The 72,089-nt window shown below is 43.4% G+C and overlaps 4 protein-coding genes across 5 annotated transcripts in view; all 4 read left to right on the top strand.

Moving 5' to 3' along the window:
• LOC142209898 (chemerin-like receptor 1) overlaps positions 1-702 on the top strand; it is a 1,186-nt gene extending 484 nt beyond the window's left edge. The window contains exon 1 of the mRNA XM_075278937.1: positions 1-702. This exon is cut by the window's left edge and continues 484 nt beyond it. Within this exon, the coding sequence (XP_075135038.1) occupies positions 1-616 (616 nt within the window). The 3' untranslated portion in view covers positions 617-702.
• Positions 703-19,535: 18,833 nt separating this feature from the next.
• On the top strand, positions 19,536-25,683 carry LOC142209897 (chemerin-like receptor 1). 2 transcript variants are annotated; one of them, XM_075278935.1, is made up of 2 exons: positions 19,536-19,578; positions 23,921-25,683. In XM_075278935.1, the coding sequence occupies exon 2, from the start codon at positions 23,967-23,969 to the stop codon at positions 25,026-25,028; it is 1,062 nt and encodes a 353-aa protein (XP_075135036.1). In that variant the 5' UTR covers positions 19,536-19,578; positions 23,921-23,966; the 3' UTR covers positions 25,029-25,683. The 2 variants fall into 2 exon arrangements, with proteins under 2 accessions (XP_075135036.1, XP_075135037.1); XM_075278936.1 differs by having other exon boundaries at positions 19,539-19,578; positions 23,927-25,683.
• A 10,807-nt stretch (positions 25,684-36,490) lies between these two features.
• On the top strand, positions 36,491-37,555 carry LOC142209895 (chemerin-like receptor 1). Its single transcript, XM_075278933.1, has one exon. The coding sequence runs from the start codon at positions 36,494-36,496 to the stop codon at positions 37,553-37,555; it is 1,062 nt and encodes a 353-aa protein (XP_075135034.1). The 5' UTR covers positions 36,491-36,493.
• A 26,767-nt stretch (positions 37,556-64,322) lies between these two features.
• Positions 64,323-65,399, top strand: LOC142210205 (chemerin-like receptor 1). Its single transcript, XM_075279230.1, has one exon. It carries the CDS (start codon positions 64,323-64,325, stop codon positions 65,397-65,399), a length of 1,077 nt encoding a protein of 358 aa, XP_075135331.1.
• Positions 65,400-72,089: the final 6,690 nt, after the last annotated feature.

The raw sequence follows: 72,089 nt of genomic DNA, 5'->3' as shown, positions 1-72,089 counted from the left end.
GGCCATTTGGTTACTTGCCTTTTGCCTCTGCTCACCCTACTTGGCCTTTAGAGACACCATAACAGACAATGAAACCAACGTGACCCATTGCTATAACAATTACGCCTTTTCCACTGACTTTGATGACTTGGAGGTGGTGGCCCTCAGGTCGATGAGACACCAGGTGATGATCTCCGTCCGGTTTCTTTTTGGTTTCTTGCTCCCTTTTGGGCTCATCTTAGTTTTTTATTCCTTGATGGCCCTGAAGTTGAGGAGGAGTCATCTCTCTTGGTCCAGCCGACCATTCAAGGTCATGGCCACTGTGGTGGTGGCTTTTTTTATTTGCTGGTTCCCCTATCACATCCTCTCAGTTTTGGAAGTCGTCATGCACCATTGGGACAACAAAACGCTAAAATCGGCGGTTCTTATCGGAAGTCCTTTAGCTACGAGCTTGGCTTTCTTCAACAGCTGCCTGAATCCCTTCCTCTATGTCTTCTTGGGGAGGGACTTCAAGGAATCTTTGCGGAGGTCCATCCTATTGGCCTTTGAAAGCGCATTTAGTGAAGAACAAGGTAAAAACACCTATAGCCAAGGGAAATCCCGATCGGTCTCTGACCAAGAGTCTCAATTAACATGACTGAGCCTGGAGACCCTGCGATAAATTTTATGCTTTCGATCTCACATTGACTACTTCTAAGGATCTCTAGACATCCATTGCATTCTTATGAGGCCAAATATCTCGCTTTCTAATACGGGGTGGAATGTTTTGGGTTTTTCTGGAGTTTTGGTTATTCGAGGATACTCAGAAACAGAAATTCAATCACTATTGACTTAGAGGGTGTCAACCTTGCCCCATGGCTGATTTTTGACAACAGAACGTAACCAAAAATATTCTTAGCATTGCATTGTTTGTGCATTGGAGTGATTTTTGCAACAGCATAGACAGTATATTGGGATACATTGTATTTACATTGATGCAATATTAGAATATTAGTCCGGTTCATGGAGGCAGGAGCCATCGGGGAGCAGTAGATTGTATTATACAGTAGATTAGCATCATTATGAAGACACTTTTTGTAGAAGGACTCGGCCGAATGACTCTCCTTGTCACATCCTCGAAGGCCGTCTGAACTGAACTTGGAATGGATGGAAAGCTCCAGGATTACAATGGCGTTAAACCTTCCATAAAGGGGCGCTAGACCCATCAGTGGGACCCATCAATGGGATAGGAAAGGGATAGAACAATGAACAGGACACTTCCCTGACAAGGCAACGCCCAGTGGACACTTGCCTGATAGCCTGAATACAGTCCGAGTCCGAATGAAAGCTTTTGAGTTCTCTTCCTCTTACTTAGAAACTTGTTCTTATGTTGACTATACATTACCTTTAAGCTTTATTTACTGTACATAAGACTGGACATCCCCTTTAAGTAGATGTCGGTCCTGCATGTTGCCATGTATACCACATGTATATTTGTCATATAATGAATACATTATAATAAACAGATACTGAGTATAACACAATAAAGTCTTCTGTCCTTAGTTAAAAGGGTCTCCTGGGGTAGAAAAGCCAAATCCAAACATATGGGAAAGTCGCGTAATAGAACCCTCAACTATTAGTTACAATGTAGCATGTCAGACATTACACGGACAGTGCATTGATTTCTATGGTAGGTGTGTAATGCTCCATTATACCTGCGGGGGCACTGCAGGGAACCTGCAACAGATCTGGTAAGAAAAACATCCTAAATAACAGTTTACACTGACACCATGTTATTATGTGATGGACTCTATTCCAGAGAGGTGTTGTCTTATCACTACTCTGCAAGGCTCAGGGTATTTAGTCAGCGACTGCCTTGTTATTCCCTTCTTATCTCTGTCTGCCAGAAAACTCTGCATCTTAAGTATCCGACGCCTTCTAGTAAGTCACCTCGTCTCTGTACAGTTTACAATGAGTGTCATATTATGGTGGATTCCGTCTGATCTCGCTTCATTGTATTATAATGTCACTGAATCTGATTGTTGCAATCTAATCTTATATCTCAATCCCAGGAATACATTTTGTTACTATATATCCAATAAATAAGGCGTGTATATTTATATAACGCTCCAATGTATCTATCATTAAAAACGATTTATGCGACTCCATGGATAGAAACCACAAACATATCCTGTACACTTCTTTGACCCTTATCTATCTCACTCTAAACCTTTTGGAGTTGTTATAGGGGAAGTGTCACTGAGAATTGGGAAGTCCCTGACATACAGAAGGACAGAGATGGTGGAAACACTGGGGCAGTGGAACGTATCTCCATGAGTCACGACCAAGTATATTCAGGGGATGGTCCTAGATCTTCTGTACTAAACATCAACAGTCCATACAAGCCACCAGTGTGACTACAGAGGGGTCTCTCCTTATAGGCTCTAGATCAGACAGCAGTGTGACTACAGGGGGTCTCTCCTTATAGGCTCTAGATCAGACAGCAGTGTGATTACAGAGGGGTCTCTCCCTATAGGCTCTAGATCAGTCAGCAGTGTGACTACAGGGGGGTCTCTCTCTATAGGCTCAGACAGCAGTGTGACTACAGAGGGGTCTCTCCCTATAGGCTCTAGATCAGTCAGCAGTGTGATTACAGGGGGTCTCTCCCTATAGGCTCTAGATCAGGCAGCAGTGTGACTACAGGGGGTCTCTCCCTATAGGCTCTAGATCAGACAGCAGTGTGACGACAGGGGGTCTCTCCCTATAGGCTCTAGATCAGACAGCAGTGTGACTACAGGGGGTCTCTCCTTATAGGCTCTAGATCAGACAGCAGTGTGACTACAGGGGGTCTCTCCTTATAGGCTCTAGATCAGACAGCAGTGTGATTACAGAGGGGTCTCTCCCTATAGGCTCTAGATCAGTCAGCAGTGTGACTACAGGGGGGTCTCTCTCTATAGGCTCAGACAGCAGTGTGACTACAGAGGGGTCTCTCCCTATAGGCTCTAGATCAGTCAGCAGTGTGACTACAGGGGGTCTCTCCTTATAGGCTCTAGATCAGACAGCAGTGTGATTACAGAGGGGTCTCTCCCTATAGGCTCTAGATCAGTCAGCAGTGTGACTACAGGGGGTCTCTCCTTATAGGCTCTAGATCAGACAGCAGTGTGACTACAGGGGGTCTCTCCCTATAGGCTCTAGATCAGTCAGCAGTGTGACTACAGGGGGGTCTCTCCCTATAGGCTTTAGATCAGACAGCAGTGTGACTACAGGGGGTCTCTCCTTATAGGCTCTAGATCAGTCAGCAGTGTGACTACAGGAGGGTCTCTCTCTATAGGCTCAGACAGCAGTGTGACTACAGAGGGGTCTCTCCCTATAGGCTCTAGATCAGTCAGCAGTGTGACTACAGGGGGGTCTCTCTCTATAGGCTCAGACAGCAGTGTGACTACAGAGGGGTCTCTCCCTATAGGCTCTAGATCAGTCAGCAGTGTGACTACAGGGGGTCTCTCCCTATAGGCTCTAGATCAGACAGCAGTGTGACTACAGAGGGGTCTCTCCCTATAGGCTCTAGATCAGTCAGCAGTGTGACGACAGGGGGTCTCTCCCTATAGGCTCTAGATCAGACAGCAGTGTGACTACAGGGGGTCTCTCCTTATAGGCTCTAGATCAGACAGCAGTGTGACTACAGGGGGTCTCTCCTTATAGGCTCTAGATCAGACAGCAGTGTGACTACAGGGGGGTCTCTCTCTATAGGCTCAGACAGCAGTGTGACTACAGAGGGGTCTCTCCCTATAGGCTCTAGATCAGACAGCAGTGTGACTACAGGGGGGTCTCTCTCTATAGGCTCAGACAGCAGTGTGACTACAGAGGGGTCTCTCCCTATAGGCTCTAGATCAGACAGCAGTGTGATTACAGAGGGGTCTCTCCCTATAGGCTCTAGATCAGTCAGCAGTGTGACTACAGGGGGGTCTCTCTCTATAGGCTCAGACAGCAGTGTGACTACAGAGGGGTCTCTCCCTATAGGCTCTAGATCAGGCAGCAGTGTGACTACAGGGGGTCTCTCCCTATAGGCTCTAGATCATTTAGCAGTGTGACTACAGAGGGGTCTCTCCCTATAGGCTCAGACAGCAGTGTGACTACAGAGGGGTCTCTCCCTATAGGCTCTAGATCAGTCAGCAGTGTGACTACAGGGGGTCTCTCCCTATAGGCTCTAGATCAGACAGCAGTGTGACGACAGGGGGTCTCTCCCTATAGGCTCTAGATCAGACAGCAGTGTGACTACAGGGGGTCTCTCCTTATAGGCTCTAGATCAGACAGCAGTGTGATTACAGAGGGGTCTCTCCCTATAGGCTCTAGATCAGTCAGCAGTGTGACTACAGGGGGGTCTCTCTCTATAGGCTCAGACAGCAGTGTGACTACAGAGGGGTCTCTCCCTATAGGCTCTAGATCAGGCAGCAGTGTGATTACAGGGGGTCTCTCCCTATAGGCTCTAGATCAGACAGCAGTGTGACTACAGGGGGTCTCTCCCTATAGGCTCTAGATCAGACAGCAGTGTGACTACAGGGGGTCTCTCCCTATAGGCTCTAGATCATTTAGCAGTGTGACTACAGAGGGGTCTCTCCCTATAGGCTCTAGATCAGACAGCAGTGTGACTACAGGGGGTCCAATAAGCTGCCAAGGCAACCAGAGGCCTAATTTTTTCCCCCCAGGTCTCCACCATAACTTATTATACCTGGGTCAGGATCTAATAGGTTTCCTGTTACTGACAGTCAAAAAAAAAAAAAAAAAAAAAAAATCACTCCTAATACAGCTCAGTGGAAAATAAAAATGCTTTGGCTCTTAGAATATTCCTACACATATTATATAAACATTGAGCTTTGTTTCATTGTGACAACTAATAACATGTAATTGTAACAACTTGTAGAATGAAGTTATCATGCCATATATACTGTATACTGCAGAGGGAATGGAGTCAGACTAAACCCCTCCCTATGATACTACATATGTACTAATAATTGGCGCCCCAATGTTCACTGCCAACAGTATCTGACGTCAAAAAGTTATTTCGGAGACATAAAATGAGGAAACTTGTATCGCCCGCCAGTGATCCAGGATTACACAATGGCCACGTACTGGAAGTGACAGATGACATTCGCTGACGAGACATTTATTATCTGACACAAAGGTGAGAAGACGGAGAATAAAGTCAAATTATGTCACAATTGTATTTCATGACTTAGGGGAATGGTTGTCAGGTGTCAGGGGGTGGACTCTATGGCGGTCTCTGGCAGTTCTGTGTCACAGGAACCTACAATGGTACGACCCTAATATCTAGTCCTTGTAGTTTACTGTCATTGATTAACCCTTTACACACCGCACATTAAGGCTGAAGACATTGCTGAAACGCAGAATTTTTTATTACAGATTTTGAGGTTGTTTTTTGTAGCCAAAGTCAGGAATGGCTACAAAAGGAATGGAAAATATAAAGGAAACTCTTAGATATTTCTTGAGTTAAATCCACTCCTGACTTTGGCTCAAAAAAAAAAAAAAAAAAAAAAAAAGCAACAAAATCTACAAAAAAAAAAAAAAAAATTAAAAAATTGCTGTGTTTCCACAACATGGGGCTTTAAGGGATTTCCTTGGATTTAGATATTGATGACCTAAAGCTTATAAGGAATATGACATTGAGTAGGTTTCTAGTTCGCATTAACCATTTTGCCCGGCTTCATGATCAGACAATTTTTGGAATTTTTTGGTACATCCAGTTCATTGGGGTTATTCAAATCATTTTTGTCATTTTTTATTTTTGGATCTTTTTATTTTAATATTCAGTTCCATGTAGAAGAAAGTAGATTTTTTTGTCTTTTTTATAGTAGTACAAAATACAATTTTTTTTTAAAAAAAAAATTGCTTTCCCTCTCCATTATGAAGTAGGTGACGTATAGTCTTGTGTCGCCAAGAATAGGGCTACAACCGGTAATGTCGGTGTGATAGTGGAATTTTTTTGATTTTTTTTTTTCACCCACTAACTTGAGATTCTCTTTTACTTCAGAAATGAGAACCTAAAAATCTAATTTGGTTGTTAGGGTAAGTTCACATGGGGCGGAGGCTGCCTCAGGTTCTGGTCCAAGAAACGGCTAGCCACGACTGAATGCCGATGCACTGCATCAGTATCCAGTTGCGCATTCCACTCCGGATTAGGCCCAATGAATGGGCCCAGTCGGGAGGAGGGAGTGTCTTTAGGCCGAATCGCGAGGCTAAACGGCCTGAAGAATGAGCACCTCGCTTCTTTTTCCAGAAGCCGGAACAAGCCGCCTTCCGGAAAAACACTTGAGCACCTCACCTCAAAATCCTGACCAAAAAACCCAGTGTGAACTTACCTTTAGAGGCTGTAGGCAGGGGTGAACCATGGGTTTCTGCTGCCTGAGGCGGATGTCAGAAAGCCGCCCCCCCGGATAAGGGGGTGGGGCTGAGTGGAAGGGGGCAGGGCTGCACGGAGGGGCGGGGCCGAGCGGAGCGAGTGTCTTGAGCAGGCAGGGAGAGGACCTGCTCTCTGCCTGAGCATGAGGAGCGGCCGCTGGAGCAGCGCTGCTCCAGCGGCCTCCCCAATCCACCGTTCAGTGACGGTGACCCTAAGCCAGTCCAGGACAGCTTGTCCTGGACTGGCTTAGGTAAGCAAAAATGCCGCCCTCCCCGGGGCGCTGGCATAGCGCCACCTGAAGCGGTCACTTCAGGTCGCCTCATGGGAAGTGCGGCGCTGGCTTTAGGTAATTTTCACACCCAATGATGTCACGAGGTGAAACAACAGCTGATAGATTCAGAGGATTCAAGACCTGACTAAGGCTAAGGACTAGGGTTGAGCGATCAAAAAAGATCGGATTCCGATCGGTGATCGAGTAAATTTCATGATTGCGTTCGGAATTCCAACCCGATCTTTTCCAGCGGGATTGAGGTCGGAGATTATTTCAAGATCGGCTCGACCCTCAAGTGACTTTTCCCATAGAGAAGTATTGACTAGGATTGAGGATCGGGATCAGAAAAGATCAGATCCCGATCGGCGATCGAGCAAATTTCATAATCGGGATCGGCTGGAAAATGATTGGAAATCAGATTTTGAAATTGATCCTGAAATCTCAAGATCGGCTCAACCCAACTAAGGACCCACACGACGATCTTTTTTTACTGTTGCAGAAAGAGTTGATAAAAGTTTAAAGAGATCAATATCTACCCCCAAAATAATGCCATTAAAAACTACAACCTATCCAGCAAAAAATAAGCCCTCATATAGATACAACGATGAGATATTGTAGTGCGTTTCGTTCAGTTACATCTGTCCATCCAGTCAGGAAATGTTCTTACTTACATCTGGTGCGTACGTTATTACTCAACGTGGAGAAAACTAGGAAGCCATTGCCATCACCTCTGGTCAGCGTGACACAATGTCTGCTCGGCTGTCGACACTGGCTTGAGCTGTTTCTGTATATTGTAAGTACTTCACATGCTATAGCTATTATTTTCCAATCCCTTTAAGGTTACCTTTTAGGGGCCTCTTTAGTAAAGCACTCGGCATACTCCAGTGTTCCCATTGAAGTGACCAACTGACCACCAGTCATCTACGCCTCAAAATTTTCCTAGATGAGATAATAAATCCCCCCGATGTGTTATTTTATCAAAAAATAATAGAGACAATGATATATTTATAAATAGTAATTATTTTGTTATTAATTAATAGTGAATTATAAATTACTATAAATTCCCCCAAATGTAAAGCACCATGGAATTAATGGTGCTATATAAATAATAATAATAATAATAATAATAATAATAGCTTGTGCCCGCAACTTCTTCTGCGGGTTGTTATTGGCGATGAGCCGCTTATAATTAGCCAGATGTGGTTGGCGGCATCCGCGTGTCGGCTCTGCTACATCTGTGCATATACGCAGCAGCCTCAGCCGTATGCACATCCGTATGGAGAGCAGAGCAAGCTGTGGTACTGCGCTGCCTCAGCTCAGCTACATCAGGCAATTTGGATCACAGGGGTTGTGTTGTCTGAGTGTCCTAGCAGCGTCTGTGTTAACAGTGTATACAGTAGTACATAGTGGTATATAGTAGTATATAGAGTGTAAACAGCAGCATATAGTGGTATATAGAGTACATACAGTGTATACAGTAGTATATAGTGGTATATAGAGTACATACAGTATATACAGTAGTATATGGTGGTATATAGAGTACATACAGTGTATGCAGTAGTATATAGTGGTATATAGAGTACATACAGTGTATACAGCAGTATATAGTGTACTCTATGTACATAGAGTGTATACAGCAGCATATAGTGGTATATAGAGTACATACAGTGTATACAGTAATATATAGTGGTATATAGAGTACAGTGTATACAGTAGTATATAGAGTACATACAGTGTATACAGCAGTATATAGTGTACTCTATGTACATACAGTGTATACAGTAGTATATAGTGGTATATAGAGTACATACAGTGTATACAGTAATATATAGTGGTATATAGAGTACATACAGTGTATACAGTAGTATATAGTGGTATATAGAGTACATACAGTGTATACAGTAGTATATAGTGGTATATAGAGTACATACAGTGTATACAGTAGTATATAGTGGTATATAGAGTACATACAGTGTATACAGTAGTATATAGTGGTATATAGAGTACATACAGTGTATGCTTTAACACTGTCCGACTACCTCCTGTTTAGCTCCACCCTAAATTAGTGTGTAGCTCCGCCCACCACATGATCCTATGGGACGGCTGAAGGGCCTGTGATGTCATCAAAGGTCCTCCAACGTAGAGTGTGTGTGTAAATTTGTGCTTAACAGTCATGTAGTGATGTCATTTACTGAGACAAAAAGTAGCCTATATGTTAATCGGGGTTCCTATCAATCTATGTGCCAAGTTTCAGGCAAATCCGTTCTGCCGTTTTTGCGTGATTGAGGAACAAACATCCAAACACACAAACTTTCATAGTAGGATCACTACAATTGATAAGGTCAAGGCCGTGTTTATGACTAATTGACCTATAACCCCGGTAACTGTCGTCGTCCTAATTAATGAGTCTGAGTGCCAGCAGTGAGGAGATGACAGCAGACACACAATGTTGGTATTAGTCCCTCTCTCAAATAAGATGGAAATACTGACGCACTTTTATTTAAGACAACGGGGGTTAAATAGCAGCAGAGAAAGGAAGGGAGATAATAACAATGTAAGTTCTCTTATTCATTCCTGATTGGTAAGCTTAATCAGTGCCATATATAACCAGCTACTCCTGGTCCTGCGTGGTAACCTTGGGGAGATGTCTTCTGGCAGTAAGCCAAGCATTTGTTTTTCTTGCACCTATCCTGGATACAGGCGCCATCTTATCATATCACATTATACCAGTTTCAAGCATAAGAACTACATATAGCATTCAGCTTTTAAGGATAACAATGTTTTTCATACATTACATGATTATAATCTTCAAACAATTATGTTGATGAAAAAATAACAAAAAGTTTGGCGCTGTGTCTGGTATCCAATACAGGAGAAGCATTGCTCATCCGAGAAGAGCGGACCTTCCATCTGCTGATCTGTAGGGGTGTCTGTTGTGAACCCCCCACTCATTTGATATTGATGACCTCACCTAAGAAGAGGTTAGCAATTATAAAAAACTTCTGGAACACATCTATAAGGAATTAGCCCCATAGCAGATCACATAATCCCAGCTATTACTCCAGTCACCAAACAAGGTCAAGGAGGGGCTACTGCTACCTGATCAGTATATTGAGCAGAAAAACCATCCTGATATTCCTCCGACAAAGGGTGGCGACCCCCTTAACACATTTATGATAGGACTTAATATATAAGTAATTCTGAGACTGTTCTTGTAGGTTGTTCCCGCCTAGACCTACTTTATGGGAGGGTTAACAGGGAGCCACAGGCTGCACTGCTGTCTATGGGAGGATTAACTGAGCCACAGACTACACTGCTGTCTATGAGAGGGTTACTAGTGAGCCACAGGCTGCACTGCTGTCTATGGGAGGATTAACTGAGCCACAGACTACACTGCTGTCTATGAGAGGGTTACTAGTGAGCCACAGGCTGCACTGCTGTCTATGGGAGGATTAACTGAGCCACAGGCTACACTGCTGTCTATGGGAGGATTAACTGAGCCACAGGCTACACTGCTGTCTATGGGAGGATTAACTGAGCCACAGGCTACACTGCTGTCTATGGGAGGATTAACTGAGCCACAGGCTACACTGCTGTCTATGAGAGTGTTACTAGTGAGCCACAGGCTACACTGCTGTCTATGGGAGGATTAACTGAGCCACAGGCTACACTGCTGTCTATGGGAGGATTAACTGAGCCACAGGCTACACTGCTGTCTATGGGAGGATTAACTGAGCCACAGGCTACACTGCTGTCTATGGGAAGGTTACTAGTGAGCCACAGGCTACACTGCTGTCTACGGGAGGATTAACTGAGCCACAGGCTACACTGCTGTCTATGAGAGGGTTAATAGTGAGCCACAGGTTACACTGCTGTCTATGAGAGGGTTAATAGTGAGTCACAGGCTACACTGCTGTCTATGAGAGGGTTAATAGTGAGCCACAGGCTACACTGCTGTCTATGAGAGGGTTAATAGTGAGCCACAGGTTACACTGCTGTCTATGAGAGGGTTAATAGTGAGCCACTGGCTTCACTGCTGTCTATGAGAGAGTTAATAGTGAGCCACAGGTTACACTGCTGTCTATGAGAGGGTTAATAGTGAGTCACAGGCTACACTGCTGTCTATGAGAGGGTTAATAGTGAGCCACAGGCTACACTGCTGTCTATGAGAGGCTTAATAGTGAGCCACAGGCTACACTGCTGTCTATGAGAGGGTTAATAGTGAGCCACAGGCTACACTACTGTCTATGAGAGGGTTAATAGTGAGCCACAGGTTACACTGCTGTCTATGAGAGGGTTAATAGTGAGCCACAGGCTTCACTGCTGTCTATGGGAGGATTAACTGAGCCACAGGCTACACTGCTGTCTATGAGAGGCTTAATAGTGAGCCACAGGCTGCACTGCTGTCTATGGGAGGATTAACTGAGCCACAGGCTACACTGCTGTCTATGAGAGGCTTAATAGTGAGCCACAGGTTACACTGCTGTCTATGAGAGGGTTAATAGTGAGTCACAGGCTACACTGCTGTCTATGAGAGGGTTAATAGTGAGCCACAGGCTACACTGCTGTCTATGAGAGGGTTAATAGTGAGCCACAGGTTACACTGCTGTCTATGAGAGGGTTAATAGTGAGCCACTGGCTTCACTGCTGTCTATGAGAGAGTTAATAGTGAGCCACAGGCTACACTGCTGTCTATGAGAGGGTTAATAGTGAGTCACAGGCTACACTGCTGTCTATGAGAGGGTTAATAGTGAGCCACAGGCTACACTGCTGTCTATGAGAGGGTTAATAGTGAGCCACAGGCTACACTACTGTCTATGAGAGGGTTAATAGTGAGCCACAGGCTACACTGCTGTCTATGAGAGGCTTAATAGTGAGCCACAGGCTACACTGCTGTCTATGAGAGGGTTAATAGTGAGCCACAGGCTTCACTACTGTCTATGAGAGGATTAACTGAGCCACAGGCTGCACTGCTGTCTATGAGAGGGTTAATAGTGAGCCACAGGCTTCACTGCTGTCTATGGGAGGATTAACTGAGCCACAGGCTACACTGCTGTCTATGAGAGGCTTAATAGTGAGCCACAGGCTACACTGCTGTCTATGAGAGGGTTAATAGTGAGCCACAGGCTTCACTACTGTCTATGAGAGGATTAACTGAGCCATAGGCTACACTGCTGTCTATGAGAGGGTTAATAGTGAGCCACAGGCTTCACTACTGCCTATGAGAGGATTAACTGAGCCATAGGCTGCACTGCTGTCTATGAGAGGATTAACTGAGCCACAGGCTGCACTGCTGTCTATGGGAGGATTAACTGAGCCACAGGCTTCACTGCTGTCTATGGGAGGATTAACTGAGCCACAGGCTACACTGCTGTCTATGGGAGGATTAACTGAGCCACAGGCTACACTGCTGTCTATGAGAGGATTAACTGAGCCACAGGCTGCACTGCTGTCTATGGGAGGATTAACTGAGCCACAGGCTACACTGCTGTCTATGAGAGGATTAACTGAGCCATAGGCTGCACTGCTGTCTATGAGAGGATTAACTGAGCCACAGACTACACTGCTGTCTACGGGAGAATTAACTGAGCCACAGACTACACTGCTGTCTATGGGAGGATTAACTGAGCCACAGGCTACACTGCTGTCTATGAGAGGATTAACTGAGCCACAGGCTGCACTGCTGTCTATGGGAGGATTAACTGAGCCACAGGCTACACTGCTGTCTATGGGAGGATTAACTGAGCCACAGGCTACACTGCTGTCTATGAGAGGATAAAGTGAGCCACAGGCTACATTGCTGTCTATGGGAGGATTAACTGAGCCACAGGCTACACTGCTGTCTATGAGAGGCTTAATAGTGAGCCACAGGCTACACTGCTGTCTATGAGAGGGTTAATAGTGAGCCACAGGCTACACTGCTGTCTATGGGAGGATTAACTAAGCCACAGGCTACACTGCTGTCTATGGGAGGATTAACTGAGCCACAGGCTACACTGCTGTCTATGGGGGGATTAACTGAGCCACAGGCTACACTGCTGTCTATGAGAGTGTTACTAGTGAGCCACAGGCTACACTGCTGTCTATGGGAGGATTAACTGAGCCACAGGCTACACTGCTGTCTATGGGAGGATCAACTGAGCCACAGGCTACACTGCTGTCTATGGGAGGATTATCTGAGCCACAGGCTACACTGCTGTCTATGGGAGGGTTACTAGTGAGCCACAGGCTACACTACTGTCTACGGGAGGATTAACTGAGCCACAGGCTACACTGCTGTCTATGAGAGGGTTAATAGTGAGCCACAGGTTACACTGCTGTCTATGAGAGGGTTAAAAGTGAGCCACAGGCTTCACTGCTGTCTATGGGAGGATTAACTGAGCCACAGGCTACACTGCTGTCTATGAGAGGCTTAATAGTGAGCCACAGGCTACACTGCTATCTATGAGAGGGTTAACTGAGCCACAGGCTGCACTGCTGTCTATGGGAGGATTAACTGAGCAACAGGCTACACTGCTGTCTATGGGAGGATTAACTGAGCCACAGGCTACACTGCTGTCTATGAGAGGATTAACTGAGCCACAGGCTGCAGTGCTGTCTATGGGAGGATTAACTGAGCCACAGGCTACACTGCTGTCTATGGGAGGATTAACAGCCACAGGCTACACTGCTGTCTATGGGAGGATTAACTGAGCCACAGGCTACACTGCTGTCTATGAGAGGATTAAGTGAGCCACAGGCTACATTGCTGTCTATGGGAGGATTAACTGAGCCACAGGCTACACTGCTGTCTTTGGGAGGATTAACAGCCACAGGCTACACTGCTGTCTATGAGAGGGTTAATAGTGAGTCACAGGCTTCACTGCTGTCTATGGGAGGATTAACTGAGCCACAGGCTACACTGCTGTCTATGAGAGGCTTAATAGTGAGCCACAGGCTACACTGCTGTCTATGAGAGGGTTAATAGTGAGCCACAGGCTACACTGCTGTCTATGGGAGGATTAACTGAGCCACAGGCTACACTGCTGTCTATGGGAGGATTAACTGAGCCACAGGCTACACTGCTGTCTATGAGAGTGTTACTAGTGAGCCACAGGCTACACTGCTGTCTATGGGAGGATTAACTGAGCCACAGGCTACACTGCTGTCTATGGGAGGATTAACTGAGCCACAGGCTACACTACTGTCTATGGGAGGATTAACTGAGCCACAGGCTACACTGCTGTCTATGGGAAGGTTACTAGTGAGCCACAGGCTACACTGCTGTCTACGGGAGGATTAACTGAGCCACAGGCTACACTGCTGTCTATGAGAGAGTTAATAGTGAGTCACAAGTTACACTGCTGTCTATGAGAGGGTTAATAGTGAGCCAAAGGCTTCAATGCTGTCTATGGGAGGATTAACTGAGCCACAGGCTACACTGCTGTCTATGAGAGGCTTAATAGTGAGCCACAGGCTACACTGCTGTCTATGAGAGGGTTAATAGTGAGCCACAGGCTACACTGCTGTCTATGAGAGGCTTGCTAGTGAGCCACAGGCTACACTGCTGTCTATGAGAGGCTTAATAGTGAGCCACAGGCTGCACTGCTGTCTATGGGAGGATTAACTGAGCCACAGGCTACACTGCTGTCTATGAGAGGCTTAATAGTGAGCCACAGGCTACACTGCTGTCTATGAGAGGCTTAATAGTGAGCCACAGGCTACACTGCTATCTATGAGAGGGTTAACTGAGCCACAGGCTGCACTGCTGTCTATGGGAGGATTAACTGAGCCACAGGCTACACTGCTGTCTATGGGAGGATTAACTGAGCCACAGGCTACACTGCTGTCTATGAGAGGATTAACTGAGCCACAGGCTGCAGTGCTGTCTATGGGAGGATTAACTGAGCCACAGGCTACACTGCTGTCTATGGGAGGATTAACAGCCACAGGCTACACTGCTGTCTATGGGAGGATTAACTGAGCCACAGGCTACACTGCTGTCTATGAGAGGATTAAGTGAGCCACAGGCTACATTGCTGTCTATGGGAGGATTAACTGAGCCACAGGCTACACTGCTGTCTATGGGAGGATTAACAGCCACAAGCTACACTGCTGTCTATGAGAGGGTTAATAGTGAGTCACAGGCTTCACTGCTGTCTATGGGAGGATTAACTGAGCCACAGGCTACACTGCTGTCTATGAGAGGCTTAATAGTGAGCCACAGGCTACACTGCTGTCTATGAGAGGGTTAATAGTGAGCCACAGGCTACACTGCTGTCTATGGGAGGATTCACTGAGCCACAGGCTACACTGCTGTCTATGGGAGGATTAACTGAGCCACAGGCTGCACTGCTGTCTATGAGAGTGTTACTAGTGAGCCACAGGCTACACTGCTGTCTATGGGAGGATTAACTGAGCCACAGGCTACACTGCTGTCTATGGCAGGATTAACTGAGCCACAGGCTACACTGCTGTCTATGGGAGGATTAACTGAGCCACAGGCTACACTGCTGTCTATGGGAGGGTTACTAGTGAGCCACAGGCTACACTGCTGTCTATGGGAGGATTAACTGAGCCACAGGCTACACTGCTGTCTATGAGAGGGTTAATAGTGAGCCACAGGTTACACTGCTGTCTATGAGAGGGTTAATAGTGAGCCACAGGCTTCACTGCTGTCTATGGGAGGATTAACTGAGCCACAGGTTACACTGCTGTCTATGAGAGGGTTAATAGTGAGCCACAGGCTACACTGCTGTCTATGAGAGGGTTAATAGTGAGCCACAGGTTACACTGCTGTCTATGAGAGGTTTAATAGTGAGCCACAGGCTTCACTGCTGTCTATGGGAGGATTAACTGAGCCACAGGCTACACTGCTGTCTATGAGAGGCTTAATAATGAGCCACAGGCTGCACTGCTGTCTATGGGAGGATTAACTGAGCCACAGGCTACACTGCTGTCTATGAGAGGCTTAATAGTGAGCCACAGGTTACACTGCTGTCTATGAGAGGGTTAATAGTGAGCCACAGGCTACACTGCTGTCTATGAGAGGGTTAATAGTGAGCCACAGGCTACACTGCTGTCTATGAGAGGCTTAATAGTGAGCCACAGGTTACACTGCTGTCTATGAGAGGCTTAATAGTGAGCCACAGGTTACACTGCTGTCTATGAGAGGGTTAATAGTGAGCCACAGGCTACACTGCTGTCTATGAGAGGCTTAATAGTGAGCCACAGGCTACACTGCTGTCTATGAGAGGGTTAATAGTGAGCCACAGGCTACACTGCTGTCTATGAGAGGGTTAATAGTGAGCCACAGGCTACACTGCTGTCTATGAGAGGCTTAATAGTGAGCTACAGGCTACACTGCTGTCTATGAGAGGGTTAATAGTGAGCCACAGGCTACACTGCTGTCTATGAGAGGGTTAATAGTGAGCCACAGGCTACACTGCTGTCTATGAGAGGCTTAATAGTGAGCCACAGGCTACACTGCTGTCTATGAGATGGTTAATAGTGAGCCACAGGCTTCACCACTGTCTATGAGAGGATTAATTGAGCCACAGGCTGCACTGCTGTCTATGAGAGGGTTAATAGTGAGCCACAGGCTACACTGCTGTCTATGAGAGGGTTAATAGTGAGCCACAGGCTTCACTGCTGTCTATGGGAGGATTAACTGAGCCACAGGCTTCACTGCTGTCTATGAGAGGCTTAATAGTGAGCAACAGGCTACACTGCTGTCTATGAGAGGGTTAATAGTGAGCCACAGGCTTTACCACTGCCTATGAGAGGATTAACTGAGCCACAGGCTGCACTGCTGTCTATGAGAGGGTTAATAGTGAGCCACAAGCTTCACGACTGCCTATGAGAGGATTACCTGAGCCACAGGCTGCACTGCTGTCTATGGGAGGATTAACTGAGCCACAGGCTTCACTGCTGTCTATGGGAGGATTAACTGAGCCACAGGCTACACTGCTGTCTATGGGAGGATTAACTGAGCCACAGGCTACATTGCTGTCCATGGGAGGATTAACTGAGCCACAGGCTACACTGCTGTCTATGAGAGGATTAACTGAGCCACAGGCTACATTGCTGTCTATGAGAGGATTAACTGAGCCACAGGCTACACTGCTGTCTATGGGAGGATTAACTGAGCCACAGGCTACACTGCTGTCTATGAGAGGATTAACTGAGCCATAGGCTGCACTGCTGTCTATGAGAGGATTAACTGAGCCACAGACTACACTGCTGTCTACGGGAGAATTAACTGAGCCACAGACTACACTGCTGTCTATGGGAGGATTGACTGAGCCACAGGCTACACTGCTGTCTATGAGAGGATTAACTGAGCCATAGGCTGCACTGCTGTCTATGGGAGGATTAACTGAGCCACAGGCTACACTGCTGTCTATGGGAGGATTAACTGAGCCACAGGCTACACTGCTGTCTATGAGAGGATTAACTGAGCCACAGGCTGCAGTGCTGTCTATGGGAGGATTAACAGCCACAGGCTACACTGCTGTCTATGGGAGGATTAACAGCCACAGGCTACACTGCTGTCTATGGGAGGATTAACTGAGCCACAGGCTACACTGCTGTCTATGAGAGGATTAACTGAGCCACAGGCTACATTGCTGTCTATGAGAGGCTTAATAGTGAGCCACAGGCTACACTGCTGTCTATGAGAGGGTTAATAGTGAGTCACAGGCTTCACTGCTGTCTATGGGAGGATTAACTGAGCCACAGGCTACACTGCTGTCTATGAGAGGCTTAATAGTGAGCCACAGGCTACACTGCTGTCTATGAGAGGGTTAATAGTGAGCCACAGGCTACACTGCTGTCTATGGGAGGATTAACTGAGCCACAGGCTACACTGCTGTCTATGGGAGGATTAACTGAGCCACAGGCTACACTGCTGTCTATGAGAGGATTAACTGAGCCACAGGCTACACTGCTGTCTATGAGAGGGTTAATAGAGAGTCACAGGCTTCACTGCTGTCTATGGGAGGATTAACTGAGCCACAGGCTACACTGCTGTCTATGAGAGGCTTAATAGTGAGCCACAGGCTACACTGCTGTCTATGAGAGGGTTAATAGTGAGCCACAGGCTACACTGCTGTCTATGGGAGGATTAACTGAGCCACAGGCTACACTGCTGTCTATGGGAGGATTAACTGAGCCACAGGCTACACTGCTGTCTATGGGAGGATTAACTGAGCCACAGGCTGCACTGCTGTCTATGGGAGGATTAACTGAGCCACAGGCTACACTACTGTCTATTGGAGGATTAACTGAGCCACAGGCTACACAGCTGTCTATGAGAGGATTAACTGAGCCACAGGCTACACTGCTGTCTATGGGAGGATTAACTGAGCCACAGACTACACTGCTGTCTATTGGAGGATTAACTGAGCCACAGGCTACACTGCTGTCTATGAGAGGGTTAATAGTGAGCCACAGGCTACACTGCTGTCTATGGGAGGATTAACTGAGCCACAGGCTACACTGCTGTCTATGGGAGGATTAACTGAGCCACAGGCTACACTGCTGTCTATGAGAGGGTTAATAGTGAGCCACAGGCTACACTGCTGTCTATGGGAGGATTAACTGAGCCACCGGCTACACTGCTGTCTATGGGAGGATTAACTGAGCCACAGGCTACACTGCTGTCTATGGGAGGATTAACTGAGCCACAGACTACACTGCTGTCTATTGGAGGATTAACTGAGCCACAGACTACACAGCTGTCTATGGGAGGATTAACTGAGCCACAGGCTACACTGCTGTCTATGAGAGGATTAACTGAGCCACAGGCTACACTGCTGTCTATGGGAGGATTAACTGAGCCACAGGCTACACTGCTGTCTATGAGAGGGTTAATAGTGAGCCACAGGTTACACTGCTGTCTATGGGAGGATTAACTGAGCCACAGGCTACACTGCTGTCCATGGGAGGATTGTCTCAGCCTAACCATCAATGGTGTTCTTCTTTACAGACCTAATGTTACACTATACAGTGATTTATCCCTATACGCAAGAATTTCTAAACACATTCCCAAATAGTTATTAAAATAATATTTTTACAGATATTTTTGTGAGGAAATATATTTGTGTAATTTTTACAAAAAATAACCAACAAATAGCACATACTGTCACAAAATGCTGCGGGTGTTGTTATTGGTACATATCAGGCTCAGGGTACACAGTGATTTTGGAAAGCTATGCCCTGGTTACAACTCAGCCCGCCCTCAAAAAAGGGCAACTTTTTTTTTGCAACAGAATCCCATTCACTTATATTGATTTCAATGTTACAAAGTGACAAAGTAACTTGTGTTGCTGTTAAAACCATCATGTAGCCCCAGCTGTATATAGGGTGTGATGGGGGCACCAGCCTTATACAGGGTATGAGGGGGCACCAACCTTATATAGGGTTTGACGGGGGCACCAGCCTTATACAGGGTATGATGGGGAGACCAGCCTTATACAGGCTATGATGGGGAGACCAGCCTTATACAGGGTATGAGGGGCACCAGCCTTATACAGGGTGGATAAGGTTGAGGTATGAGGGTTCCACTGTAACTTTGTTGCCTTATGGGCCCACATAAAGCCGTAGCCGGCCCTGGGTTCAGTCCCATTATAAATCAAGAATCTAGTGATAGATTAGACAGGGTTCGGTCTCCTAGTGATAGATTAGAGGGGTTCACCTATGTACATGGGCTAAGTGACTATACAAGGTCACCTCACTGATAGGACATGTGTAGCAGAGTTTATCTCAGGGGCGTGTTCCCTTTAAGGGAAAAGAGGATTTCCTATTGTCTGTAAGTTTTCGCTGACTCGGACATGTGATGTAGAATCTGATGTCACGCTGGGGTTTCTATATATTGGGCAGATATTTGAGGAATATGTTTAGAAAGTAAAGGATTGAAAAGGCAAAACAAGAAGCAGCTCCTCAAGATCCCCAGGTAAGTGCGAGATGTATATACAATGTATCCTCTGAGGGGAGTAAGAAGCCCCCGAGATCTTCTGTCCTGTACAAGTTACTCTCCTGCTATATCATGCACAGTTATTACAGAGTGACTGACACTGTATGTAGATGTAGCAGAGATGGGTTTGTCATGTCGCTGATCTCTGTAGGGCACATTCATTATTCCTTATTTCCCTGATGTCTTCTTTATTTTCTGCCTTTATGATTGATTTGCACTTTGCTGGATTGTGTTATTTTTTCTCATTTGGAGGATGTGGATAGGGGAAGAGGGGGGAGATCAGATCAATCGATCACTCCCCCACTCCATAGTCCCCGCATGGGTTTCCATTTGTATTTTTAAAACAATAATAAAAAAAATATCTGGTTATCTGAGCACATTGTCTGGTAACAAGGGAGTAAATGAAAAGATCATATATATATATATAATATATATATATATATATATATATATATATATATATATATATATATAGTTGAAGAATGTTGTAACCACTTGATGTCAGTAAGTGAGTAGACTCGTGGTTACATTTACAGGAAGTAATCCTGTATATACAGTGTAACTAGTGCTGATCTATCTATCTATCTATCTATCTATCTATCTATCTATCTATCTATCTATCTATCTCCTATCTATCTATCTATCTCCTATCTATCTATCTATCTATCTATCTATCTATCTATCTATCTATCTCCTATCTATCTATCTATCTATCTATCTATCTCCTATCTATCTATCTATCTATCTATCTATCTCCTATCTATCTATCTATCTATCTATCTATCTATCTATCTATCTTTCTCCTATCTATCTATCTATCTATCTATCTATCTATCTATCTCCTATCTATCTATCTATCTATCTATCTATCTTTCTCCTATCTATCTATCTATCTATCTATCTATCTATCTATCTCCTATCTATCTATCTATCTATCTATCTATCTATCTATCTATCTCCTATCTATCTATCTATCTATCTATCATCTATCTATCTATCTATCTATCTATCTATCTATCTCCTATCTATCTATCTATCTATCTATCTATCTATCTATCTATCTCCTATCTATCTATCTATCTATCTATCTATCTATCTATCTATCTCCTATCTATCTATCTATCTTTCTCCTATCTATCTATCTATCTATCTATCTATCTATCATCTATCTATCTATCTATCTATCTATCTATCTCCTATCTATCTATCTATCTATCTATCTATCTATCTATCTATCTATCTCCTATCTATCTATCTATCTATCTATCTATCTATCTATCTTTCTCCTATCTATCTATCTATCTATCTATCTATCTATCTCCTATCTATCTATCTATCTATCTATCTATCTATCTCCTATCTATCTATCTATCTATCTATCTATCTATCTATCTATCTCCTATCTATCTATCTATCTATCTATCTATCTATCTATCTATCTATCTCCTATCTATCTATCTATCTATCTATCTATCTATCTATCATCTATCTATCTATTTCCTATCTATCTATCTATCTATCTATCTATCTATCTATCTATCTATCATCTATCTATCTATCTCCTATCTATCTATCTATCTATCTATCTATCTATCTATCTATCTATCTCCTATCTATCTATCTATCTATCTATCTATCTCCTATCTATTATCTATCTATCTATCTATCTATCTATCTATCTATCTCCTATCTATCTATCTATCTATCTATCTATCTTCTATCTATCTATCTATCTATCTATCTATCTATCTATCTCCTATCTATCTATCTATCTATCTATCTATCTATCTATCTATCATCTATCTCCTATCTATCTATCTATCTATCTATCTATCTATCTATCTATCTATCTATCTCCTATCTATCTATCTATCTATCTATCTATCTATCTATCTATCTATCTCCTATCTATCTATCTATCTATCTATCTATCTATCTATCTATCTCCTATCTATCTATCTATCTATCTATCTATCTATCTATCTATCTATCTATCTATCTCCTGTCTATGTCTAATGTGTCTGATCAGATGGTTTTCGGACATGAGATGCAGCAAAGTTATTGAGTAAATAAACACATTTTACACAAGATCTTGCACAAGTTTTGTGTCTTTTCCTCACAAGCTTTGGTGTAGAATTATTGATAAATTCCTTCCATTGGCCAATATTACACCATGGAGCAGAGCGATGGCCGACCTGCAGGAGAGGGGGGTGAGGAAATATTAGTGTAAGACACACAAACAAAAGATTGGATAATTTGTTACAACAGCTTGTCACATAGGAAGCTGACACATTTCCTCACAGACCGCAAAGCGATTTACTCCATCTTTCCATCTGTCCAGAAAGGTCATAAGTAACTGCACATAGTACATGGCCAGTCAGCGACCATCACATACTGCCACCTAGTGGATGCTACATTGTACTGCAAAACCTTGTATAACATTGTATCACAGCATGGTTAGAACACCACACAAGTCTATCTGATCGGAATATATTGTAATGTTGATCTAGAAGAAATCAAAACAGACTGTATGTAATCTGATACATTGTAAACTGCAGAGCGAGACGGATTCAGGAGAACTTTTAGGGTGAACGTCAAGGGAAAGATATAGGAAAATTATCTGATAGCGCCAACATATTCCGCAACGCTGTACAATTTGTAGGGGTCAAGTACAGACAAAAAGAGACATTAAAAGAAATATTCATTTCACACAATGGGACTGAGGGCCCTGCTCACAAGAGCTTACAATCTATGAGGTAGAGGGGGTGACACAAGAGGTAGCAGGGGCGGCATTGCTTATACAGGGGTCAGACAATGTTGTAATAGAGGTGACTGTCATTACACAAACATAAAACTATATGAGCCGTCACTAGTGGTGTCCTGTAACATGTGGATGGAGCTTGGACAGATAAAGTTACCATTTGGGATAATGGGGGAGCGAGAACAGAGGAGAGTCATTTTAGGAATTCTAATGACAGTATGGACGGGTTTACATTAGGAATTGTGATCGGCCTGTCTGATAAGATGCGTCTTTAGTTTGCACTTGAAGCTGTAGAAATTGTGAGTTAATCTGATTGTCCGGGGTAGAGCATTCCAGAGAAGTGGTGCAGCTCGGGAGAAGTCTTGTATACGAGCGGGGGAGGTTCTGATGATAGAGGATGGAAGTGTTAGGTCATTGAGTGAGCGGAGAGCATGGATTTGGGTGGTAGACAGAGATGAGGGAGGAAATGTAGGGAGATGCGGCATTATGGAGAGCCTTGTGGATGAGAGTGATAACTTTATATTGTATTCTATAATAGGCAGCCAATGTAATGACTGGCACAGACCGGAGGCCTCGCTGTAGTGACCGGCACAGACCGGAGGCCTCGCTGTAGTGACCGGCACAGACCAGAGGCCTCGCTGTAGTGACCGGCACAGACCGGAGGCCTCGCTGTAGTGACCGGCACAGACCAGAGGCCTCGCTGTAGTGACTGTCACAGAGCCGAGGAATCGCTGTAGCTTCTAGCCTGATAGATGAGCCTGGCCACTGCATTCAGAATAGATTGTAGAGGGGAGAGTTTAGTGAGGGGAAAACCAATTAGTAAGAAGTTAGGGCCCCTTCACACGGAGTAAACGCGCCGCGCATTGTGGCGCGTTTACGGCGCGTGTACGCCACGTTTTTTTACGGTGCGCGATTATGCAGCGTTAACGCCGCGTAAACGCGGCGTTAACGCGGCGTAATCGCGCACCGTAAAAATACGCGGCGTACACGCGCCGTAAACGCGCCACAATGCGCGGCGCGTTTACTCCGTGTGAAGGGGCCCTTACAGTAGTCAAGGCGAGAATGAATCAGAGAGACAATAAGTGTCTTTAGTGTATCTCTGGTAAGGAAAGGGCGTATTCTGGAGATGTTTTTGAGATTCAATATGAGTGAGTGATTCAATATGAGGGGTGAAGGAAAGGTCTGCGTCACACATGACCCCGAGGCAGCGGGCCTACTGCCTAGGAGTTATAGTAAGGCCTGAGACTGCAATGGATATATCAGGGACAGATCTGTTAGATGGTGGAAACAGTAGTAGTTCAGTCTTAGAGAGATTTAGTTTCAGATAGAGCGAGGACATGATATTTGAGACAGTTTAGCTCACTGTTCACTGTTATCTCCAAGTTTATACCCTTCCCAATTCCATACCTTTATGTTCATCTGTAGATTATTTTGTAGTGAGGTTTGGTCAGCGGTTGGGTGTTCTGAATGTTTCTTACAAACGGTAAAAATGGGAAAAGCAAAAACACTTGAATAAAAGACATTTTTAATAATTTGTAACAATTTTTGTTTTTTTTACAGTTATAGCATTTTTTGAAGAATTGTCCCAACGACTACCATTGGAGTTATGGAGAACATCACAAGAGCGTATCCGACCTCTGGTATCACACTCCTGGACAACACTTCTTCTTATACCACTGAATACTATGACGACTACGATTATTATGACTTTTCCTCTCTGAATTACTTCACTTTGGTGGTCTACTCTTTGGGTTTTTTGCTTGGGACTGCAGGGAATGGTCTGGTCATCTGGTTCACAATCTTCAGGATGAAGAAGACAGTCAACGTCATTTGGTTCCTCAATTTATCGATCGCTGACTTCACCTTCACATTATTTCTCCCCTTGAGTATAATCTACTTGGCGAATGGTTTCCATTGGGTGTTTGGAAATTTCTTGTGCCGATTGAACAGTACTGTGGCCTTCCTCAATCTGTATGCAAGTGTCTTCCTGCTCACCGTCATCAGTATAGACCGATTTATCTCTGTCATCTTCCCAGTTTGGTGTCAAAACCACCGAACTCCAACATTGGCTATATTTGTGGTCATCGCTGTTTGGATCCTGGCTCTTCTATGTAGTTTACCCTACTTTATCATTCGAGACACCGTACAATATGACGGCTCCATTATTTGCTATAACAACTTTGAACTTGGAGAACCAAAAGATGAAGGCAGGTCCTTACACAAGGGGTTAACCATAATGAGGTTCCTCATAGCATTTGTTATTCCTTTCACCATCATTGTCACATGTTATACGGTGATCGCTCTACGAATCCATAGAGATCGCATGACCACCTCTTCCAAGCCCTTCAAAGTCATAATGGCTGTCATAGTTTGCTTCTTCATCTGTTGGGTTCCTTATCATATTTTCTCCTTCTTGGAATTGTATTCAGCTTACCGGGATGATCGTCATCTGCAATATGAAACTCTTCTTGGCATTCCTCTCGCTTCCAGCCTGGCCTTCATGAACAGTTGTGTGAATCCTTTCCTCTATGTCTTTATTGGTCGGGACTTTAAGGCTAAATTCTGGAGATCCTTCCAGTCCATATTCGAAAGGGCTTTCAATGAAGAGTCAGACAATAAGGAACTCAAGAGCAAGACCAAGTCTACATGTGACTCCCAGGTAGTCTAACCTTGGAGTCTGGGCTTCAAACTTGTTTGCAAAGGTTCCCATAAACGTAATGGGGGGACTGAATGCCTTGAGATTGGCGACAGGATTGAAAATACATCGTTTGGTCCTACAACAGTGAGGACAATCTGGTTTACAGACTACAATCGTATTGTTAAAGTGCTGGAGAAACTTGTCAACTGGAAAACCAAACTCAGAGTTGAAGACTTGCTGATATGTAAGATAGTTGATAAGGTTGAGAAGGTCCATCAAGTGCAACATTTCACGCTACTATGTTGATCCAGAGGAAGGCAAAAAGTCAGGCAGGTGTCCATTACACCACATGGTTCTCTTAAATTGTGATATTTTTATGTTTAAGAAACGCATCCAAACTTCTCATAATTTTTTACAATGTATCAGCCATAACTAGGGTTGAGCCGATCTTGACTTTTCAGGATCGATTTTAAAAAATGATTTCTGATCATTTTTCATTCCAACCCGATCTCGATCCCAATTCCGATCCCAATGTAAGTCAATGGGATTTTTTTATTAATCGGAGATCGGATTTTAAAAGCAATCCTACCCCCTGGTGTCCACTTACCTGCAGAGATAGCTGGTCCTGTGCCCCATGCCTTCATTCTTCGCCTCGCTGCTGCTCCACGCTGCTTTTCTTCCTTTGCTGCCCCCTCCCTGTGGGCGGGTTAGGAGAGCGTGGGCGGGTACTGGGAGGGGAGACGCCACATCTCCCCGCCCTGTACCCGCCCACACTCTAAGCCACAAGCCCCGCCTACCTAGCGCTTTAAACACTAACCTGGGAGGCGGGGCAGTGAGGCAAGAAGAAGGAGGGCACTGGAGCAGCCATCTCTAGAGGTAAGTAGCTGCTAGAGATTTAGTTTAGCCTTCTATTTGAATGAATGGAGGCAGCCGGCGCGCAGGGGGTTAAGGCTGTTTGCTGGGCAAATCTTTTTCCAAAAAGGCCGAGCCGGGCGTATTTTTGCTGTTCATTTTTGTGCACAGAGTTCATAAATATGTCGTAAATGCCGTAACTTTTGTTGCAAAAGTGGAAAAAAAAAGGATCGGACTGTTGATACAATATTCTCCATTGATAAATATGTCCCAGATTTTTTTTTTTTTTTTGTAATTTTTAAGCAAAGTTGTAAAATTTGTAGTTGTATGTAGACTATTTGTATATCTGTTCTGTGTGTATTATATGGATCACCTTGGAAATGTTCAAAGAATAATAATAATAAAATCTACATTTCATTTACATATTTATTTTGCTTAGAGCAATTGGAAATGGGAACTAGAAAGTAATAATTTTTTTTCCGATCAGTCATACAACCACATGCAGTGAAATGACATCATATCTTACCAAACAACCGTCGTAAGCAAACAGGACCCCCTAAATCTTACACCTATCTTACTCGCTCCTGCCCCTGCCCCCTTGGGATGCTCATTCCATCCGCAAGACACTTGACTACATTCACGTACTTTCATTTCTCGAGATTTTTCAATTCTTGGTATCAAAAAAACATGGCTGACACCCTCAGACACCTCCTCCCCTCTTCTATGGGGGTCTGCAATTCTTGCACACTCCCCACCCCAACAATAAACCTGGTGGAGGTGGAGGCGTCCTCCTGTCTGACTACTTCGCCCCAATCCAACCGCTACCTTCCCTCACTCTCTCTTCCTTTGCACTCTGTTCGTATCTACTCACCCTCCAAGCAGCCATCATATAACCTACCAGGACCTACCGCTGCCTTCATCGACCATTTCACTACCTGGCTCACACACTTCCTATCCACAGACACCCCCACCATCATCATGGGTGACTTGGACATCCCCATTAACACAAACCACCCCCCACTTCCAGTCTCCTGTCCCTCACCGCCTCCTTTGGTCTCTCTCAATGGTCATTCTCTGCGCCCACATAAAGGGGTACATGCTAGACCTCATATTCACCCACCTCTGCTATGTGTGGCAACCAGATGGAAGGTAACCCCTTAGTTGGGACTGCGGGGTGCAGACAGCACAGACTTGTCATGGAGTACGAGGGCTCATGGTCCTGTCCCATGTTACCACCACTGGTATCGGTGATGAGGGGGATGCACTTATGTTGGGGGTGATTGTTCCTCGGGGGCGCTTCCCTTATACTGTGCTGACTGGGGGTGTTTGGGGCGCCGTGATGTTGTCGGTGCAGAGTCAGACACAGAATTTGCTGTACAGTTGAAACAGATGAACTTTTACTGAAAACTCTTCCATTGGTGCTTCATTGCACAATAACGGGATACACCTGGTGACACAGCAGAGTCCTGGGGTGCGGGGTAGATTTGATGACAGGTGTTCTTAGCCCTTTACATGTCAGTGTTACAGCCCTATGGGTTCCTATTTGGCCCATAGGAGGACGTCCCCCACCATAGTGGCACACCATACCCCCACTCACATTATGGGGTCCTGATAGCTCAGAGTTTCGGGGGGCAATAATCAGGAGGTCCCACAGGTCTGGCCTTGGCCCCTGGATCCTGTGATACTTGCTATGGAGCTCATGTTCCAGAATGTTCTTTCTATAGGCTCCTGCTGACAAGATGATGATGCCGGACCTCCTTCAGGGCAATGACTAGGCAGGCAGGGGACGGGATCTTCTGAATAGTTGGAGTATGTCGGCTCCCCAACCTTCCTGGTCTGTCTAGAACTTCAGATACCTGTACTAGGCTTTCTGTTTACTTCACAACTCCAGCATCTTCTTCCTGACTCCACAATCTCCTCACGTTCTCCTCACTAACACACACAGGAAGTTTCTGTAGGGGTGTTATTATGGGAACCAGTGATGAGTTGACTCCTCCTCTTTACCAGGTGATGTCCTCCCATTGGACGTTTAGTTACTATACATTCCTATGGGAGGTGTAATGTATGTGTGAGACTCACTAGGTGGCGCCGTGTGGTGCTGTCACACAGGTTACATAATGTAATACCATAGAGTTCATTCTCAGCCCAGCCACATATGCCGCCTCTCTAACTCTCCATCCACACTTTGACCACAACCTGCTGACATTCTCTGCCCTCTCCTCTGTAATAGACACCCCAACCCCTAAATCAACACGCCCCCTGCAGGAACCTTATCCGCCTTGCCATCCGCATGCTCTCAGACTCTCTCCTACCACTCGCTGACATCTCCTCACTCCAGGACACAGATGCCGCTGCTGTCTTCTATAATACCGCTATCACCTCAGCCCTGGACTCTGTGGCCCCTTCACAACCGCCAGAGCCCGTCCGATCAATAGACAACCCCGGCATACAGTACTGACTAATAACTGAGACGTGCCTCGCGGGTTGCAGAACGCCTCTGGAAGAAAAATCTCTCAAATGAGGACTTCAAATTCAAGAACGCACTCACCTCTGCAAAGCAGGTCTACTTCACCACACTCATATCTGCCGTATCCCACAACCACAAACAGCTATTCACCGCCTTCATCTCCTCCGTCCTCCTGCCCCCCCCTCCGACATCACTTATCTCAGCTGACAACTTCGCCTCTTATTTCAAAAGTAAAATTGACACCATCAGAGACAGTCTGACCCTACACCCCCGGCAGCCCCTCTACCCAACTGCTCGGGGCTCTTCATCTATAACCTGTTTCTCCACTGTCACTCACCCATCTCTTCAACCTATCCCCAGCCAATGGATCCTTCCCCTCCGCCTTCAAGCATGCCACCATCATATCTATACTTAAGAAACCGTCCCTCGACCCGTCCTCTCCATCCATCTATCTTTCCATCTCTCCCATACGCCTCTAAATTGCTTGTACAACATGTCCACTCCAAACTCTCCTCCTATCTCTTGTCCAACTTACTCAGTCAGGCTTCAGACCCCGTCACTCCACAGAAATGGCCTTAACCAAAGTCACAAATGACCTACTAACTGCCAAAGTCACTACTCTGAACACACTGAATCTCGCCATGGTGAGACTATTAAAGGATTATCTTATCTTATCTCTGTCCTCCTCCTCCTCGACCTCTCCTCTGACACAGTTGACCACTGCCTCCTGTTAGAAATTCTCTCATCCCTTGGTATCTCAGACCTGGCCCATTCCTGGATCTCCTCATACCTCACCGACCGCACATTCAGCGTCTCCCACTCGCACACCACCTCCTCACCTCGCCCTCTCTCTGTAGGTGTCCCCCAAGGCTCCGTCCTAGGACCCCTCCTGTTCTCCATCTACACCCTTGGCCTGGGCCAACTCATAGAATCTCATGGTTTTCAATACCATTGCTATGCCGACGACACCCAAATCTACATCTCTGGACCAGACATTACCTCCCTGCTGGCCAGAGTTCCAGATTGTTTAGCGGCCGTAGCCTCCTTCCTCTCCTCCCGCTTTCTCAAACTCAACATAGAGAAAATGGAGTTCATCATCTTTGCCTCACCCCGTATGGCCCCTCCACCCGACCCATCTATCAAAGTTAATGGAACGACATTTACCTCTCCAATGTGTCTGCTGCCTTGGGATAACCCTGGACTCTCACCTATCCTTAATAATTAATATAATAATGCACAGCACCATGGGATTAATATAATAATGTACAGAGCACCATGGGATTAATATAATAATGTACAGAGCACCATGGGATTAATATAATAATGTACAGCATCATAGAATTAATATAATAATGTACAGCACCATGGGATTAATATAATAATGTACAGAGCAGCATGGGATTAATATAATAATGTACAGAGCACCATGGGATTAATATAATAATGTACAGAGCACCATGGGATTAATATAATAATGTACAGAGCACCATGGGATTAATATAATAATGTACAGAGTACCATGGGATTAATATAATAATGTACAGAGCACCATGGGATTCATATAATAATGTACAGAGCACCATGGGATTAATATAATAATGTACAGAGCACCATGGGATTAATATAATAATGTACAGCACCATGGGATTCATATAATAATGTACAGAGCACCATGGGATTAATATAATAATGTATAGAACACCATGGGATTAATATAATCATGTACAGAGCACCATGGGATTAATATAATAATGTACAGAGCACCATGGGATTAATATAATAATGTACAGAGCACCATGGGATTCATATAATAATGTACAGAGCACCATGGGATTAATATAATAATGTACAGAGCACCATGGGATTAATATAATCATGTACAGAGCCCCATGGGATTAATATAATAATGTACAGAGCACCATGGGATTAATATAATAATGTACAGCACCATGGAATTAATATAATAATGTACAGCACATGGGATTAATATAATAATGTACAGAGCACCAGGGGATTAATATAATAATATACAGAAAACAATGGGATTAATCTAATAATGTACAGAGCACCATGGGATTAATATAATAATGTACAGAACACAATGGAATTAATATAATAATGTACAGAGCACCATGGAATTAATATAATAATGTACAGAGCACCATGGGATTAATATAATAATGTACAGCACCATGGGATTAATATAATAATGTACAGAGCACCATGGGATTAATATAATAATGTACAGCACCATGGGATTAATATAATAATGTACAGAGCACCATGGGATTAATATAATAATGTACAGCACCATGGGATTAATATAATAATGTACAGAGCACCATGGGATTAATATAATAATGTACAGCACCATGGGATTAATATAATCATGTACAGAGCACCATGGGATTAATATAATAATGTACAGAGCACCATGGGATTAATATAATAATGTACAGCACCATGGGATTAATATAATAATGTACAGAGCACCATGGGATTAATATAATAATGTACAGCACCATGGAATTAATATAATAATGTACAGCACATGGGATTAATATAATAATGTACAGAGCACCAGGGGATTAATATAATAATATACAGAAAACAATGGGATTAATCTAATAATGTACAGAGCACCATGGAATTAATATAATAATGTACAGAGCACCATGAGATTAATATAATAATGTACAGCACCATGGGATTAATATAATAATGTACAGAGCACCATGGGATTAATATAATAATGTACAGCACCATGGGATTAATATAATAATGTACAGAGCACCATGGAATTAATATAATAATGTACAGAGCACCATGGAATTAATCTAATAATGTATAGAGCACCATGGGATTAATATAATAATGTACAGAGCACCATGGGATTAATATAATAATGTACAGAGCACCATGGGATTAATATAATAATGTACAGCACCATGGGATTAATATAATAATGTACAGCACATGGGATTAATCTAATAATGTACAGAGCACCATGGGATTAATATAATAATGTACAGCACCATGGGATTAATATAATAATGTACAGAGCACCAGGGGATTAATCTAATAATGTACAGAACACCGTGGGATTAATATAATAATGTACAGCACCATGGGATTAATATAATAATGTACAGAGCACCATGGGATTAATATAATAATGTACAGAGCACCATGGGATTAATATAATAATGTACAGAGTACCATGGGATTAATATAATAATGTACAGAGCACCATGGGATTCATATAATAATGTACAGAGCACCATGGGATTAATATAATAATGTACAGAGCACCATGGGATTAATATAATAATGTACAGCACCATGGGATTCATATAATAATGTACAGAGCACCATGGGATTAATATAATAATGTATAGAACACCATGGGATTAATATAATCATGTACAGAGCACCATGGGATTAATATAATAATGTACAGAGCACCATGAGATTAATATAATAATGTACAGAGCACCATGGGATTCATATAATAATGTACAGAGCACCATGGGATTAATATAATAATGTACAGATCACCATGGGATTAATATAATCATGTACAGAGCCCCATGGGATTAATATAATAATGTACAGAGCACCATGGGATTAATATAATAATGTACAGCACCATGGAATTAATATAATAATGTACAGCACATGGGATTAATATAATAATGTACAGAGCACCAGGGGATTAATATAATAATATACAGAAAACAATGGGATTAATCTAATAATGTACAGAGCACCATGGGATTAATATAATAATGTACAGAACACAATGGAATTAATATAATAATGTACAGAGCACCATGGAATTAATATAATAATGTACAGAGCACCATGGGATTAATATAATAATGTACAGCACCATGGGATTAATATAATAATGTACAGAGCACCATGGGATTAATATAATAATGTACAGCACCATGGGATTAATATAATAATGTACAGAGCACCATGGGATTAATATAATAATGTACAGCACCATGGGATTAATATAATAATGTACAGAGCACCATGGGATTAATATAATAATGTACAGCACCATGGGATTAATATAATCATGTACAGAGCACCATGGGATTAATATAATAATGTACAGAGCACCATGGGATTAATATAATAATGTACAGCACCATGGGATTAATATAATAATGTACAGAGCACCATGGGATTAATATAATAATGTACAGCACCATGGAATTAATATAATAATGTACAGCACATGGGATTAATATAATAATGTACAGAGCACCAGGGGATTAATATAATAATATACAGAAAACAATGGGATTAATCTAATAATGTACAGAGCACCATGGAATTAATATAATAATGTACAGAGCACCATGAGATTAATATAATAATGTACAGCACCATGGGATTAATATAATAATGTACAGAGCACCATGGGATTAATATAATAATGTACAGCACCATGGGATTAATATAATAATGTACAGAGCACCATGGAATTAATATAATAATGTACAGCACATGGGATTAATCTAATAATGTATAGAGCACCATGGGATTAATATAATAATGTACAGAGCACCATGGGATTAATATAATAATGTACAGAGCACCATGGGATTAATATAATAATGTACAGCACCATGGGATTAATATAATAATGTACAGCACATGGGATTAATCTAATAATGTACAGAGCACCATGGGATTAATATAATAATGTACAGCACCATGGGATTAATATAATAATGTACAGAGCACCAGGGGATTAATCTAATAATGTACAGAACACCGTGGGATTAATATAATAATGTACAGCACCATGGAATTAATATAATAATGTACAGAGCACCATGGGATTAATATAATGATGTACAGAGCACCATGGGATTAATATAATGATGTGATGTACAGCACCATGGAATTAATATAATAATGTACAGCACCATGGGATTAATATAATAATGTACAGAGCACCAGGGGAATAATATAATAATGTACAGCACCATGGGATTAATATAATAATGTACAGCACCAGAGGATTAATATAATAATGTACAGAACACCATGGGATTAATATAATAATGTACAGCACCATGGGATTAATATAATAATGTACAGAGCACCAGGGGATTAATCTAATAATGTACAGAACACCATGGGATTAATATAATAATGTACAGCACCATGGAATTAATATAATAATGTACAGAGCACCATGGGATTAATATAATGATGTACAGAGCACCATGGGATTAATATAATGATGTGATGTACAGCACCATGGAATTAATATAATAATGTACAGCACCATGGGATTAATATAATAATGTACAGAGCACCAGGGGAATAATATAATAATGTACAGCACCATGGGATTAATATAATAATGTACAGCACCAGAGGATTAATATAATAATGTACAGAACACCATGGGATTAATATAATAATGTACAGCACAATGGAATTAATATAATAATGTACAGCACCATGGGATTAATATAATAATGTACAGCACCATGGGATTAATATAATAATGTACAGAACACCATGGGATTAATATAATAATGTACAGCACATGGGATTAATCTAATAATGTATAGAGCACCATGGGATTAATATAATAATGTACAGAGCACCATGGGATTAATCTAATAATGTACAGAACACCATGGGATTAATATAATAATGTACAGCACCATGGAATTAATATAATAATGTACAGAGCACCATGGGATTAATATAATGATGTACAGAGCACCATGGGATTAATATAATGATGTGATGTACAGCACCATGGAATTAATATGATAATGTACAGCACCATGGGATTAATATAATAATGTACAGAACACCATGGGATTAATATAATAATGTACAGCACCAGAGGATTAATATAATAATGTACAGAACACCATGGGATTAATATAATAATGTACAGCACCATGGGATTAATATAATAATGTACAGCACAATGGAATTAATATAATAATGTACAGCACCATGGAATTAATATAATAATGTACAGAGCACCATGGGATTAATATAATAACTAGCAGTTATCCGCGACTTTGCCTGCGGGCTGGCGGTGGCGCTGAACCGCTTATATTTCTTGTCCCCCCCATTCTCCGCCCCCAGTTTCATGTCCCTCCGCCAGTTTCATACTGTCCGCCCTCTCCCCTTCATCTGCCCCAGTTTCATGGACCCCCTTCATTATGTTCCACCTCAATGTTTAACACAAAGAAACACATATACTCACCTTTTCCTCGCTCCCCCGCCGCTCTCTCCGCAGTGTCACTAACCGAGTTGTAGGCGCGATGTGACGTCATCACATCGCGCTTATACAGCCACTAGTTGGAGCGCTGGGGCAAAGTAAGGAGCTGTAAGTAAGTAAGGAGCTGAGCTGTGACAGCTCCTTGTTTTAGTTGTGTATGTATTCAACGCAGATCTGTGTCCGGAGGACCCAGATCTGAGTTGAAATCGGGAAATCGACCAGCTGGGAGGTATGCATCAGCACATAACGCTGCACCTGCGTTCTGTGCTGGGGCAGGCAAGTGCTGGGGGGCCCCGGCAATTGCCCGACTATGCCGTATGCTGACGCCGGCCCTGTATAATGTCCTTGTAGGATTAAGCATGAACAGCCCCAAGATATATAGTCAACAGGTAGTTAAAGTATCTACAACAATAATGATCAGAAGGTGCAACCAGATGCCCCAAGATGGGTGACTGTGTTCCCCACAGGGCTGTCAAAAAACCTAACCCAGGTAGGAATAATACAGTCAGCCTAGTATCCCCTCAGCCACCCAATGCCTCTGCAGTATATACTCTCCCCAGTGTATTATATGGTTACATAGGATGACTGAGATGCTGTGTACTGCCCGTCCTCATGTAGTGCAGTGAGTGTATTGTGCTGTGTACTTGTACAGTCAGAGGTGGAAGGATGACGGGCTCACCCTAGTCCAGGGGTCACCCATAGACCAGTCTGAGTCTGCGTAAATGTTTGCTTCATCTGTATCTGTGTATTATTACTAAACATGAAGCAGATCAGATACTTAGCAGATAAGGACAACTTTGGTCAGGGTGTCACAATAACATCTCCAGTGGTGTCATCAGGTGCTCGCACAGGTTCTTGTACCATAGCAGTGCACAGCAGTGATACATGTAGTGAGGTCTGTACCAGGGAAGGGAAGGTCTAATTCTGAAGAAAAGAGGATTTCACATGAACGAATCAGATCTGATGTCACAGCCGAGGGTCTATATATTGGGCAGATATCTGGAGAAGATCACTAAGAAGTAAAGACGTGAAAGGTAAAATCCAGAAGCAGCTCCTCAAGATCCCCAGGTAAGTGCCCGATGTCCAGACAGTAATGTGTAGCAGAGATGAATGTGCAACAATATTCTCCAACTGGTATTGACTTTAAGTAAAATTTTATGAAATTTCTGATTTTATACAAGTAATATATAATGGAGGATTCTACAACTCTCTGATATGTGACAGTTTTACACCATGTTCAAAATTTCTTGCTGTCAGTGAATGAGTTTGTTACAATGTATCAGTCTGAAGTCCAGGAAGTCTAAGCTGCGTTCTCACTAGTGTCGGTGTCCGTAGCTAATTTTGCAGCCGCAAAATCACGGCTGCAAAATAACGCGGCGTATACGATTCAGACTCCCATTGAAATCAATGGGAGCTTTTACGGTGCGCAAAGTCTCACACGCCGTATACGTGCCACATCACGCGGCACGTTACTCCGTGTGAATGGACCCTAAGTCTTAATCTTTACTCAAACCAGCGCTAAACTTCTTCCTCCACAATTATTGTATGATATAGAAGTGTCTTGTCGAGGCAAGAACAGCAGAAGTATCAGCATTGAACTAGATACATTGTTTAATTATGTTTAATGAGGGACCATGTTCCCGTTTTTAGAGGGTTGTACCCAGAACTGGGCAGTGAAAATTTTACATTTTGAGTCAAAGTAGAATGGTTGGTGTAATGAGGTTTGGTCAGGGGTTGGGGGTCCTGAATGTTCTCTAAAGAGTGTAAAAATGGGATAAGTTTGTAAAGCACTTGGCTGACATTACACTAAATACATAAAGACATTACATTGTTAATTGTTTGTAACACTATTTTTTATTTATTTTTTGAAGAATTGTCCCAATGACTACCATTGGAGTTATGGAGAACATCACAAGAGCGTATCCGACCTCTGGTATCACACTCCTGGACAACACTTCTTCTTATACCACTGAATACTATGACGACTACGATTATTATGACTTTTCCTCTCTGAATTACTTCACTTTGGTGGTCTACTCTTTGGGTTTTTTGCTTGGGACTGCAGGGAATGGTCTGGTCATCTGGTTCACAATCTTCAGGATGAAGAAGACAGTCAACGTCATTTGGTTCCTCAATTTATCGATCGCTGACTTCACCTTCACATTATTTCTCCCCTTGAGTATAATCTACTTGGCGAATGGTTTCCATTGGGTGTTTGGAAATTTCTTGTGCCGATTGAACAGTACTGTGGCCTTCCTCAATCTGTATGCAAGTGTCTTCCTGCTCACCGTCATCAGTATAGACCGATTTATCTCTGTCATCTTCCCAGTTTGGTGTCAAAACCACCGAACTCCAACATTGGCTATATTTGTGGTCATCGCTGTTTGGATCCTGGCTCTTCTATGTAGTTTACCCTACTTTATCATTCGAGACACCGTACAATATGACGGCTCCATTATTTGCTATAACAACTTTGAACTTGGAGAACCAAAAGATGAAGGCAGGTCCTTACACAAGGGGTTAACCATAATGAGGTTCCTCATAGCATTTGTTATTCCTTTCACCATCATTGTCACATGTTATACGGTGATCGCTCTACGAATCCATAGAGATCGCATGACCACCTCTTCCAAGCCCTTCAAAGTCATAATGGCTGTCATAGTTTGCTTCTTCATCTGTTGGGTTCCTTATCATATTTTCTCCTTCTTGGAATTGTATTCAGCTTACCGGGATGATCGTCATCTGCAATATGAAACTCTTCTTGGCATTCCTCTCGCTTCCAGCCTGGCCTTCATGAACAGTTGTGTGAATCCTTTCCTCTATGTCTTTATTGGTCGGGACTTTAAGGCTAAATTCTGGAGATCCTTCCAGTCCATATTCGAGAAGGCTTTCAATGAGGACTCAGAACATAAACAACTCAAGAGCAAGACCAAGTCTACTTCTGAATCCCAGATAGTCTAACAGGTTTACAGTGACTTGCAAAAGGATTCACACCCCTTGAACTTTTTCACATTTTGTCACAACCACAATCTTAAATGAGATTTTCAGTGATAACTAACACAAAGTAGCCGATAATTGTGAAGTTAAAGGAAAAGGATACTCCTAAATAATATCCAGTGCACACAACTGCCTTCAGAGGTCACTTAATGAGTTAGTAGAGTCCGACTGTGTGTGATGTAGTCATCTGATCTGTGAAGGCCTCAGTGGTTTGTTAGAGAACATTAGTGAACAAACAGCATCATGAAGACCAAGGAACTCACCTCAGTATAAATACATCTGTTCTGTGAAGGCCTCAGCAGTTTGTTAGAGAACATTAGTGAACAAACAGCATCATGAAGACCAAGGAACTCAACAGACAGCTCAGAGATAAAGTTGTGGAGAAGTTTAAAGCTGGGTTAGGTTATAAAAACATATCCCAAGCTTTGAGCATCCCAAGGAGCCCTGTTCAATCCATTATCTAAAAAAATTGAAACCTACCAAGACATGGCCGTTCACCTAAATTAACAGATCAAGCAAGGAGAGCACTGGTCAGAGAGTCAGTGTGGAGGAGCTGCAGATATCCACATCTCAGGTACAGGTGGAATCCGTCCATAGGACAATTAGAAGTCACCGCGCACCCCACAAATCTGACAATCCTTAGAGAGAAGAAGCAAGAAGAAAATCATTATCGAAATCTTTTTCACGTCGCACATCAGATTTTTATTGGATTGAAATGATGAAAACCTTGTATCATTCTCCTTCCATTTCACAATTATCTGATACTTTGTGTTATCACTGAAAATCTCAAGAAAATAGATTTAAGTTTGTGGTTGTAACAAAATGTAAAAAAGTGTAAGTGTCCACCTTGAAGAGGTTTCACTTTCAGCCATGTGTTTCTACGAGAAAGGTTCCCTGATAGAGTCTTGGGCTCAGGTTGTCCTGCTGATGTGACCACAAGTGATCAGCTGTAATCGGTGGGGAAACCTGGTACCTAAGATTTGGATTTACCTACAGCGCCACCACAGGAGAAATGAAGCATTACATGGTTTCCTTCCATAACAGTGAATGTCTGGAGGTGCAGGGACAATGAGATGTGCTTAGCTAAATATTCCCGAATTCTGTCTCAGCTTGTACTATAAAACTGCAGGAGATGCTGATAGTGGATTTATTACGGGTTTTAGGCTCTTTTTGTGCCTCACTAGACAGTTGTGAAAGTGCCTAGAAATGGGCGAGTGACACAACATTGTATATTTTGGAGCAAAATATTGGTCAGTAAGGAAGCAGACCAACCAAGACGTGGCGTAAGGAGGAGAAACATCTCTGCTCAGACATAACAACATGTAACAAAGCCAGGGGATAAAGTCTGAAATCATATCCTCAAGTGCCAGAAGTCAGAAGAAGGATCCCAGACATGAGCACAAGGGTTTGTAGAGAGACAAAAATTGGGGTTTATAGGAACCCAAAATGTTTGGGCTTCGTCACGCACAAACCAGTGTTATATTCTTGTATCTTTTTAGGTCCAGGGTAGGTGTGTAAATATAACAAACAGTAATACTCATCTCTCCTACCGTGTTTCCCCGAAAGTAAGACAGTGTCTTACGTTCTTTTTACCCCCAAAAGTGACATTATGTCTTACTTTCGGGGTATGTCTTATATTGGGAAAACCAACCCCTCCCCCCCCCCATCATCAATCATACGGATTGAAGAGGCGGCACGCGAGGAGTTAAGCGGCGCCGGCGGCAAAGTCTGCGTGCCGCTTCCATACATTGCAATGGGAGTGTGCTATTCAAATAGTATTCGTTCATCTCTAACTTCAATTGTAACTTCTTACAGTTGAAGTTAGAGATGCACGAATACTATTTGAATAGCGCGCTCCCATTGCAATGTATGGAAGCGGCAGGCAGACTTTGCCGGCGGCCGCCACTTAAAGGGATTTTACCATTAAAAGAAGTTCTTTCCTCTGACCACGTCGGAATAGCCTTAAAAAAGGCTATTCGTCTCCTACCTTTTGCCATAGCCAGCCCCGCCTTCTTCCTCAGCTGCGTCCATCCCGTCTGTGTTGTCTTCTTTGGGCCTCATGGATGACGCATGCGCAGTCGGCTCTGGCTGCGAGAGCCTGTTAGAGCCGACTGCGCATGCGTCATCCATGAGGCCCGATGGGGACACAGACAGGGGGCGGACGCAGCTCAGGAAGAAGGTGGCGCTGGCTACAGCAACAGGTAGGAGACGAATAGCCTTTTTTAAGGCTATTCCGACGTGGTCAGAGGAAAGAACTTCTTTTAATGGTAGAATCCCTTTAACTCCTCGCGTGCCGAGCGCTTCCATTCATTTCAATGGAAGCATGCCATTGAAATGAATAGAAGTGGCTGGCATGTGGGGGGTTAAGCGGCCGCCGGCAAAGTCCTTCACAGCACAGCCAATCGCGCTGTGCTGTGAGAGCCGGGGGGAGAGCGTTCCCCCCGGCTCTCACAGCACAGCGGATACAGTACACCCCCCGAAAGTAAGACAGTGTCATACATTCTTTTTACCCCGAAAGTCCCACTATGTCTTACTTTCGGGGTACGTCTTACATTAGCCGACCTCCCTAAAACCCCCGCTATGTCTTACTATCGGGGGTGTCTTACTATCGGGGAAACACGGTATGATCTCTGCAATCTTTGAACTTCTTTCAACGTCAGTGGGCCCCGGGGGTCTCCGCAGTCATGTTGCCAATGTCATCACACTTAGGCGCAAGTGATTACACACCTCCCCCGAGCCACAGAGTATAACAATAATAGATTACATAAGTTCCATCTGAGAGTAAATTTCCAAGTGAACGTTGCAAATATTAACAAGATGATTCTATCGGCTGATTCTCTTTATTATACACAGTCTATCAGATGGCCGGGATATAATATATGGGGCGGTGGCAATAAGAGCTGTTACCCACATATTAGATGGGACATGGACAGTCTATGTTGTGTCTTTAGTAACATTCTCCAGTATCTGACAACATTTCATTGTTACATTCACATTACATTACATTCACACATTTGTTACCATATCTTGATAATGATTGAGGCTCCAGATTTCGGATACAGAAGCTCCGATCCTTCATATACTGGAAACACAGTGTCTAAAAAATGAATTATTTTGCAACTTTTAAGAAATATTGTAACATTTTTGGTTATATATTTACATCCTGAACACATTGTGGCACATTTATCAATACTGTCAATCTTTGAAGCCCATGTGTAGTTTTAGATATAGTCATGAGCCTGTTGTATGAACAGATACAATAATATTTCTAATAGCTCCAAAATTCGGACTCAAATACCATCCAAGTAAAAGTGTCGCGATTCACCAGGAGACAAATATTTGATACAAAACATGCAGACAAAAATGTATCTCAAGGATTGTAAGGAATAGAGATGAGCGAGTAGTGAAATATTCGATATTCGTTTCTAGTAGAGCCTCAATATTCAACTACTCGATCGAATATCGAATTCCATTATAGTCTATGGGAAAAAATGTTTCAGGGGAAACCACTATTCAACTAAAGGAGAGTCACCAAGTCCATGAGTAGCAGGAGGAGAGAGTTAAGGAGGAGCGCTGTGCAGTTAAAGGGCATGGACCCCATTATAGTCTATGGGGTCCGTGTGCCTTAACTGCACAGTGTTTGCAGTTGCGCTGATATTCTGTTGGGGGGGGGGGGTCCTCCTGCAGACTCCTTCCGGACGTGAGGCAAACGTTAATGTGAACTGGCCCTTACTCATCCTGCAGAACCAGCATTGATTGGCCGAATGCTATAACATTTGGCTAATCAACACTGGTTCTGCCGGAGGCGCGCCCTTGCTAGTCGGGAGGCGGAGTCTAAGCTCGGACCACAATGGAGACTGCTGTGGTCCAATCTTAGACTCCGCCTCCTAAGAGATGATCCTCTGGCAGAACCGGCATTGATTGGCTGAATTCTGTACACTGTATAGCATTTGGCCAATCAACGCTGGTCAATGCATTCCTATGAGAAAAAGTCAGCTCCTGCATAACAGCAAGCTGCCAGCCCTCCCGACTAGCAAAGACGAGCCTGCTGCAGAACCAACGTTGATTTGCCGAATGCTATACACTGTAGTCAATGCTGGTTCTGAATTGAATCTTTACTGCGAATAGCGATAGTATTTGAAAGAGTACGAGTATGTCGAATACCGTAGTATTCTATCAAATACCTACCCGATCAAATACTACTCGCTCATCTCTAGTAAGGAACAAATATGCAGCGCACAATTCTTAGCAGAACATAATCAGATACAAATCATCTCTCACTTATTGTGGAGACAGATTTATGGTGCACAAGGCGAATGGTCGGAGAATCATCAGTTTTAAGCTTGTTCTACTTTGCACAGGACATCTGCGCCGTGTTCCTTCTTTGCAGTTTTATGATTGTGTCGCATAGTAAGCCACGCCCATTATGGGGAAAATTTCTCAAAAATGTTGTGCCAATCGTTTCTGGGGTTTTTTCTGCACAGTGTTCATAAATATGTTGTAAATGCCACGCACCGTAAATTTTGGTGCAAGAAAATGTTGGACTTCTATTGATACGATATTAATAGATATGCCGCAGATTTATTTTTTTGTAACTATTAAGATATTATTATTATTATTGTTGTACATATTTTTGTTATTTGTATATTATTTGTATCAAAAAAGTAATAATAAAGCATAATAATAAAATCTACATTTTATTTCCATATTTATTTTGCTTTTAAAAATCCTGAGTGGATTTGGAAATGGGAACAAGAAACAAATAATTTTTTCGGATCATTCATACAGCCACATGCAGTGAAGTTACATCATTGTCACGTATGTGTCAATGCCCGAGCAACCGTATGCTGAATGCTGCTTGCACCTCTATGGAACAGGGGTAGGAAAACTTTCCCCGGTGCTACGATGGCAAACTAGGCCCTGCCTGTGGGTGTTGGTCAGCTGTACCCAAGCTAAGCTTGGCCCCGACAACTTCTGGCTCTCTAAATGCGGAGACCTAAGAGACAGGTGGGGTGATAGCTGAAAGAGGCTAGGGACTGGGATACTAAAGGTGGTCACCCCTAATGAAGAACAGGTGCAGCTGCAAACAGAAACAACTAGGTAGAGACATGCTGGGGAACTAACAGGCGCAACACAACCACTAACACACAACAGGAGATTGAGGAGAGGAGGAGTGGAGGAGTGAGGAAAGGGTATCACAGGACAGGGGTCAAATAAACCTGAAGCCCTTAAACAAAACTCACTAATACCAAAACAGTGACAAGCAACCAGAAATGCAGGACAGGGGTTGAGAAGAAATGTTGAGGGTTAAACAGACTCTCACACAGAACAGACTCACACCACTTCCAGATTAGATTCCTGAGACCAAACAACTTTCACAAAACACTCCTCCAACTGATCAACTGGGTAAAAATCCAGCGTCAACCAGGCGGCAAATCTGCAATAAAATATAACTTTTATTTTTGATCCAAGTAAAACGTTACATAGTAACAGGAAGTGGATTAATCGTGCAGACACATGGCTAGGCTATGCGTTTCAGAACTATAGATGGCATATTACACAATCCCAAAAACCAAAGTTATATAGAACACACTCCAATTAGTCCCGATCACTCAACCCTAGCGATCACTGGTCATGTGACACAAAAAAACAAAAAAAGATAAATCAAAACGTACAGGAAAAATCAACAGACACAACATAGACCAAACAACCAACACACAACAAAGGACCAAAAAACACAAACAACCGTACAACAATCGCACGACAAACGCACCACACACAAACAAACCACAAAACCATGCAACTCAAAAAAACAACTTCCCAAAAAACACACAAGCAAACTAATTCCAGGGGTCACCAAGTCAAGGGCCATCCATAGACTAAACCAGGGGTCACCAAGTCCAGGGGTCACCCATAGACTAAACCAGGGGTCACCAAGTCCAGGGGCCATCCTTACAGTAAACCAGGGGTCATCAAATCCAGGGGTCACCCATAGACTAAACCAGGGGTCACCAAATCCAGGGGCCACCCATAGACTAAACCAGGGGTCACCAAGTCCAGGGGCCAATCATAGACTAAACCAGGGGTCACCAAGTCCAGGGGTCAACCATAGACTAAACCAGGGGTCACCAAATCCAGGGGCCATCCATACACTAAACCAGGGGTCACCAAGTCCAGGAGCCAACCATAGACTAAACCAGGGGTCACCAAGTCCAGGGGCCAACCATAGACTAAACCAGGGGTCACCAAGGCCAGGGGCCAACCATAGACTAAAACCAGGGGTGACCAAGTCCAGGGGTCAACCATACACTAAACCAGGGGTCACCAAATCCAGGGGTCACCCATAGACCAAACCAGGGGTCACCAAGTCCAGGGGCCAACCATAGACTAAACCAGGGGTCACCAAGTCCAGGGGCCAACCATAGACTAAAACCAGGGGTCACCAAGTCCAGGGGTCAACCATACACTAAACCAGGGGTCACCAAATCCAGGGGTCACCCATAGACCAAACCAAGGGTCACCAAGTCCAGGGGCCATCCATACACTAAACCAGGGGTCACCAAATCCAGGGGTCACCCATAGACTAAACCAGGGGTCACCAAATCCAGGGGCCACCCATAGACTAAACCAGGGGTCACCAAGTCCAGGGGCCAACCATAGACTAAACCAGGGATCAAAAAATACAGGGGTCACCAATAGACTAAACCAGGGGTCACCAAGTCCAGGGGCCACCCATAGACTAAACCAGGGGTCACCAAATCCAGGGGTCACCCATAGACTAAACCAGGGGTAACCAAATCCAGGGGCCACCCATAGACTAAACCAGGGGTCACCAAGTCCAGGGGCCAACCATAGACTAAACCAGGGATCACCAAATACAGGGGTCACCAATAGACTAAACCAGGGGTCACCAAGTCCAGGGGCCACCCATAGACTAAACCAGGGATCACCAAGTCCAGGGGCCGTCCATACACTAAACCAGGGGTCACCAAATCCAGGGGTCACCCATAGACTAAACCAGGGGTCACCAAATCCAGGGGCCACCCATAGACTAAACCAGGGGTCACCAAGTCCAGGGGCCAACCATAGACTAAACCAGGGATCAACAAATACAGGGGTCACCAATAGACTAAACCAGGGGTCACCAAGTCCAGGGGCCACCCATAGACTAAACCAGGGGTCACCCATAGACTAAACCAGGGGTAACCAAATCCAGGGGCCACCCATAGACTAAACCAGGGGTCACCAAGTCCAGGGGCCACCCATAGACTAAACCAGGGGTCACCAAGTCCAGGGGCCAACCATAGACTAAACCAGGGGTCACCAAATCCAGGGGTCACCCATAGACTAAACCAGGGGTCACCAAGTCCAGGGGCCACTCATAGATTAGTCTGAGTCTTTATATTTTTGCTTCATCTGTATTTTGGGTTCATCGTGTGCATTATAACTAATCATGAAGCAGATCAGATACTTAGCAGATAAGGACAACTTTGGTCCGGATGTCACAATAACATCTCAATTGATGTCATCAGGTCACAGGTTCCTGTAGCAGTGCACAGCAGTGATACATGTAGTGAGGTCTGTACCAGGAAAGGGAAAGTCTAATTCTGAAGAAAAGAGGATTTCACATGAACAGATCAGATCTGATGTCACAGCCGAGGGTCTATATATTGGGCAGATATCTGGAGAAGATCACTAAGAAGTAAAGGACGTGAAAGGAAAAATCCAGAAGCAGCTCCTCAAGATCCCCAGGTAAGTGCCCGATGTCCAGACAGTAATGTGTAGCAGAGATGAATGTGCAACAATATTCTCCAACTGGTATTGACTTTAGGTAAAACTTAATGAAATTTCGGATTTTGTACAAGTAATATATAATGGAGGATTCTACAACTCTCTGATATGTGACAGTTTTCCACCATGTTCAAAATGTCTTACTGTCAGTGAATGAGTTTGTTACAATGTATCAGTCTGAAGTCCAGGAAGTCTAACTCATTTATGTATTCACTAAGGTGTGCTGGAATGAAACCAAAATCACTATAAACATCTATCTATTAGGGTTGAGCGATCGGGATCGGAAAAGATCGGATTCCGATCAGCGATCGAGTAAATTTCATGATCGCGATCGGAATTCCGATCCCGATCGTTTTAGGTAGGATCGAGGTCAGAGGTTATTTCCCACAATGCTGTGTGCTCACCACTGCTACATCTGAGATCGGACCACAATGGAGACTGCTGTGGACCGATCTTAGACTCCGCCTCCTCCGGCAGAATCAGCATTGATTGGCCGAATGATGTACTCTGTATGGCATTCGGCCAATCAACGCTGGTCAATGCATGAAGACAGGGAGTGAAAAATAAAGATCGAACAATGCCTGGGCAAAGCAAGAATACGAGATATTATATACTGTAAACAGGCAGATGGTAAAGTAGTAGAGGGCAGGTACATTCCACTAAGATGGTTAGTATCTACAAGGTGACTGGCTGGAGTATGGGACCAGGAGTTAGGTGTTGTTGTAAACTCAGGCCGATACTCCAGTCCTGGGTTTTGCTGGCTGACTCAAGTGGTCAGCTATAAAAGCACTGAGGTTGCCCATGGGAAGGGTGTGTGGTCGTCTCTTGGAGGAGAAACCTGTTGTACACACTGCCCTGTGTGTGTCTGGAGGATAAAACCTTAAAACTCACCTTGTGTGTGGGTGAGGAAAGCCTGAGGACTTACCTTCTTTACATCCTGAAGTAAGGACTGTTTTGTTGTTTCATTTTTGTACCGTGCTGAAGAAAGCTCCTTTATGTTATCCTTATGCTGAAGAAAGCTGTTTTTGATTTACATTCTGTGGACTGTGTGAACTGCCTCCAATAAACTGCCTACAACTGAGAGCTAATCTCCGTGCCTCCGTCTGCTTGACCTAGCAACTTACCTTCTCTGAAGGTCCCGCATTTACATATGGTGGAGAATGCGGGCAGAGACTGTTGCTAGGGGCAACCGCGTGTGGGAGTTAAAGTTTCCAAGCTGTGAATGTCCTGGGTGAAGGCGGCGACTGCAGTAAAGCCAAACACTGAGACCATGGACGAGTTGGTCAAACAGTTGGTGCTGGCCAATGCGCAACAGCAGCATGCAATGGAGGCAGCTGAGAGACGGCAGCAGGAGACCAATCACTTGCTAGTGGAGCAATTGGCAGCTCTCACAAAAATGGTGACTGCACAGCAAGTGGTGTCTGCAAAGGCTACAAGTTCTGTGAGTGATGTCCGGAGAAAAATACAGACTACACTACAGAAAATGACTGCTGAGGATTATGTGGAGGCTTAGCTAACTGTCTTTGAACGGGTTGCAGACAGAGAGCAATTGCCTGTGGAAGAGTGGGCTGAAATCCTGGCTCCATACCTGACAGGTGAGCCACAAAAAGCCTATTATGATCTCTCTGTGCAGGACTCCAAAGATTACAGCAAACTAAAAGCTGAAATACTTGCTCGCTTGGGGGTCAGTCTAGCAGTCCAGGCCCAGCGAGTGCACCAATGGACTTTTTGCCAAGAAAAGCCCCCACGCTCACAGATGTATGATCTCTTCCACCTGATTCGTAAATGGTTAAAACCAGAGACTCTTACACCTGAGCAGATGGTGGAAAGGGTGGCGATGGATCGCTATATACGTGCCCTTCCTGTGCCAGTGCAGCGCTGGGTTGTCCAGGGGAACCCACAAAGTGCAGACAGTCTGGTGGACCTGGTGGAGAGATATTCCACTGCTGAGAACTTTGTCTTGTGGCCAAGTAAGGAGAAATCTTCTCTGGTTAACCCCAAAGTTCATGCTGAACCCAGTAAAAGGGGGTATAAACCAGGGGGAGAGCGGAGACAGATACCTCTGGACAAAAAAATGGAAGAGCTGAAAGTCCCTTCTAAAATGCAGCCACAACAAAGAGTCTGCTGGAGGTGTCATACACCAGGGCACATAGCAGCACATTGCTCTGTGAATACAGAGCCCATGGACTGTAGTGTGGCTCACCGCTATTCCCTGTTTGCACACCCTGTCTGCAGTGCCACGCCATCTCATCCTGGCAGAACACAGATGTGCCAGGTGTCTGTCAATGGGGACATTGTAACTGCGCTTCTGGACTCAGGAAGTCTGGTAACCCTTGTTAGAGAAGGACTTCCCCATGTATTGTGTGTCCCTGGAAAAGGGATGGGAGTGAAATGTGTACATGGGGACATCAAAGACTATCCTGTGGCTCAAGTGATTATAGAGACTGTGTGTGGTAATGTCTCCCACAAAGTGGGCCTGGTAAAAAATTTGTTGTATGAAATGATAATAGGACAGGATTTTCCTCTGTTTTGGGAACCCTGGGAGAGAGTGACATCTTCCCCTGTTACTGAGCCTACCAAGGTTGAAAGTGTGTCTCCCAGGGCTGAACAGGTGGAAGACGGTTTACACTCTAACTTGTTGGAGAAAAACACTCCTGCATCTGACAATTTTCCTCTAGCAGTTATGGTAGGAGATGAGGCTGAGTCTGCAGACTCTGAATCAGCCTTGCCAGACCTTGAGGTGTCAAGGGTTAATTTTGGGACTGCACAGTTGCAAGACCCTACCTTAAAAACTGCATTAGAAAATGTGACTGTTTTAGAGGGTGTTCCCCAGGAGCCAGGGGCCGATCAGCGGTATCCTTTCTTTGAGGTACATAACAATCTGTTGTATCGGGTTACTAAAGCTAATAATGAGATTGTGGAACAGTTACTGGTGCCAAAGCCCTACAGAAAAATGGTGCTAGACCTGGCTCATTCTCATGTATTAGGAGGACACCTAGCTTCAGATAAGACCAGGGAACGGGTCTTTCAGAGGTTCTATTGGCCAGGATGTTATAAAGACATTGAAAATTACTGTCGGTCTTGTTCCACCTGCCAACTGAATGCTCCTGTGTCTCATTTCAGGAGCCCTTTAGTACCTTTACCCATCATTGAAGTCCCATTTGAGCGGATTGCCATGGATATAGTCGGACCATTGGTAAAGTCCGCCAGAGGACACCAGTACATCTTGGTAGTTCTAGACTATGCTACCAGATATCCAGAGGCCATCCCTTTGAGAAACCCCACTGCTAAGTGCATTGCAAAAGAGTTGTTCCACATATGCACTAGGGTGGGAATTCCCAAAGAAATTCTAACTGATCAAGGCACACCATTTATGTCTAAGGTCATGGGAGAGTTGTGTAAGATATTGAAAATCAAGCAGATGAGAACGTCCGTATATCATCCACAAACGGATGGCCTTGTAGAAAGGTTCAATAAAACCTTGAAGGCCATGTTAAAAAAGGCTGTGGAGAAGGATGGAAAAGATTGGGATTGTTTGTTGCCATATCTGCTGTTCTCAATTAGGGAAGTACCACAGGCCTCTACAGGGTTCTCCCCATTTGAGCTGCTATATTGTAGACATCCCCGGGGTCTCCTGGACGTAGCTAAAGAGACATGGGAGTCTGAGGCCACCCCATATAAAAGTGTAATTGAGCATATAGCCCAAATGCAGGAGAGAATCTCCCAGGTAATGCCCATAGTGAGGGAACATTTGCAAAGGGCACAGGAAGCTCAAAGAAATGTGTATAATCGGTCTGCTAGAATTAGAGAATTCAGTCCGGGTGATCGGGTTTTGATATTAGTGCCCACTGTGGAGAGTAAATTTTTGGCTAAGTGGCAGGGACCCTTTGAGATCCTGGAAAAAGTTGGGGAAGTAAATTATAAAGTGCACCAACCAGGCAAAAGAAAGCCGGTGCAACTTTATCATGTAAATTTGATTAAGCCCTGGAGAGAAAGGGAGTCACTGGCCGCACTAGTCTGCCCTACTGTAGCTACTGAGCCAGAATGCCATAAGGTGACAGTGGCTGATACTTTATCTAGTTCGCAAAAACAGGAGACCAAAGAGTTTTTGCAACATAACAAAGATATGTTCTCTAGCTTGCCAGGTTGTACAAGTGTGATTGAACACGATATTGTTACAGAGCCACAGGTAAAAGTCAAGCTGAAACCTTACAGGATTCCTGAGGCCCGTAGACAGGTTATCTCAGAAGAGGTTCAGAGAATGTTGTCTTTGGGAGTGATTGAAAAATCAAAAAGTGAATGGTCTAGCCCAATCGTGTTAGTTCCCAAGCCAAATGGTACCTGGCGATTCTGTAATGATTTCCGTAAACTTAATGAAGTTTCAAAAATGGATGCCTACCCTATGCCCCGGGTGGATGAACTTATTGAGAGGTTGGGTCCAGCCAGATATATAACCACTCTGGACCTCACTAAAGGGTACTGGCAAATATCTTTGACAAAAGATGCCCGAGAGAAAACTGCCTTTTCTACTCCCGATGGCTGTTTTCAATATGTTAGAATGCCATTTGGTTTGAAAGGAGCCCCGGCCACATTCCAAAGAGCAATGGATGAAATCCTTGTTCCGCACAAGAGTTATGCAGCAGCCTATTTAGATGACATTGTCATCTTCAGCCTAGACTGGAGCAGCCATTTAAGTAAAGTTCAGGCTGTCTTGGATTCCCTTAGAGAAGCAGGGTTTACTGCCAACCCAGAAAAGTGTGCCATAGGCATGGAACAAGCCAAGTATCTGGGGTATGTTGTGGGGAGAGGTATGATTAAACCCCAAAATAATAAGGTGGAAGCCATACAGAACTGGCCCCGTCCACTCACAAAAAAACAAGTGAGGGCTTTCCTAGGGATTGTGGGGTATTACAGGCGATTTGTGCCTAATTTCGCCAGTATGGCAGCACCTTTGTCAGATCTCACAAAAGGGAAAAAGTCGGTGATGATTCAGTGGTCACCAGAGGCCGAAAATGCATTTAGTAATCTAAAAATGGCGCTCTGTAGACAACCAGTACTAGTGGCCCCAGATTTTTCAAAGGAATTTTTAGTACAAACAGATGCGTCAGAGGTCGGGTTAGGGGCTGTCCTGTCTCAGGAAGTTAATGGGGAAGAACATCCCATCATGTACTTGAGTCGGAAATTGAACACTGCAGAGCGAAACTACTCTATTGTAGAAAGAGAGTGTCTGGCAATAAAGTGGGCTCTAGACTCTCTCAGGTATTACTTGCTGGGTAGAAAGTTCAGGCTCATCTCAGACCATGCCCCGCTTAAATGGATGAGCAAACACAAGGGCAATAATGCCAGGGTAACAAGGTGGTTCCTGGCGTTACAGGATTTTGATTTTGTGGTGGAACATAGACCAGGGAAGGCTCATTGCAATGCGGATGCCCTGTCTAGGATCCACTGCCTCTCCGCTATAAGTGCCCAGCCCGTCGGCTTTGGGCAGAGGGGGGGGATATGTAAACAGGCAGATGGTAAAGTGGTAGAGGGCAGGTACATTCCACTAAGATGGTTAGTATCTACAAGGTGACTGGCTGGAGTATGGGACCAGGAGTTAGGTGTTGTTGTAAACTCAGGCCGATACTCCAGTCCTGGGTTTTGCTGGCTGACTCAAGTGGTCAGCTATAAAAGCACTGAGGTTGCCCATGGGAGGGGGGTGTGGTCGTCTCTTGGAGGAGAAACCTGTTGTACACACTGCCCTGTGTGTGTCTGGAGGATAAAACCTTAAAACTCACCTTGTGTGTGGGTGAGGAAAGCCTGAGGACTTACCTTCTTTACATCCTGAAGTAAGGACTGTTTTGTTGTTTCATTTTTGTACCCTGCTGAAGAAAGCTCCTTTGTGTTATCCTTTTGCTGAAGAAAGCTGTTTTTGATTTACATTCTGTGGACTGTGTGAACTGCCTCCAATAAACTGACTACAACTGAGAGCTAATCTCCTTGCCTCCGTCTGCTTGACCTAGCAACTTACCTTCTCTGAGGGTCCCGCATTTACAATACATTGTATCAAATGCAATTGAAAAACTGTAAGTTTAAATTATTAATTGTAACAACTTTTATTTCTTACATTTTTTTTTACAGCTTTTTTTGAAAAATTGTTCCAAAAGCCATGGCTGAAGTTATGAAGAACATCACGTCTGCCAATACTACGGACTGTAATGATGACTTTTCCCCTCTGAATTACTTCACTTTGGTGGTCTTCTCTTTGGCTTTTTTGCTTGGGACTGCAGGGAATGGTCTGGTCATCTGGTTCACAATCTTCAGGATGAAGAAGACAGTCAACGTCATTTGGTTCCTTAATTTGTCAATCGCTGACTTCACCTTCACATTATTTCTCCCCTTTATGATAATCTACATGGCAAAAGGCTTTCACTGGGATTTCGGGAACTTCTTCTGCAAATTCACCAGTACTTTGTCTTACCTTAATGTGTTTGCAAGTGTCTTCCTCCTCACCGTCATCAGTATAGACCGTTGTATCTCCGTCATCTTCCCAGTTTGGTTTCGAAACCACCGAACTCCAAGACTGGCTTTATTCATTGTCATGGCTGTTTGGATCCTGGCTCTTCTATGTAGTTTACCCTACTTTATCATTCGAGACACCAAGAAGAAGTGCAATGGCTTCATTCATTGTTATGCAAACTATAAATTTGGAGAGCCAGAAGATGGCGGCAGGTCCTTACACGAGGGGATAGTCACACTGAGGTTCCTCATAACATTTGTTATTCCGTTCACCATCATTGTCACATGTTATACTGTGATCGCCCTACGAATCCATAGAGATCGCATGACCACCTCTTCCAAGCCCTACAAAGTCATAATGGCTGTCATAGTTTGCTTCTTCATCTGTTGCGTTCCTTATCATATTTTCTCCTTCATGAAATTGTATTCAGCTTACCGGGCTGATGGTCATCTGCGATATGAAACTCGTCTTGGCGTGTTTCTCAGTAGGAGCTTGGCATACATGAACAGTTGTGTGAATCCTTTTCTCTATATTTTTATTTGTCGGGACTTTAAGGCCAATTTATGGAGTTCCTTCCAGTCCATACTCGAGAAGGCTTTCAATGAAGATTTAGAACTCAAGAACAGGGCCAAGTCTACGTGTGAGAACTAGTTACTCTAACAGGTTCACCTTCATACCGGAACGCCATGCTTGTTTATGAAGATTCCTATAAACACAATGGGTGGACGGAATGCCTTGAGAGAGAGACGAGAAGATTGAAAATACGTTGTTTGGTCCTAGCACAGTGAAGACACGTTGGGTTACAAAATACAATCACATGGTTAGGCTAATGCCCCACATTACGGAAACGCAGCTTTTTTGTGTTTTTTTGATCCAAAGCCAAGAGTGGAGTAAGCAGAAGTTAGAAATATATGAACTTCTTATATATTTCCCATTCCTTATGTAGCCATTCTTGGCTTTGGCTCAAAAAACCACAGCAAAATCTGCAAAAAATAAGCCCCAGCCTTAAAATGTAAAACTTTACAGCTAGAAAGTAGGGTTGAGCCGATGTTGACTTTTCAGGATCGATTTTAAAATCCGATTTCCGATCATTTTTTATTCAAACCCGATCTCGATCCCAATTCTGATTCCAATGCAAGTCAATGGGATATTTTTTATTAATCGGAGATTGGATTTTAAAAGCAATCCTATTCACTATACAGCATGGAATCTAAGAATTGTTAGAATCCACGCTGTGTTGTGAATCACTAAGTAGCCAGAGGATTTCTTTTTAATCCTCTGGCTACTTAGTCCCCCTGGTGTCCACTTACCTCCAGAGATGGCTGCTCCGGTGCTCTTCGCCTCGCTGCCGCTCCATGCTGCAGTCTTCTTCGCCTCGCTGCCCCCTCCCTGCCAGGTTAGGAGAGTGTGGGTGGGTACTGGGAGGCGTGACGTCTCCCCTCCCAGTACCCGCCCACACTCTCCTAACCCGCCCACACTCTCGTAACTGGGAGGCAGGGGGCAGCGAGGCGAAGAAGACTGCAGCGTGGAGCGGCAGCGAGGCGAAGAGCACCGGAGCAGCCATCTCTGCAGGTAAATAGCTACTAGAGATGTTAGTTTAGTCTCCCATTAGAATGAATGGAGGCAGCTGGCGTGCAGGGGGTTAAGGCTGTGTGCCGGCTGCTTCTATTCATTCCTATGGAACTGCAGCGGAGCCTTCACACTGAGTATACACTATATACTCAGTGTGAAGGCATTGTGGGAAATACTACCGATCTCGATCCCACCTAAAAAGATCATGTTCGGAATTCCGATCGCGATCGTGAAATTTTGTCGATCGCCGATCGGAATCCGATTTTTTTCTGAACACGATCACTCAACCCTACTAGAAAGTCAAACTCCGCCTTGATGACTTTTGGTAACGTAACATAGTCGGTAAGGTTGAATAAGACGCAGGTCCATCAGTTCCAACCAATAATTCTACCATGAACATCCAAAAAAAGGCAACAAACGTTCTTCCTGACTTTAACTATAGCAATCAAAATAAATTTCTGTTCCTTTTAATCCCCAGCGTCTTGTTTTTCTTCTCTTTCCTCCCACTCTTCCCATAGTCCAACCTTGTTACATATGTTCTCAATGTTCAATGATCTTACTGGTGGCATCAGGGCAAGGTGTCCCGATAAATTGAAGAGGTTCCACTTTCATGTGTTTGTGTGATAAAGGTTCCCTGATAGAGACCTGGGCTCAGGTTGTCCTTCTGATATGACCACAAGTGATCAGCTGTAATCGGTGGGGAAACCTGGTACCTAAGTGTTGGATTTGCCCACAGCGCCACCACAGGAGAAATGAAGCATTACATGGTTTCCTTGTCTGGATGTGCTGGGACAATGAGATGTGCTCAGCTAAATATTCCCGAATTCTGGCTCAGCTTGTGCTATAAAACTGCAGTAGATGCTGATAGCGGATTTATTATGGGTTTTAGGCTCTTTTTGGTCCTCACTAGACAGTTGTGAAGATTTTGGATTTAGAGGCTGCGATCCTTTACATAAGGAACACAAAGTGTTAGACGTGTTATATATATATATTATGTTATAAATATTGTATGTACGGTATATACTCGAGTATAAGTAGACCTGAATATAAGCTGACACCCCTAACTTTACCACAAAAACCGGGGAAAACTTATTGACTCGAGTATAAGCCGAGGGGGGGAAAAGGCATGACATTCTGTTTGTGCTCATGTTAATCCTAGCCGGCTTCAGGCCTATATGGTAATATCCCAGATGTCACGTGGTCTGGGATATTACCATATAGGCCCAAAGCCTGTGCTAGTAGTAATAGCCTGTTACTGCGAGCACAGGACCCAGACGTCTGGGGTATTATCATACAGGCCCAAAGCCTTATGTTAGCAGTAGCAGCCTGTTGCCATACAGGCCCAAAGCCTGTGCTAGCAGTAACAGGCTATTACTACTACCACAGGCTTTGGGCCTATATGGTAATATCTTAAGACGTCACCCGGCGTGTGTTGTAGCCGGGGGAAGGGTCCGAGACTGGAGCGGAGGCCCGCTGCAGCCAAGTCAATACGGTCGAGTCAATTACCGTATTGACTTGAGTGGTAATGTCACTGGTCCGCAGTAACAGACATCTGTGGAAGGCCGCTGGAACAGCGATAGGTGGTCGGTGAGGCAGCGCTGTCTCCAGGGCCGCCTTAAGATGTTTCCAAGGCAGAGAAGACGCTCTGGAAACATCTTGGCGCGGTCCTGGAGACAGCGCTGCCTCACCACTCACCTAACGCTGCTCCAGCGCCCTCCCACAGATGTCTTTCACTGCGGACCAGTCATGTGACATTTTCAATTACCGTATTGATGCAGTATAAGCCGAGGCGCACTCGAGTATATACGGTATATTTGTTCTGTGCATATTATATGTATGTTATTTTGTATTTTATTATATTATATTATTATATATTGTATATTATTGATTGGATGAAGACAAGAGGAAACTCCACATCCTACTGGGAGAAGAGGAGTCGACTGTGGAGATCCTTGCCCAATATACTGTATGTCCACCTGCCACCAACTAAGGGGAAGATGAGGATAAATCGCATTTTATTGGAAAAACCTCGGCGGACCTTCTGCTTCCATTATACTACAGAGAAACCGCCGGCGTTTACGTAGATATAATTGACATGCTGCGATATACAGAAACGTGATCATTTTTGAATTTGCAGGGTGTCCATTATTTTACTGCATTGTTATGGTAATTTTACATGCATTTTAATAGTCCCTTTTTTTGGCTGATTTCCCCTCTATCTGGGGCTAATGGGCCCCATTACTAAGGAAACCATCACCAAGTAATGTTAAAATGCAGATCTGGGTCTCCAGATCCAGTGACTCCAGTGACTGACCGGTCTGGTCCCATCACCAGTTGTGGTCCTGACTACAGATTACACTGTATACTATATCAGGGGTTCACTTATTTATGTCAGTGCACACCATTGATAAGATTTGTGTATTCATTTCTGTACTGGAAGGGGAAAGTTCTGCTTCTAAAGATAAGAGGATTTCACATGAACAGATCAGATGATGATGTCACAGCCGAGGTTTGATATATTGAGCAAATATCTAAAGAACATTATTAAGTAGTAAAGGACCTGAAGGGTAAAATCCTGAAGCAGCTCCTCAAGACACCCAGGTAAGTGCCCAATGTACCTACAATACAGTGTAGCAGAGATGAAGGCGCAACAATATAGTCCAAAATGTATTGACTTTAAGTAAAACTTAATAAATTTCTGATTTTATATAAGTAATATATAATGGAGGATTCTACAACTCTGATAGACTTTATGTGGCAAATTTTAATTGTTGTCAGTGAATGGGTTTATTACAATGTATCAGTATCCCCCTGAGTGGCTTGGCTGCCTGATACAGAGCTCCAAGCTGGGAGCAACCTTTATCTTTATCTTTCCTTTCTCACTCTTTTTCTCTGTATCTTCAAGAATCCTCTACTCAAGCAAACTAGCACTATGAATTAGCAACTATAAATCGAATGGAAGACCCTGTGGAGTATTTTGTTCCTTTTGTTCCTATTGTAAAGCATGGACAATGACAAGACCTGGTTCAGCTGGTTTCCTGTGTGCACATGCCTGTTACCATCCTCCCCCAGGACAGCATGGACACCTGGTGGCATGGAGGAAAACCTACATGGAAGTGTGGACTTCTTCTTCTCAAGGAGATGATTTTTGGTCTCTATTGCTGATCTGTGAAGATGCTACAGCTGACTGGTATTTCTTTCTTCTACTGTAGACACGTGGGACTCTGTTACAACCTGGGAATCTACCATCACCCACCCCAGGAGTTATGGAAGCTTGGCAAGAGAGCAGCACCCTGTCTACCTGGATGGTTTCTGACTTCTTTGGGGCAGTAGAATACAGTGGTAAGAAGAAAGGAGGAGGAGGAGGAGGGCTTGTGATGAAGGACATTTGGGGCATTTTTTGAGGTTAATGGACAATAGTGCTGATGCAAGATACCAAACTATCAGCTGTGAGCAGGAGATGTCACCACCTACCAAAGGAACTGCCACATGTTATCATGATAGCTGACTATGTCCCCCACCTCTGCAAAAATTTCTGCTTGTTATATCTCCATGCTGTGACCCCTCCTCATGTCCTACAACCACATTCTGCTGTATTATTAACATCACTCCGCACAGAGAACTTAATGATCCTGCCGCGTGTCTGTGTTTCTTTCCTTTTTAGTTGCTATGATTCCTAGTGTTTCTCTATCCGCCACGAGCTTGTATGTGTTTCTCTCTTGTTATATACTACTGTACCATCTATGAAACTGTATCACTGAAATCTCCCTATTGTGGGACATATTAAAGGAGTATCTTATCTTATCTTATCTCATTTATTCAATAAGCTGTATTGGTAAATTCCAAAAATCACACAGAAGAATTTGGAGCTGAATCTGAAGTGGATTCTGACCCCTCGTCAACTCCAAATTCTGTCTTGAGGATCTGCTTGATGCTGTAGAAGTTAGGTGTTAGTCTGATTGTCTGGGGTAGCACATTCCAGTGAAGTGGTGCAGCTCGGGAGAAGTCTTAAAGACGAAAGTTGAAGGTTCTGCTAGGTCATTAGCCAAACGGAGGCCACAGGTAGGGTGGTAGACGTAGAAGAAAGAAGGATGTAGGGAGGTCCAGCCCTATAGGGAGATCTGTGGATAAGGTGGACAAATTTATATTGTATGTTATAGCGAACAGACGTCCAGACTGGAGATATCGATGTAGAGACTGCCACAGACCGGAGGCATTGTAGTGTCTGGACCGATGGATGAGCCTCGCTACATTCAGAATAGATTGTATGGTTTAGTAAGAAGAAACATTAGTAAGGAGTTACAGAGGTTCTGATGTTTCCGTTGTGAGGAAAGGGCAGATTCTAAAGACGATAAACGTGCGCAGTTTCAGCTGATATGAGATAAGAGACAGCAGAGTATCTCCAATCTCCTAAACATTCAACAAACTCAGTAACAAGCCACAGTACAGTGTATAGGAATAAAGTTATTACTGACCATTCTAGAACTTTTATTCTACATTTCTAGCAGTTTTCCTCTCTCCTCTAGTTCTCCATTACCCCTGAGCCAGTGGGAGGAGGCGCACAACGTTCATTTATCTGGATGTGCAGAATATAGGAGACTCTGATCTCTGACTCTCTCACTCTCTCAGAAGCATCAGCAGGATCAGATAGGATGTCCTAGAGACAGGCTAACCAGTATTGATGTGAATAAAGGACTTGGGACGAGATAGCAACTTTCTATGTAACTTCAGCAGACTTTATCTGTACTCAGTTCCTCCTCATCCCTCTTCATAGACTTCTATGTAATCTGATACATCTGTAACCCGCAGACGGATTCATTGGAATGTTCAGGATGAAAGACAGTTTAGGAGGGAGACTTAGAGGACAGGAGGAAAAGAGCCAGAAAATGGAGAAAGAAGCATTTTTCTCTAATAGGATATATTATAGTTTCTTGGCTAACATTTTGTTTCAGGTCAAATAAGTTTGGATAGACCCAAACCCCAGAATGTAATAGGTGGAGGCCCCGGGGGGAGGGGTAAACAAAGATGAATCTGAGATGGATATTCTGGTCAAATCAGACACAGAATAAATTGTTTCTCCCCTCTCTAATAAAGCTATGGTTTGGTATTGCTGTATCTCATGACCTTACAGTAGATGCCTTGGCAGCAGCTGCCTGACATTGGTGACTACAGATTAACCTTCAGTGATATACACAATATATTGCACATCCAACTCGAAAACTTTATGTCCATCTGTACATTTTACAGAGCAGAGATGTTAAGGAGGAATATCATTGTTCTGTTACTGTGATTTTCTTATCAAGCTTGTAGACTAATCTCCACCCAAACCACAACCCAATCTTCCTCCTCCTACTATGGCAGTGTCTTGTCAGAGCAAGAATAGAAAAAAATAGCAGTAAAGAAGTAGATACCTTGTTCAATTATATTTTATGGGGGACCATTTCCACTTTTCTTTTTTTTTTTGGAAGGAGGGTACACACTCCTGGACAGTGCAGAAGAAGAATGGTAATGGGGGTTGATGTAATAGAATGAGACATACTATTACATCCTGAAGATGGCGCCACCAGGAGACTTTGGCTGTAACACACAATCGGTGTCCTGCTCTAATGGCCATGAGTGTGGAAAACAATACCACATGACCCCTTAGATGCCACTAACTATGTATATCTGTTCTATGTATATTATATATCTATTTCTTCTATATGCAAATCTATTCTCCAGGATGTAATTAGGAGAACAGTGAACTCTGTACACCGTCCTCTAGAGGGCAGCCTCCTTAACATCATGCATGACTCAGTTAATAAGCCTACTATCATGAAGCGGATTTAATTGGCAAATTAGTATTTCTATTCCAGAAGGAACAGATCCCCAGCTATGGACAGCACTGTTTCGGTCTTTTGGACCTTGTCAGCACAGCGCAGGGATACTGATTTGGCAGAGTGAGAGACTATAGACCGGGGTCAGGGGATAATCGTACACATCCGGGAGAGTGTATGCCTACATAGGCGTATGGAGACTTATAAGTCATTCCTGCTCCACTAGGGATTCTGGGTAAAAAAAATATGCAAATCTATTCTCCAGGATGTAATTAGGAGAACAGTGCACTCTGTACACCACCCTATAGAGGGCAGCATCCTTAACATCATGCATGACTCAGTTAATAAGCCTACTATCATGATGTAGATTTAATTGCCAAATTAGTATTACTATTCCAGAAGGAACAGATTCCCAGCTATGGACAGTGCAGTTTTGGTCTTTTGGACCTCGTCAGCACAGCGCAGGGATACTGATTTAGCAGAGTAAGAGACTATAGACTGAGGTCAGGGGATAATCGTACACATAAGGGAGAGTGTGTTCCTCTAGAGGGCAGCATACAGAGGCACTGTTCTCCTAATTACATCCTGGAGAATAGATTTGCATATTTTTTTACCCAGAATCCCTAGCGGAGCAGGAATGACTTGTAAGCCTCCGTACTCCCTATGCAGGCACACACTCTCCCTGATGTGTATGGTTATCCCCTGACCCTATTTCTTCTATGTATATTATATGTATCACCTTGAAAATCTTCAAATAATATTTGCTTTTAAAAATCCCAAATGCAACTGGAAATGGGAACTAGAAAGTAATAGAAGTTATTTTGTATCAGCCGTACAACCACATGCAGTGATGTTTCATCATCTCTTTACTCCGGTCACTGACACCTCATCGACTTCACCCCAAGACAACCTCATGTGATTTTTGCTTATACAATGAGATATTGGGGCCGAATAACTCATGAAAATATGTCAGAATTCTGGTGTAACTTGTGCCAAAAATGGTTTACAATTCATTTTCTATATTAGGTGCTTTAGGTTCTTTCTACTTCATGTTACAAAGTATTATGCAAATGTCATTGCAATGTCCAAATCTTCAACCATTCGAGTATAAGGCTAAAGCTCCATGTTGTGGAAATTTTTGTTTTTGTTTTGCGTCCATGTAGGGTTAAGCATGGACAGCGCCAACGTACACAGTCAACGGGCAGGTAAAGTATCTACAATGTCTGTCGTTCGTTGATCGACTCTTTCCTTGAGCTGAGGTTCTCTTTGCTCCTGAGTCAGGGATTTGTGCTTATACATCAGAAGGTGCAGCAAGATACCCCAAAATTTGGTGCTTGTGGCCCCTACAGTGATGTCAAAAGACCTGACCCAGGTGGGAACAATACCATCAGTCTGGTATTATCTCAGCCACCCAATGCCTCTGCAGTATATACTCCCCCTGATTATTATATGATCACATAGGATGACTGACATGTAGGGTTGAGCGATCGTGTTCAGAAAAGATCGGATTCCAATCAGCGAAAGAGAAAATTTCACGATTGCCATCGGAATTCCGAACACGATCTTTTTAGGTGGGATCGAGATCGGTAGTATTTCCCACAATGCTTTGCTTAGCCTTCACACTGAGTATATAGTGTATACTCAGTGTGAAGGCTCGCTGCGGTTCCATAGGAATGAATGGAAGCAGCCAGCACACAGCCTTAACCCACTGCGCGCCGGCTGTGTCCATTCATTCTAATGGGAGACTAGCTAACATCTCTAGTAGCTACTTACCTGCAGAGATGGCTGGTCCGGTGCCCGGTGTTCTCGTTCTTCTTCGACTCGCTGCCCACTCCTCCCAGGTTAGTATTTTTTTTAATTTTTTTATTTTTTAAATGTAGATTGTGAGCCCCACATTGAGCTCACAATGTACATTTTTCCCTATCAGTATGTCTTTGGAATATGGGATGGAAATCCATGCAAACACGGGGAGAACATACAAACTCCTTGCAGATGGTTTTATGCCCTTGGCGGGATTTGAACACCAGGACTCCAGCGCTGCAAGGCTGCATTGCTAACCACTGAGCCACCGTGTGGCCCCCTCCAGGTTAGTATTTAAAGAGCTAGGAAGAAGGTGGGGCTTGTGGCTTAGGAGAGTGTGGGCGGGTACAGGTCAGGAAGACGTGACTTCTCCCCTCCCAGTACCCGCCCACACTCTCCTAACCTGGGAGACAGGGGGCAGCGAGGCGAAGAAGAACGAGAACACCGAGCACCGGACCAGCCATCTCTGCAGGTAAGTGGACACCAGGGGGGACTAAGTAGCAAGAGGATTAATAAAAAATCCTGTGGCTACTTAGTGATTACAAAAAAATCACTACACAGCATGGATTCTAACAATTAAAGTGTTCACTTGTTAGATTCCATGCTGTATAGTGAATAGGATTGCTTTTAAAATCCGATCTCCGATTAGTAAAAAAATCCCATTGACTTGCATTGGGATCGGAATTGGGATCGAGATCGGGTTCGAATGAAAAATGATCGGAAATCGGATTTCAAAATCGATCCTGAAAAGTCAAGATTGGCTCAACCTTACTGACATGCTGTATACGGCCCATCCTCATGTAGTGCAGTGAGTGTACTGTGCTGTGTACTTGTACATGTAGAGGTATAAGTTGTGGACCCTCCATGATTTAGGGGCCACAAACATTTCCCCTGTTCCCCTGTGGGCCAGTCTGAGTCTGCATATACTTGCATTGCATCTGTATCTTGTGCTTGTTCTGTGCAGTATTGCTAAACACGTAGAAGATTACATACATAGTCAATAAGGACAGCTTTGGTCAGGGTGTCGCAATGACATCTCCGGTGCTCGGGGAACTTCCTGTTCCTTGTGTGCGCTTTACTTCTGGTTGTTGGGCAATGAGCCTATTACCAGATCCAGTGATCCCAGTTACTGACCGGTCTGGTCCCATCATCAGTTGTGGTCCTGACTACAGATTACACTGTATACTATATCAGGGGTTCACTTATTTATGTCATTACAGCAGTGCACAGCATTGATAAGCATCTGTACCACGGAGGGGAAGATTCTGCTTCTAAAGAAAAGATGAAGTAACAGCCGAGGGTCTATATATATATATCGGACTCGTATCTGCACATAATTAACTAGTAAAGGGACCGAAGAGTTGATATAAGAAGCAAATCCTCAAGATCTCCAGGTGAGTGCCCCATGTACGTACAAGACTGTACAGCAGAGACGAAATTGCAACAAATTTTGTCCAACAGATATTGATGGTTTATGTAAAACTTAATGAAATTTCTGATTTTGTATCGGTAACATATAAAGGAGGATTCTACGACTCTCTGATAGACTTTATGTGGAAATTGTCACCATTTTCAAGATAATTCCTTGCTGTCAGTGAATGAGTTTGTTACAATGTATCAGTCTACAGTCCAGGAAGTCTAACTCATTAGCCAACGTATTCTGCAGTATTTTACAAGTCAAAGGGGTTCCTATAAAGACAAAATAAGACATAAATTAGCACGATAGGAGGGAGGGCACTGCTCACAAGAGCTTACAATCTATTAGGGGGACACAAGAGGTATTAGGGTTTATACAATGGGCCAGCTGTGTTGTATGATGGTGTAGAAGTTATCCGGAAAAGAGCCAGATAAATGGAGAAAGAAGCATTTTTCTCTAATAGGATATATTATTGTTGGGTAACATTTGTGGCCTAAAAATATATTCACTGTCCCATAGAGTATGTGGTCTGATTCATCTGCAAACAGGTAAAACTTAGACGTGGGCAACATAAGTTGCTTTGTTTCAGGTTCCGGCGACTTGGGTCCCTGATTTGTTTCACATTGAATAAGTTTGCATAAATCCAAATCTCAGAGGGGTTTGATAATAGGTAGGGCCCAGGGGAGGTGTAAAAAAATTAAAAACAAAACATTTATACTCATCTTCCCGCACCCCTTCTGGTCCTCCTGGTGGTGTCTGATGTTCTCTCTTGGTCTACTCTGTGATGTCATGGTGCTCAGTATGCCCATGTGACTGATGAGGTCCACTCATAGACCTCGGGTGGAGGCCCAAATATTTTTTATTATTTTGAAGAAAAATTATAAAAATGAAAATATTTGGTATTGACCTGTCTGTAACACCCCCCACTGCCAACCCCCACCCCCCAAAAAAACATCATTTATACCACATAGTGAATGTAATAAAAAGAAAATAAAACTAAATTGCTGTTTTTGGACAAAATGTCTCAAAAAAAAAAAAAAAAAAACAGATTACAAATTTATAATCCAAAATATTAACAACAGAAACCACAGCTCATCCTGTAAAAAACAAGATCTTACACAGTTCAGATGATGGAAAAACAATATGGCTATCAGAACATGGTGACACTAAAATAAATTAGTTTTTGCAAATAAGTAACTTTATTTGGCAAGAATCCTATAACATACAAAAACTGCAAATAAATGTAACTACATTGTAACTACTATGTAATACGGTGATGTCCCGCTCCAGGTAGCAAAACTGACTTTTTCCTCATCATCCACCTAAGAGAAAGCCAATGTAATTTAATCATTAAGTTAAATGTTTCCCAAAACGGTGCAAGTGAGAAATAAAACTCCTTTCACAAAAAACAAGCCCTTAGCTTAAAATTGTTAATTGTTAAATTGTAACAATAGAAAAAACAAAACAAAAATAGACTCTTTTCCTTAACATGCTACATGATTGATGTCCTATCCTAGGAATGGGCATCAATATCAGATCAGTGGGGGTGTCAGGGCAGACTAGTGGCCAGATCAGGTTACTGCAGCTGTCTGCTGTCTGCTCCATTCTCTGTATCAGCTGCTTAGATCAGCAGATCGATGGGGGATCTGGGTGCCGAACCACCACTGTATCTGTATACTTAACCCCTTAAAAGACTGTTAGAGCGCAGACATATTAATAAAGCTCTCGGCTGACATTATTTTAAATACATCTGAAAATTGTGAATTTTATTTATTGTTTTTAACAATTTTTGTTTTTCACATTTATAGATATTTTTGAAGAACTCTTCCAACAACCATGGCTGACGTTATGGAGGACGTCAGAAGAGTTCCTCCAACCTCCGGTATTATACTTCTGGATATCACATCTGCCAATACCACTAAACCCTCCCCTAATTATTATGACTTTTCCCCTCTGACCTACTTCTCTTTGGTGGTCTTCACTTTGGCTTTTTTACTGGGAACGACAGGGAACGGTCTGGTCATCTGGTTGACAACCTTCAGGATGAAGAAGACAGTCAACGTCATTCGGTTCCTTAATTTAGCAATCTCTGACTTCGCCTTCACATTGTTTCTCCCTTTTAATATATTTTACATAATAAATGGCTCTCATTGGATTTTTGGGAAATTCTTGTGCAAGTTCAACAGCACCCTGGCTTACCTTAACGTATTTGCAAGTGTCTTCCTTCTCACCGCCATCAGCATGGACCGTTTTGTCTCTGTCATCTTCCCGGTTTGGTGTCAAAACCACCGAACTCCAACATTGGCTTTAGTCATTGTGGTGGTTATTTGGATCCTGTCTGTTCTATGTAGTTCACCCTACTATGTAATTCGAGACACCTTTGAGAAATTTGGAAGCACCCGCTGCTATGACAACTTTAAACTTGGTGGAACGGAAGATGGTGGCAGGTCCTTACACGAGGGAATAGTCACACTGAGGTTCCTCATAGCATTTGTTATTCCTTTCACCATCATTGTTGCATGTTATACGGTGATCGCCCTACGAATCCATCGAAATCGCATGACCACCTCTTCCAAGCCCTTCAAAGTCATAGTCGCTGTCATAGTTTGCTTCTTCATCTGTTGGGTTCCTTATCATATTTTCTCCTTCCTGGAATTGTATTCAACTTATCGGGAAGATGGTACCATGGATGATCTGTACTATGGAACTCGTGTTGGTTTTCCGCTTTCTATCGGCCTGGCCTTCATGAACGGTGCCATTAATCCTTTTCTCTATGTTTTTATTGGTCGGGACTTTAAGGCTAATTTCTGGAGGTCCATCCAGTCCATATTGGAGAAGGCTTTCAATGAGGACTCAATGAATAAGGAACTCAGGAGCAGGAGCAAGTCTATGTGCGAGTCCCAGTTACTCTAACAGGTCATCTTCATATCTGAGCTCCAGGTTTGATTACAAAGGTTCCCATAGATGTAATGGGTGGACAGAATGCCTTGAGAAAGAGGACAGGACAGGATTGAAAATTCGTTGTTTGGTCTTACCAAAGTAGAAAATCATACTCGGCCTTGAAAACATCATGAAATGTAACATACTTGATAAGGTAGAATACATTGTAGCTTCATCAAGTCCAACCTATAATCTTACCATGTTGATCCAGAAGAAGGCAAAACCCCATAAACCAAGTGTCTACTGTCCCTCGTTAAGGAAAATGTCTACCTGGCTCCAAATATGGAAACCGGAATAAATGGCTGGGTCAATGTGTAAGTCCAAAGATGTTACTTTAACTTGGGGTATTTTTATTTTCAGACAATGTATCACCCATCACAACATCCTACATTAGAGAGTCCCTGTCTATTATCACAATGAAGCCTTTTCCTTGAGTCATAGAGAATGTCCCTTTGTCATGGTTATAGGTGGAGGTGCAGAGAGGTCATTGGAAAGGTCACTGTACTGTCCATTGACATATGTGCACATTGTTACTGTCTTGCCCCATAGCCATGGCTTCCAGTGTATAGTGCGCTCCTTTAATGACCATATTGGCTACATTGATTCATTCATGCATTGAAATAGTCAGGACCTATAAGTACCTGGGCGTGCTCCTCAATAATAAACTAGACTGGGCTGATCACCTGGAGGCGCTGCACAGAAAGGGCCACAGCAGACTCTACCTGCTCAGGAGGCTGAGAGTATTCGGAGTCCAGGGGACACTTGTTAGGGCCTTCTTCAACTCTGTGGTTGCTTCAAACATATTTTTCGGTGTGGCCTGCTGGGGGCACTGTATATCAACCAGGGACAGAAATAGACTTGACAGGCTGATCTGTCCTGGGGAGCCACTTGGACCCAGTACAGGTGGTGGGTGACAGAAGGACACTGTCTGTGGTGTGAACAAATCCCACCCCATGTATGGGACCTTGATAGCACTTGGCAGCACTGTAAGTGACCGTCTGCTTCATCCCAAGTGTGAGAAGGAGCTATCGCAAGTCCTTCCTCCCAACCGCGACCAGGCTGTATAATCTACATCAGACCAAGCGAAGATCACTCCGCACAGAGAACTAATGATTATGACTATGAAGTCTTCCTTCTTTCTTCTTCTGTTCCTTAGCTGCTATGGACTCCTAGTATATCTTCTCTTCTCAGCATATGTGTGTCTATGTCTGTAATATATTAATCTGTATTATCCTGTATCTGTATTACTAGGCTGCTGTAACATGCTGAAATTTCCCCAATGTGGGACTATTAAAGGATTATCTTATCTTATCTTATCTTATCAGGGCGGGTTATCCTAATGGTTGGCTAGCCTGAAGAGGTTCCGCTTTCAGCAATGTTCACCTTTTCAAATCAATTCTAAAATAAAGTTTTTTTCCTATTTGTTTTTGTCCACCTGTTTGTGTCTTCTTCATCAGCCTCCATATTAGAAGTCTAAGCATTTCTCCTTAATAAGATACCTGTGTATTACAGCGCTTCTTATATTCACCTGTACTATTCACTATTCAGTCATCTCTAATCACTTCAGTACCGCGCTACGCTCCCTTGTTCAGGACTGGATACATTTTCGGGTTTTTTAATACATGTGGTTTTGAGGGCTAGAACATTTTTTTTTTCTGCTCAGGTTGTTACAATAATTTTGAATTTAGAAATATTTGAGATTCGATATTGGTTTCGAGTAGAGCCTCAATATTCAACTACTTGATCGAATATCGAATCCCATTATAGTCTATGGGAAAAAATGCTCGTTTCAGGAGAAACAACTATTCAACTAAAGGAGAGTCACCAAGTCCACGAGTAGCCGGAGAATGTGTAGGAGGAGCGCTGTGCAGTTAAAGCATACAGACCCCATTATAGTCTATGGGGTCTGTGCGCTTTAACTGCACAGCGCTTGCAGTTGCGCTGATAAAAAGTAAGCTCCCTCGTAACAGCAAGCTGCCAGCTCTCCAAACTAGCAAGGACGAGCCTGCGGCAAATCAACCATGGTTCTGCAGCACACTTGTCCTTGCTAGTCAGGAGAGCTGGCAGCTTGCTGTTATGAGGGAGCTTACTTTTTGTCATAGGAATGCATTGACCAGCGTTGATTGGCCAGTGTACAGCATTCGGCCATTCAACACTGGTTCTGCCAGAGGATCATCTGTGAGGAGGCGGAGTTTAAAATCGGACCACAATGGAGACTGCTGTGTTCTGATCTTAGACTCCGACTCCTCACAGACGAGCCTCCGACAGAAACAGCGTTGATTGGCTGAATGCTGTACACTGGCCTATCAACGCTGGTCAATTCAATCCTATGAGAAAAAGTAAGCTCCCTCGTAACAGCAAGCTGCCTGCTCCTAGCAAGGACGAGTCTGCTGCAGAACCAGCGTTGATTTGCAAAATGCTATACAGTGTATAGCATTCAGTCAATCAACACTGATTCTGAATCAAATATTTACTGCGAATAGCAAGTAGTATTCGATCGAGTACGAATGTTTCGAATACTGTAGTATTCTTTACAATACCTACTCGCTCATCTCTAGTGGCATTATATAGAAAACTACGTGTAAGTGTCATTTGGGCCTCATACTGATGGTGTCTACAAGTAAGTAAAATGGGCGCTGATTTCCTAAATGTAATGTAACTCCAAGAAAAGATTCGATACAAAAATGCAATAAAGTTATATCAATAGAACAAATGCATGGATTACAACAGGATTAAAAGTTCCAGCCTTAATCTAGTATTAGGTTTTGTACTTTCATGGTAACAACACTGACATATATCAGGGGGGCAACACGGTGGCTCAGCGATTAGCACTACAGCCTTGCAGCACCGGGCTCCTGGGTTCGAATCCCACCAGGAACAACATCTGCAAGGAGTTTGAAGAGAGAAGTCAATGCATCGAAGGAACATAAAACATCACCAAGAAAAAATAGCAAGTCATCAGCATAAAGGGAAGTGCTATGTCCTTTCATCCATAATCTAACCCTAGTCATTTGATTACTCAATATATTATGCAACAAACCACAATGCAAATAACAATGCCAGGCACAGGTTGGTATTATCAGGATGGGAAAGGCAATAACCTGTGGGCCTTCCTGTGGTGCTAATGCTAGCCCAGCTAAGCCCTTCCCCAGCCTGATAATACCAGTTTTCTGCTGCCCCAATATACTGCCCTCACTTCAGATGGTTGGGTTCTGACTGATGCCTGGATCTTCCTGGTACCCATATTAGCGGTAGGTAATAGTGGGGTATTAGTGTCAGATTCTTTGCAGGCAAAAGAGGCTGAAAATTCAGATGAGTCATTTACTAGCTCAGGCATTCATGATGCTGCTGCAAAATAGTGTACCAGAATGAAAGTTAATTACTGCGACATGTCTACATAAGTCCGCAGACCGAAAGCCTCAACTATCATATACAATGACTTCAAGGAGAGACTGTCTTCACATTATATACCAATAGCTGAAGGGAAAGACTCCACAGCCATCATATGACAGTAGCTTTAAGGATGGCCACCTTTTGGGACAATGTGGTGGCTCAGCGGTTAGCACTGCAGCCTTGCAGCGCTGTTGTCCTGGGTTTGAATCCTGCCAAGGAAAAGAACATCTACACGGAGATTGTATGTTCTCCCCATGTTTCCTTGGGTTTCCTCTCATACTCTAAAGACATACAGATAAGAGAAAAAAATATGGGGGCTCACAACCTACTTAAAAAAGGCTAGCCAACTATAACCATCATGGACCACTGGCTACAAGGAGATACATGATTGGCTTTTGCCTTGAATGAAGGCTCTCTTAGCTCCTGAGCAGGTAATATGTGTTCACACATCACCAGGAGCTGAGACTGCAAGATTGGTGATTGTGTCCCCAAATATCAAAACGGGGCCCAGGGGTAGTACTATTAGCCTTCCTTTGTGCCCACACATCATCTCAGCTACTAAGCGCAATTATTATACATATTCCCTCCAGTTTAGTATATGGTCACATAGACTGACTGTGATGCTGTGCACTGCTCAGAAAGGGGTGGAAGACTGGGGGCCCTACCAGCTCAGGGGCCAATAGGGAATATAGTCTGCATATTACTTTAATATATCTGTATCTTGTGCCTATTCTTTGTATTATGACGAAACATGAAGCAGATCAGATACATAACAGATAAGGACACCTTTGGTTACAATGTCACAATGACATCTCCGGTGGGGTCATCCGGTGCTCGGAGCACTTCCTTGTTTAGTGTGTGCACTTTACTTGTCGCTGTCGGTCAATAACCCCAATACCAGACCCCGGTTAGTGAGCGGTCCAGTCCCATCATAAACTGTGGTCCTGTCTTATACTGTATACTATCAGCAGGGGTTCACTTATTTATGTCATTATAGCAGTGCACAGCATTGATACATGTAATAATTTCTGTACTGGGGAGGGGAAGGTTCTGCTTCTAAAGAAAAGAGACTTTCACATGAACCATGCAGGCGCTGATGTCTCACACTGATATCTGGAGAAGATTATTAGAAAAGTGACAAGAAGAATCAAGATCTCAAGACATAGAGGTAAGAGCCCAATGTATGTACAGTACTGTATAGCAGAGCTGAATCTGTAACGTCAGCCTTGTTGCACCCTGTACATTGTCTAACCAGCTAAAGAGATTTCTGGATTATATAATACTCAGTTATTGTATATACTGTATCTAATGGAAAGTTCTACAAATCTCTGACACATCTTCTGTTACATTTCTTCATCATGTACAAGATCTTTATTTACTGTCAGGGAATGACAAGATTCTTGGTAACATTTAGAGACAATTATATCCAGTCTGGACAATGCTCTGTGAGCTCAACACATCAGCAGATGCAGAAATCTCTCTGCTAGTTTGTTACAGTGTATCAGTCTCATCCAGTGATAGTGTATTGCAAAATGATGTTGCTTAGAGTTGTTCATTTTGTGACAGATATACTGTATCTGGACTTACCTAGCCATGAGGAAAGGATATATATATATATATATATATATATATATATATATATATATATATATATATATATATATATATATATATATCCTATTAATATTATAAATGTGAAAGTTTGTGAGTTTGTGGGTTTGTGTGTTTGGATGTTTGCATGTTCGGATGTTTGTTCCTCAATCACGGAAAAACCGCTCCACCGATTTGGCTGAAATTTTCCACAAACATAGTTAATACACCCGATTGCGCAATAGGCTACTTTTCGTCACAATAGCGCACATACGTTTGTGCCAGGACCCCCACAAAACCCAAACTCACACCACCATCTCTGCAATCTCACACACTTTGGACCATAGCAAGCCACAAAATTCCTATTGCCCTCTACAGCCTCGCCCCTAACCCCACACAATCTCATATACATATACTTTACCACTTTGCCCCTCACCTTAACGATACTCCAGGAGGCTCTCTTTAACGCTCCGGAGCAGCCATGTTTGCCAACTCCCACCGCTCTGACAATCCGCGACACCGCCCACCCATGTCAATACCCCTAGGAGGTCTAATAAATGCAAAAAAAAAAGTTTAACAAAAGTAAAAAAAATATAAAAAAAAAATTAAAAAGGATTAAAAATTCAAATCACCCCCCTTTCCCTAGAACACATATAAAAGTAGTTAAAAACTGTGAAACACATACATGTTAGGTATCCCCACGTCCGAAATCGCCCGCTCTACAAAGCTATACAAATATTTTTCCTGTTCGGTAAACGCCGTAGCGGGAAAAATGGTCAAAAGTGCCAAACCGCCATTTTTTCACGGTTTTGATTCTGATAAAAAAATGAATACAAAGTGATCAAAGCAATAACATTTCCCGAAAATGGTAGAACTACAAAGTACACCCGACCCCGCAAAAAAAGACGCCCTATACATCCCCGTACACGCACGTATAAAAAAGTTACGGCTGTCGGAATATGGCGACTTTTCAAAAAATAATTTTTTAACACAGTTTTGGATTTTTTTAAGGGGTCAAAATGTAAATAAAACCATATAAATTTGGTATCCCCGGAATCGTAACAAAACACAGAATACAGGGGACATGTCATTTTGGTTGCACAGTGAACGCCGTAAAACCAAAGCCCGTAAGAAAGACGCAGAAATGCATTTTTTCTTCAAATCCACCCCATTCTGAATTTTTTCCCTGCTTCCCAGTACATTATATAGAATAAATAATGGTGGCATCATGAAGAAAAATTTGTCCCAAGAAAAATTAAGACCTCATATGGCTCTGGGAGCGGAGAAATAAAAAAGTTATGGGGTTTAGAAGGAGGGGAGTCAAAAACGAAAATCAAAAAATACCAACTTCTGTCCCAAAGTCACTATGTAAAGTTTCTCACAACACCGTATATATAGCAGCTCTAATACAAAGTAACTTCAACACAAAAGTCTCACGTATTCTCTGAATTACAGCAACAACAAGATACAAAGTTACATTTCATATCCCAGACCTTATACACAGTACGAAAACCTTACCCGCCCCTGTATATACCCACTGCTACAATCACCGCAGACGAAGTCGCGGCTACCAGCTAGTATATATATATACACACAGAAGAGCCTAATATCATGTAGCAGAGCTAAGTCACATTGTGTAACTTTATAACATAGTGCAGAGCTGAGACTAAACTAAAACTA

The sequence above is a fragment of the Leptodactylus fuscus genome, chromosome 6, assembly GCF_031893055.1.
Source record: "Leptodactylus fuscus isolate aLepFus1 chromosome 6, aLepFus1.hap2, whole genome shotgun sequence".
Taxonomy (NCBI): Eukaryota; Metazoa; Chordata; class Amphibia; order Anura; family Leptodactylidae; genus Leptodactylus; species Leptodactylus fuscus.
This window is presented reverse-complemented; position numbering and strand designations above follow the sequence as displayed.

Excerpts from the sequence above, each read along its gene's own strand:
- LOC142209897 (XM_075278935.1), top strand. The coding sequence starts at position 23,967 with ATGGAGAACATCACAAGAGCGTATCCGACCTCTGGTATCACACTCCTG.
- LOC142209895 (XM_075278933.1), top strand. The coding sequence starts at position 36,494 with ATGGAGAACATCACAAGAGCGTATCCGACCTCTGGTATCACACTCCTG.
- LOC142210205 (XM_075279230.1), top strand. The coding sequence starts at position 64,323 with ATGGCTGACGTTATGGAGGACGTCAGAAGAGTTCCTCCAACCTCCGGT.